General features: G+C 39.6%; 4 protein-coding genes across 5 annotated transcripts; 3 read left to right on the forward strand and 1 right to left on the reverse strand.

Annotated features, from left to right (window-relative positions):
- The first annotated feature begins 4,504 nt into the window (after window positions 1-4,504).
- Window positions 4,505-35,994, forward strand: LOC109407553 (uncharacterized). 2 transcript variants are annotated; one of them, XM_029864562.2, is made up of 8 exons: window positions 4,505-4,890; window positions 5,873-6,139; window positions 20,474-20,839; window positions 20,903-21,211; window positions 33,180-33,596; window positions 33,663-33,760; window positions 33,849-33,887; window positions 33,949-35,994. In XM_029864562.2, the coding sequence occupies exons 2-8, from the start codon at window positions 6,043-6,045 to the stop codon at window positions 35,782-35,784; spliced, it is 3,162 nt and encodes a 1,053-aa protein (XP_029720422.1). In that variant the 5' UTR covers window positions 4,505-4,890; window positions 5,873-6,042; the 3' UTR covers window positions 35,785-35,994. The 2 variants fall into 2 exon arrangements, with proteins under 2 accessions (XP_029720422.1, XP_029720423.1); XM_029864563.2 differs by having other exon boundaries at window positions 4,505-4,699.
- A 7,022-nt stretch (window positions 35,995-43,016) lies between these two features.
- On the forward strand, window positions 43,017-45,400 carry LOC109407551 (uncharacterized). Its single transcript, XM_019680619.3, has 4 exons — window positions 43,017-44,428; window positions 44,489-44,825; window positions 44,897-45,193; window positions 45,263-45,400. The coding sequence occupies exons 1-4, from the start codon at window positions 44,092-44,094 to the stop codon at window positions 45,378-45,380; spliced, it is 1,089 nt and encodes a 362-aa protein (XP_019536164.3). The 5' UTR covers window positions 43,017-44,091; the 3' UTR covers window positions 45,381-45,400.
- LOC109407552 (alpha-amylase A-like) lies at window positions 45,187-47,113 on the reverse strand. The gene is made up of 3 exons (XM_029864564.2): window positions 46,820-47,113; window positions 45,451-46,755; window positions 45,187-45,388 (listed from the first exon to the last, which is right to left on the reverse strand). The coding sequence occupies exons 1-3, from the start codon at window positions 47,006-47,008 to the stop codon at window positions 45,377-45,379; spliced, it is 1,506 nt and encodes a 501-aa protein (XP_029720424.1). The 5' UTR covers window positions 47,009-47,113; the 3' UTR covers window positions 45,187-45,376.
- Window positions 47,114-56,400: 9,287 nt separating this feature from the next.
- On the forward strand, window positions 56,401-58,651 carry LOC115262216 (alpha-amylase A-like). The gene is made up of 3 exons (XM_029864566.2): window positions 56,401-56,641; window positions 57,197-58,486; window positions 58,548-58,651. The coding sequence occupies exons 1-3, from the start codon at window positions 56,450-56,452 to the stop codon at window positions 58,557-58,559; spliced, it is 1,494 nt and encodes a 497-aa protein (XP_029720426.1). The 5' UTR covers window positions 56,401-56,449; the 3' UTR covers window positions 58,560-58,651.
- The last annotated feature ends 13,438 nt before the right edge of the window (window positions 58,652-72,089 follow it).

Consider the following 72,089-nt stretch of genomic DNA (forward strand, 5'->3'; position numbering starts at 1 on the left):
CCCTTGAGGAATTTCCGAATAAATTCCTAAAGGAACTGTCGGAGGCATTCCCGAATGAATTCTATAAACAAAACCTGGATGAATGGATGAGAAGGCCTAGAGAAATTTCCTGCAAAACTGCATAAATAATTTCCGCAGAACATCTGGAAGGAATTTTGAACATTTCCGAAGAAGCTCGGAATTGTCAAAGGAACTAAGATTTCTAAAAATTCACTTTTTCTATCCAAAAAATGTATGAAAAATAAAAACAGCACTGATATGAACTTTTTTCGGCAAATATTAATCGTGCAAGGACACGACACATAAACAGTGAAAATTAAAAGCAAATTCGATTAAACTCCGTTGAGAACTGATTTCGCAATCGCAGTCATTGCATCGCCGTTTTTGAAAAACATGATTCCGAAAAATCGCGTTTTAAGTTTCAACTATACACGCAGAACGCTATATCTTTGCTTCTACTGCTTGGATCTCTATGAAAATTTAACATAGTTTCAGTCCTGAGCACTCACGGTGGAGCAGAAGGCCGAATGGAAAGATCTCCATCCTGGCGCGATTGCCAGCCATCGCCTTGACCTATGGTCAGGTTAAATTTCTGTCGACTTGCTTGATTTCGTTGTTGAGGCTGAGCCGTCATGAGCCTCTGGGTCTGCCTTTGCTGCGATGTCCTTCTGGGTTCCAATCTAACGCTTGATTGGAGCGAGAATATCTCCAGGAGCTTCTTAGAAATTTCTTGGGGGTGTTCCTTTGAGATTTCTTAACGGAGGAAATCACGTGTTTTTTAGGGAATTTCTCCTGGAATGCCATCGGAAATTCCTCCTGGTGCTCTCTCGGGAATTCCTTTAGGAATTTCTCCAGGGTGCCTTTAAGAATGTCTCCAGATATACCTTCGGAAATTCTTCCACGTACTCCTTCAAGAATTTATTTGGAAAATCTACCGGGTTTTTCTGAAGGAGTTCCTTAGAGAATTCTTCCAGGAATTCCATTCAGAATTCCTCCAGGTATTCTTTCGGGAATCTCTCCTGAAGCACTGTCGAGAATTCCTTGAGGAGTTCCTTCGAAAATTCCATCAGGAGTTCCATCGAAATTCCTTCAGGTGCTCCCTCGGGAATTCCTTGAAGAATGTCTCCAGGCATACATTTGGGATTTCTTCCACGTATTTATTCGGGAATTTCTCTAGGAGATCCATCGGATTTTCCTGAAGGAGTTCTTCGAGAATGGATTGCCCGCCACGCATTGGTTGATGCGGTGAGTAGGAAATCAGCCAGTGCATTTAATTCATTGCTTCAGGTTGTTCTTCGGAAATTTCTCCAGAAGTCCCTTTTAGAGTTTCACCAGAGATTCTATCACAAATTCCTCAGGGAATTTCTTTAGGAATTCCATTGAGAACTTCTTTGGAATTTCCATCGGGTTTTCCTGAAGTAGCTTCTCCGAGAATTCCTTCAGGAACGTTGACTGCACTGTGACTTGTCAGCTGAGGCTCTCATATTGTACACGGAGAAACAAAAGTACCCAAAAGTGAGTTCAATCCACCCAACTTCGAGGTTGCGTGCGGGAAGCCAATTTTGAGTTACTGGAGTTGATGTTGAGGTAGGTAGTTTGTATTTAGGCGTATTCTGCCAAAGTACCTAAAGTCAAAGTTTTTTTTTACTCAACCGTCAGTTAAATTTACTCAATTTTCGGTTCTACGTCACTTACTCAATTTTGGCTTCCCGCATCGAACTCTCAAAGTTGGGTTGTTTTGCTATTCACTCTTTGACAACAACAAAGAGAGCGAATGAAAGAGGATGCTAAAAAGAACTCAAAAGTGAGTTTAAAAATACTCAAATTTGGGTTTTCTTGTTTTTCAGTGTAGTTTCGAGAACTCAATGATCACAAGCTAGAAAATTTCGCCAGAAAACCATGTTCTTACATTTTCAGCCGAAATTGATTTCTGTTCCCTGCATGTAGACATCAATATCAGAGATTTTTACATCAAACGTGACTTCAATTTACATCAGTCTAACGCCGCATACGTATAAATTGCATTTGAGATTATGAGAGCACTGAGTACACGAGAGGGCTTCTTCAGAGCCGTCAGGCGCTCGCGAGCGGGAGCGAAAGTGTTGCCGGCTGTTCAGGTTCGTTTGGAAGTTGACCATCAATGTTAACTTCTTTTCCCGATCAGCCTAGATAGCTGTGTAGTGTCGGTAGCGGTTGTCTCAATTGGCTAAGAATAACACTACGGACCGCCTGATCCAGTGGTAAGAGTCCACTAAACAGGTGACCCCTAATTCATGGTGTTATGCGGCTTTATGCTTACCGTGCCAAAGAATGAATGGTTAGGGGGGTCTAATAAAAACCTAACCACAAACGGAGCCTGTGGAGAATTAGGGCGTCCTCTACAGTATTACGCCCTTACTGCGCTAACCGGAGCAATGGTGCAGTGGACCTTGCGTTTCTCTGAGATAATCAGTTGCCCTTCTTAAGTCTCAAATTTGAGGCTAAATAAGGGCGGGGTTATTCAAATGTTGTTAATTAGCTTACATTACTGCCTATATGGGTTCGCTTAATGCGTTCTCGCCATTGGCGTTTTTCAATTGACCACGATTTGGTTCGTCGTTGATGTTTCCTTTTTGTGCTGTGATTGTGAAGAGTGTAATCCTGTCTAGTTTGGGTAGTGGCTACGGCAAGGAAACCTCAGATCAATTTTCAGCGTAAAAAGCGTATGTAGCCCAAGTGGATCTACTTCAAAAAGATCATTTTCGTAGGGTAACTTCTGTTTAGGTTACCTTGTGAACCCAGATTTGCTTTTTTCATTATAGATGAACTGTCGTGCCTCGAGCATGCTCTATTTTAGAATAACGTTAACAGTATGTTTCAACCTTTCCTTATGGATGCCTTCAAGCAAGCTCTTGTTTTCAGCATCTTTTCGCTGATATTTGGCATCTGAAGTAGCTCAAACATTGATTTGAGATGCTTCAGTTTGATGGAATACTTAGGTAGTACAGTTCATGGTTAACTTAACATAGAATTGCACCTAACCCAACTCTGCATGAGCAGAATTTGTCATGAGTTGACTGATTGGCATGCGCCAGATGAGGACTCTCCATTTGACCTTTTCGTACTTTGGAGTGTTCCTTCGCAAACTTTGCGTATTCAGGCGTCCCTGCTCAACAAGCTAGGGAACCTGTAATAATTGGTTGCAATCACATTTTATGGATAACTCGCTTCCATTGCTACTCCAAGAGAGTTTCATTATGGTTTTGTTATTACAACGCCCTTCATTGTGGTATACCATAGCTACTGCTTTGAAAGAAGCTTGTCCTCTGCGGTCTGTGCGGACCGCAAGAGGTATTCCTGAATGGAACTCGGACCTGTTCAAGTTCTAAATATCTTCGGATAAACCAGTCTTTTGTATAGCTACGAATCTTTAGCTTCTACCCCGAGGATTGTAGCTATAGAATCGATTTAGTGAGCACTAAAAAGCTCTGCTTACTTCAAATCTCCTGGAGCAAATGGGGCTTTATCCTATTTTTCTCCAGAGGTATTTGAGTTTTTCAAACATGTTAGAACTCTTGTAGTTTTCTATTGGGTATTTTCATGGCATGAAATTACTCTGTAGTTTTATCCCGAAAGGGTGCGTGCGTTGTATAAAGAAGGTATAAGTTCCAGATTTATCTGGTTACGTCGTTCTTTCTGAAATGCTCGAAACGCATTGTCGATTATCACATCTGTGATGTTCGTCTGGCTAACATGCCTGTTCTTGTGAACTCACATGTCTCCCAATTTGGGATGTCCACAGTGACTCTTTTACATAAAGTTGTATACGTTTTCAAGAAAGCACTCGCTCAAACGTAGTTTTTGCTTGGGTGATTTCTTGAATATTGAGGATGCTTTTGATGACGTGCCTTTCTATGTCATATTGAAAGTCGCATGACGTCGCAAGCTACCTCCAATGAGCTATAGGCTCTTTTTACGCTTATGCGTTTTACAGTGCCCTTTTCAGGGCACTGATTAACCCCGTTGTGGTATGAGCTATTAGCTCTCGTTACGCTTATGCGTTCATTCCCTCTTCTAGGGCACCCTTCCTATTTCATCACCTTTCCCTTTCCCAATTCCCATCCCTTGTCCCATTATCCCTCAGGTAAATGATAAAATAGGCTCATATGTATGGCGATGGCACAAATGTCCCAAATGGAGGATAACGTGCCTCTGGAGCCGGCCTTCTGATACCTGATACCTGATACCATCGGGTTTTCCTGAAGCAGCTTCTCCGAGAATTCCTCCAGGAACGTTGACTGCACTGTCAACTGAGGCTCTCAGATTGTAGTTTCGAGAACTCAATGCTCACAAGCCAGGGAATTTCGCCAGAAAACCATGTTCTTACATTTTCAGCCGAAGTTGATTTCTGTTCCCTGCATGTAGACATCAATATCAAAGATATTTACATCAAACGTGACTTTAATTTACATCAGTCTAACGCCGTATACGTATAAATTGCATTTGAGATTCTGAGAGCACTGAGTACACGAGAGGGCTTTTTCAGAGCCATCAGGCGCTCGCGAGCGGGAGCGAAATTGGAAAAACGGAAAAACAGACTGCCAGTCAGAGGTAGCGAGCGGTTGGATACCGAAATAGCACTTCAGTATCGAACATGCAAAGCAAGAGGATATTGTCGGTGCTATCGCCAAGACCAATTTGTCGTAGCCAGGCAGAGGAAGTGGGTGTTGTATAATCGGTTTTTTTTTTTCGAACGGTGTGCTCCCAAGGGATACAGCCCGCAAGGAATGGTGGTGCCCTGAAAGTGTCCCTGATGCGTGTATCGATTTTCCACACTGGAAGAATAGTATATCAAACGACCGATCGTGTCTCCTATTCGACCGGAACTCCTCCGAAAATATACACATAATAGTGAGTTTTTTTTGTATGTGCAAGGTTTTCTATAGATGCTGAAATTTGTTTTGAATTAATCATCCCCTATCGGACCCAACCCCCCTCTCGCACCAGCTGAGCTCGCGATTTTAATCACTGTATTCAATCAATATTATAAAGAGTACAGAGTGCTTTATGCAGGCATAAATAAAACAAAAATATAGTGTATACCGTCGACTACTAGATTATTTCATAGTGAAACGAGACTTTGAAAGTGGAGCATCCTGCCTATTGATTATCACATAACCGTCGAAACGATCAGAGATTGTTCTGGTAAAGATTCCCCACCACCCACCTCATCACCCCTCCCTCCTTCGTCACGAAGCCAGTTGTAGTGAGAACGAGAAAGTAGGAAAAGTTCAATTGCATTTTCTGAGAGTTATGTAACAGCTGATTGGGGCAAAGAAGAAAACATAAATACCTTCCCTGTGACCGTGTCGTCGTCGTCATCGTCGCGGAGAAGAATCCACGGACGGAAGGCTCAACGCGAGAACCGAAATACCAACGCAACGTTTGGGCCGAGGAAAATCGCTCCCAGTATAGGGAGGATAGTGTGGAAAACGAGTGGAAAATTCCCCCATAGAAAATTAACACAAAAAGGTACATTTTTGGCAATGTGCTAAGCGCTAAACCATGTGAAGAGTGACGATTAGATGTAGGGAAGCGTGGTCGAAGAAAAAACATCACGAAGCACGTGAGTTTCTCATACAGACACACGCGCGACGGCGGCACAGCGGTGGCGACAACGATTATGCAACGAGCGGCGACGGAGACAGGAGTGATGCTTCTTTAAATAAGGAAACGGTTGAACATCATCGGGCTCCTCGAGCAATGCATGTGTGTGGTTCAGAAGGGAAAAAATAGTTGTTCAGACTTAGTGGCTCGTAAAAATTGTTTTATTTCGCGGACGCCAAAAATTTTCTCCTCATTCATTCAGATCGGACCATCTTTTCTTGAATAGGTCAAAGAAGAATTATCGCTTTCCCAGTGCATCCGCGAGTGAGAATACCTAATTACAAAATTATCGGTTCGGGAGAAGAGCATCAACCCGAGCAAAGAAAAAAAAAAAAGTGTTAAGTGATTCAGTTCTAACGGCAACGGCACCGGTAAAATCCCCAGCAATCACTCCCAATGGCGAAGGGAGCCAAGAAGAAAACGAAATGGGTGTCCCTTTCGCTAGCTAGTACTACCGCCGGCACAGTTCCCGCAGCCGAACACCACGAAGCCGGTAAGTACCTATCTACATACAGGGGAATTTTAAATTTAAACCGCGACTCTTCTGCACAATGTTCAAACTCCAAGTCTACAGGGTGGCCCACGTTGTTGTCTTAGCACAGCAAAGCATTCGATAATTTTGTTTGACAACATATGAGATCACAATTCTACAAAAATGGGCTTCGACTGCTTACAACTCTGTCATTTTTGTAACTTTCAGCTTATGGAAAAGTGTCTACGGGCCCTGTATCATCAACACTAATTTTTCAAAGTTGAGTTTTGGTGTATTTGACATTTTTATAACATTCTACAATTGATCTTGCCGTCCAAAAATGTATTCGACATGACATTAGCTGAACAATAAATATTCATTGAACTGAACGACGAACAAGATAAACAATAAAATTATGAATTTAACCCGTTAACGCCCAAGGTGTCTCACAATTTAAATCTTTAAATAAATTTGTTATTAAAGGTCAAGTTGCAGTAAAATAAGCATGATTTGACGAAAAAAATGGAAGTCTATGGTGTAGTTCCAAAAAAAATCTTCATTGTAGGTCCTCAGTATCTGATAATTTTCTCGAGTTCTATTTCAACACAACTTCTACGCTTTCGTTATATTCTGATCCGTATAGATCCAATGCAGCTCTAAACAAGTGAAAGAGATAATAACCACTCAAAAAGAATAGAAAAAGGACTTATAAATTTGGGGCAGAAACATAACCCGATAAACGCCTAAAAGTATGCAATGCATGGTCCTTGTAATTTTGGGGCTGTTCATAAGCCACGTAGATCGAAATTTGGCCATCTCAGACCCCCCCTCCCCCCTCGTAGACTTTTGTCCATACAAAAATTTTGAAATTTGTATGGAGCGTAGACTTTGGCCAGATCCCCAGTGTACGTGGTTTATGAACGGCCCCTTTATGTAGTATCGACTGCAGTGTTCAACATTTCTCATTTTTTGTTTTTAACAAATCAAATAAAGAGTGCTCACTCTGTGTAGCTTAACCAAACGTTAAATACTGTAGAAGCTAGATTTTACACAGATAATAATTTCTTATAAAGTAATTGAGTTTTCCCTTCAGTACCCCACAAGGGGTAGGCGGGGCAATATGGACACCCGGGGCAGAATGGACACCCTCAATATTTTGAAATATGCGAACTTTTTTGACCTTTTAATGAATAGAGAATATAGTCCATTTGTCTAAAACGTAGTTTCAGGAAAGAAACATTCGAAATTAAAATTATACTTGATTTTACACGAAAAAGTTGCGTCCTCCGTTTTTTGTGCATGGAAATTATAGTTTTCACACCATCTAAAATAAGATTTAGTGATTAATTTATAGCAGATCTATTAAAACCTGATATTTCTAGAACACATGCAAGTAGTTTTGCTGTATCTACATGTTTAACATGTTTATATTTTCTTCTTTATTATATCAAAAATCAAGTTTGAAAATATCTTGGGGCAAAATGGACACTCACCTTTTGAAAGAAGCGGCAAGGAAAAAATATAACCTAAATCACAAACCAACCAAATTCTTCGATTTCAGTATATTTTCGGTTAAATGTTCACTATAGTAGACATAGAGTGAAACAAATTGGTCAAAAAACGACAGCAGTGGAAAATAGTTGTTCTAGGCACCGCTGTACATGTCGACAAAAACGAAGCTTTATCCAAAACAGCCTGAATTTAAATTAACTGAACAAAAATGAACTACTTCGGCGTATTATTCATCCATAATATTTGTTTTGTAATGAAATGACACCTATAAAGTAAATAATGTACGAAATTCATAAAAGTCTCATGGTGTCCATATTGCCCCATGGGGGTGTCCATTTTGCCCCGTATGCTTGAAGACGGTCATGAAAAACTAACATTTTTCTTAACATTTTTTGAAGTGGATAAATCATTTTTCTTCGTGAGCATTCTTATGCAATAGATGCTAAATAGACTTTAAAAGGATACATGTATCAAAAAACTAAACTTTTTTGACATCTTGCCAGGTAAAGTTGGCAAAAACCTTAGGGTGTCCATATTGCCCCGCCTACCCCTACTCACCATACGTAAACTTTTCAGAAATTTTGCATGTTTTAAAAAAAAATCGTGGTAGGTACTGTTCCTTTTATTTTTGTATCCCTTGACAGATACGTATTTCGACCACAACTATAAGGTCGTCTTCAATGTCTCGTATTTATAGGTATTCCACTAACACGCCCAGGTTCATCATGATTCCATGTTTTGATATAAAATTCAACCAGATATAGTCTACACGGCTTCTCCACTTATGTTTGTTCTACTTCATGATTTTTTTTTTATTCATGAACAATATGTGGTTTTATGGTGTTATTCTGGGCACTTTCAAAGTTACATCGTAAACATAATGTGTTTTCGGCTACATGAAAAATGATAAACCACCCAAAAATTTAATTTTATTCGATCTACCAATTGTTATTAAGAATTACGAACAAAAGTCTTCAAAACATAACGCAGGGGGGATGAGCATTCCTGGTGGAAATACCTGAAAGAATCCCGGGAAGATTTACTGAAGGAATTCTGAGAGGCATATTTGGTGCAATTCTGAGGGAATCTCAGCTGAAACCTTGATAGGAATCCCTGAAATAATCACAGAAGAAATACTGGGAGGAATTGCTGTATAAATCCCGAACGGGAATCCCGGCTCGTAGAAAGGTTTCTCTGAATATGTTTCGACAGAACACAATGAAAGTATACTAAAATGAATCTGTCAAGTAATTCCAGTAGAAATCCATAAAAGAACTTTCTGAAATAATCCTTTCAGTATTTTCTAAAGCAATTCTGACAGAAATCACTGAACTTATTCCTGAACGAATCCCGCAAAGAATACCTGATGGAATCGTTAGAGAGATCATGACAGGAATGCTGGTCAGAAGCTGAGCAGGTATTCCTGTAAATACCATATTTTTTCATATTTTTTTGGAAGGAATCCCTTAAGGTATCACAGCAGGAATCCTGAAAGGAATCTTTGAAGGACTTTCAGCACAAATTCCTGAAGGAATGCAGAAAAGAATAACTTAAAGAATCCTTTCAGGATTTTCCAAAGCAATCCCTACAAAAATCCCTGAAGAGAACTCCCGAGCAATCTGTACAGCAATTTCGGAAGCAATAGCTGAAGGAATTTCAGAAATAAATCTGGGAAGATTCTCGAAAGGAATGCCTGAAGAAATCCTGGAAAGGATTCCTAAAGGTATATCGAAAAAAACCTCGGCTCATCTAATCTCATCTCAATTCTTCACCCTACTCTCTAGCCTCTACCTTACTGTCTTCTTTGCCCTCTATTCTAACCCTCTATCCTACGCTCTATCATAACCTTCAACCCTACCATCTGCCCTACCCTCTACCCTATATTCTACCATAACCACTTCCCTGTCCTTTACCGTACCCTCTAGTCCACGGGTTCCCAACCGGTGGTCCGCGACCGCCTGGGGAGCCGTGAGGCCAGTTCAGGGGGGCCGCGATGCTACCATAAAAATTATATATGTATTTTTATTCTATTTTGTGCAAATTATATCAATTTTTAATTTTGTATACCGCCACCCCCAAAAGCCACAATTTGAGGAAGAGATTAGTAGTATAAAACGCCTTCTAAAGAAAAAAATTTGGCTGCGCAGATAATTTTCTGCTACGACTCAAATTGAATGTACATGACATCATTGTTTACAAAATGTGAGTGTCGAATAAAAAAAACGTATCATTGATCGTCGAAAATCCCTCCCACAGTAAATTTCTGGCTACGTCACTGCACCCAAAAAAAAACTTGGTTTCGTAAATTTAATTCATATTTTTTTCTAAAAATTTTCTTTGGGCCGCAGATGTTTTGATTATTTTTAAAGGGGGTCGGCACCTAAAAAAGGTTGGGAACCCCTGCTCTTAGAGTATATTATGCTTAATCGTACCGTCTACCCTATTCTCTACCCTAACCTTTTTCCTACCCTCAACCCTACTGTCTATCCTACCCACTTCCCTACCGTCTACCGTATCCTCTACCCTAACCTTCTACTCCACTCTTTTATCCAAACCCTCTACCCGACCGTCTGCTCCACCATTTACCCTACCCACTACCCTACCATCCATCATGACCCTCTACAAGTTTTCTCATAAGCCCGATCGATAGATACCCATATTGCATGGTATCATAGCTGAAACTAACATTACATGGTCGCCATCTTGGATATGGTGGGCCATCTTGATTATGGTCCGCCATCATGGCCCTCTACAATTTTTCTCATAAGCCCGATCGATAGATACCCATATTGCATGGTATCATAGCTCGAACTATCATTCCGTGGCCACCATCTTGGATATGGTCTACCATCTTGGATTTCGAAATAGACTCAAATATCGATTTTTGACTTTTACTCATGAAGCCCGATCGATAGATACCCATATTGCATGGAATCATAGCTCAATCTACCATTTCGTGGCCGCCATCTTAGATATGATCCGTTATCTTGGATTTCAAAATGGCGTCGGATTTCATTTTTGAGTTCTATAGACTGTTTCAGAAATTATAAATACACTTTGTTTATTAGATTAAATGAACTGTTCTAATGATTTTTACCAACTTCCTTCAGAGTATAGCATATTGTACTCCATATTTTTATATTTCCTTTCAATTGTCTTGATATTTTAAAGAACAGTTGAGTTCTCCAACAAATAACTTAATTTTTCAAATTTGCATTTGCACAACGGTGTTTTTCAATGATTTCAACATTATTTTCACTAAACACCAAAAATTATCTAAATATTTATCACATTTGCTTTCTCAACAAGTTGTCTAAGGAATGCCCTGATTAAAATTTGGAAAAAATCGATAAAGGCATTTCCACAACATGTTTTCGGAGATCAAGTTTCTTATTTTTTTGGGTTTCCTACGGAACATAAGAACTACCGCACAGTTTCTCAGCTTTCCTGAACGCATTTAATCTAAAGAAACTTATTTTTTCAGCTCTTTCGATCCTTCAGATGGCAAAGCTTGTCATACCATGAAAACGAATGCAGTGAGCAGTAATTAAGACATTCGTTTGCTTAACGTTTGTTGCTAGTGGTGTTGTTGGGAAATTTAAAACAAAAAATTTTGTATTGAGGAGGCCCGTAATGGTGGCTCTTGATCAAATATTCCAGTAAAAATTACTCTTACCAATCGAGAAATATCTTTTATTATCGATACAGCAATTTTTATTGGGTTTGGAAATTAAATATTTTATCCGTGAGATTTTTTTCTTTTCTACTATGCTACATTTTTTTACCACTTTGTGCAACTTCAAATTTTAATCATCTAGTTTACAGAGCCCTATTTTGGACCTTTTACCAGAAACATCAACAAAATTGGTATTATTTGCTTCGTTAGCATGTTTACTATAAGAGCTAGAAGAAACTTTTTTGGATATTGAGCTCAAATTGAAATGGCAGTTAATCGTTAGTGTATTTATAATTTCTGAAACAATTTATAAACTGTATCGGCTATGCCCTACAATAGCAGAAACACCACGGAATTTCACAAGGAATTTCATTTAGCATAAAAAACAGGATACACTCAGAAAATTGCATGTACAGTAATGTTAAGGTACCATTGTACAATGGGTCCAGAACCGTATTTACGAAGACAAAAATGTTTGTGGCTGTTCTCAGTGCTCAGAACAAAGTAGGGGAGACTGCATAGTACATGGACTTGATCCCTTTGTCTTAATTAACTGTAACTTTAAGAAAAACACAAAACTAGATCCGTTTTCCGTACAGAATGGCAGGTAAACATCTTTTGCAAGTTTATACACCAAAGAAGGCCTTTAAATTATTGTTAAAGTTTTCAAAACTGTGTTTTTATGGAGGCATGTCTTATGATGTATTTTTCAAAAATGGGTGACGCTTGTTCCCCCTTTGAACATATGGTTCATTTGAAAGGAAAATATCTCTAGAGGCTTCCTATTCGTTTTCTTTTAAAGTTTTCTTGTATTTTCGATGAATGTGTATTCGAAATTGCAAGATTTCCTTAAAATTTTAAGGATATGCCGAAGTTTCAAAATGGGGAGACTTCATGCTTTGTTCTAAACTAATAATTATCCGACACATTTTATCGTTGAATATACTATAATTTCAAGTAAATGGAGGCTCCCGAAAATAATTTTATTTTTCACAAATAGGATAAATGTTCCAATTATGGCTATAGTACCAATTATTCGCCATAGTTGATTTTCACCCTTTAACGATGTAAATAAACAAGAAAAAAATGTGAACAACAGATCACATTCACAGAAGATAAGATCGTAGCAAGCTGTGCGCGTAGCTTGACGTATTTTTTTCGGTCGCGGATTTTCTCGTGTCCAAGAAAATGTCAATTTGGCCGATGATTGTTTGTTCTTGTTGTTAAGTTCAACCGAAATTATTAAAAATTGAAAAAATTGCTGGATTGTGCTGCGGTGCAACTGTGCGGAAATAACGGGCACGGAAACGGAATTACATACTTTGAGGAGACGATCAGGTTGAATATTCCATGCCGGGAGTGTTGAGCGCAGAATAGAATGAAACCGAGACGTAGATACAATTATCCGACAAAATGGAACATAGTGAGATCTTTCTGATTTATTCTATATATGTTTTGAATATTTTTTCACTATTTTACCTTCTTATCATCTATCGGAAGCCGTTTCAGTTCTGCACGCTTTCTAAGTTGATGATAGGACTTAGGGTCGATTTCTTCATCATCGCTTAACTTGCAACCCTGGTTTACCAATATTGTTAAACCAGGTTTAATAATGCTCAAGCGGGAGTGAAAAAATCGCTCCCTAAACTTAAAAAAGCTTGCAAGGACTTGGCCAGGTGTGTGGAGATGAGTGAGTCTATGGTATTGTGGATAATATCGAAATCTGTAATGACAATGGATATACTCAAACTCATCTTTGCAACTCCATCCACGATTTGTGCAAATGTTCATGCTATGCTATGCTATGCTAACAGATCACATTGCTCAAATTATGGTGGAAATAAATCATTTTCGGCTTCCTTGCTCTCTTTTTCGCCATAGTGTACCAGCTATGGCTAATCCCATAAGGAATGCATGCAAATAGTGCGAAAAGGAACCGAAGTTAAACATGTATCCATAACTGGTACAGGGTTCCGATCATTGCACACTGGGCCAGGAACAGAAATTAGCAAGACCTTAGCAAGACCCCAAGTACATTGGGGTTACGTCCTATCAAGTTGGTGTCTTCGGCAAAGTTCTTGGGTTTTATCTGCGCCGCAAATTGCGCTTGGAATTTAGTTCGTAAAACCGCCGCATAGGTGGTGCTGCGGTGCTACTTCTTTATTTCAAATTCTAGAGCCTTTGGCGTCTTCGGCAAAGTTGTAGAACAGGCAAAAATATGAAAAGTTGTCGAAGACACCAAAACTCTAGCTCTTAAAATAACAAAGTTACATTGAGTATTATAACCGAACGACTTAAATTTGCTCTTTTATGTCATTCTCTTGTTTATCACCCTACATGTTGCCAAGGCAACAGAAAACAATAATCGCAGTAGCCGAACAAGATCGAACATTTGAAATTGTGTTTCACTCTTGCAACAATCATGCGTTTTGAGGAATAATACATACATTTATCTAGGTATTACTAGTAAAAATTCCTGTTTTAGTGTATACTGCCTATGATCGCATAAATGTCCCATATGAATAGGAAACCCAGCAAATATGGGACTGATATGCGATCATAGGCAGTATATGAGTGATATAGCGTAATCTGCACCTGGTTTTGCCTTAATGAAACGTACGTTCCGTAGGTGAGTAATTTCACTTCTTAAATCTTTTTAAACAGTCGGGACTCCTACAAGACGTTGCCACTCACTTTACGCCCACCGTGAATTCCAGGTTGTCATGCATCCAAAAAAGTTTATATTCAGTATTTGACAAGTCGAAAGAGGAGCCTAATTTGAGCCTAATCGAATTAAAAAAATAAACAGATTCGGATATAAGTGAGATATTGTGGTTGGCGTAAAGTGGATGGCAGCGTCTTAAATGAGTCCCTACTTTACACCCTAATTGGGTTGTTTAGTGAGCAAAGTATTGCTATTGTCTATATCCTAATAGAAAGAGCTCATTTTTCTCAGTATAACGTGATTTTATTGCGTTCTTCTTCTTCTACTTCTGGTTGTGCGTGGTTGTCAACCACCCACTGCTAAATGGCACAGCACTTTTATTGCGTTCCAATACCTTTGTTTTGATGGTTAAATAAACAAAACAGTTTTTGTTTTTTAGCGAAAGAATGACAGTTCAATCGATAAAATGACAGTTCATCCCGAACAAAAAAAAATCCCCATTCAAACTTTAAATGCTTTTTAAAAATAGTTCCCGGGCACCAAAAATGATGACATTTTGGAGATAGGCTAATTTTGTGGACGGAGTTTCGATTATGGAATAATCTGGATACCCCTATAGAATCCAATTATTATATCAAGCGTAATGCGTTTGCTTAGAGATTTCATGAGCATCTTTTGAAACATTTCACTATCGGGACAATTCATTTTTAATTTCATATAAGATTCCACCTACCCCATCGACTTTTTTTCAAGAAAAATCCCGCAAGCTAATGCTGTTTACATTAGTTATACTTAGGGTAAGAAATCAAACTTTGAACTAGTCAAATTGTAATCTTAATTTGAACCATTTCAAAATTCATTGAAACGACGTACTTTTCAGGCAAATATTGTCCCGAAAAAGATGTTAAACAGCTTCCGTAATATAACCTGATAACATGGACTTTAAAAGCATTGAAAACAGCGTTTTTGTCATGGAAAACAGGCAATTGAAAAATCACTGTGATTCCACCCATTTCCCCCAAGAGAAAGCACATTTTCGGTGCACTCGTACAGCTCATGCATTGTATCACACGCAATATGTGAATACGTCAAATGAAAGCTTTTTTATCGTAGAATCGACCAACCGAATAATATTCCGCATTATTTGTCATAAAATTATCAAATTTAAGTGATTCTTACTTGGAGAATGTTATCTTAAGTTGAACCATTTGTAATCTAAATTTGAACTAGTAAACGGGGGCGAGCTTCCAGTATTGGCCTGCAGATTGCGCTAGTTGTTGTTTTGTTTACTCTTGGGGGATGAAAAATTCCAAATTTAATTTCCAAGTTCCTGAAGAGTTTAGAACATTCTTAGTTGAAATTCCACTGCCTAATGATAAATAGTTATGGGAAATAGCAGATCCATGTGTTTTTCTATTGTTCAGCACGGAATTGGCTGTTGTGGAAGATGCTCGAGCTGCTGCCGCCAGTAGTTCAAATTAAGATTAAAATTGGTTCAAATTTTGATTACGATGGTTCAAATTAAGATTAAAATCATTGTTGATGAAAAAACAAATATTTCAATGAAATTCGGTGCAAATACAAACTTTTTACCATTTAACAGAAAGCTTATACCCGTGGCTTTCATGTACATACGATTTTGCCGTAGTAAATTATTTCCATGTGGGAAAAAACATCACTTAAAATTTGCACTGCTTCAGAGAGCCGCAATTTGGTTCAAATTTTGATTACCTACCCTAATATATTAGTGAATTAAAATAATTTATCTTTAATTTGCTTGTCAAGACCACGAAAACCGTGAATAAATATTTTGTCAACATTTATCTGATAAATCTTTCAGTACAGTTCAGCTGTTGACATTGTTTCTGATTTGATGTTAAAACGAATAAAACAAAAGTATAAAAGATACTAGAAGTGAATTCACCTACGAAAAATGTTTAATTCGCGAAAAATCAGGAAAGTGCACATTGACAGCTAGTGATATATCATTCATACACATTTAAACAGGAATTTCTACTAGTAATACCTAGACAAATGTATATATTATTCCTTAAAACGCATGATTGTTGCAAGAATTTCAAATTTCAAATATATGATCTTGTTCGACTACTGCTATTATTCCACTGTTGAAAATGCTTTGACATCCATGTGCACAACAGAACATGTGCTCGATGAACAAATTGAGATTTGAAATTATGAAAAGAAATCCACGTACTCCGGTGAGACTCGAACTCACGACTCCCAATTCGCTAGACGGGCGCTTCTATTCCTTCAAGCTACGGAGTCACTCGACTATCTCCGTCGCCAGCAGGCCTAGAACTGAATTCGATTCCACAATCGCACATGGTTATCTTCTTTTCACAATCCAAACCCCCTTCGGATGGGATTAGATGAACATCTAACACATTGTCTGTTGTGCACATGTATGTCAAAGCGGGAGAGGAAGTTATTTTTAATTGTCGAGAGCTTCGGGCACTGCCTTCCAATCACTTATTGGTATGGCAATTAGTGTGCAGTCGGACTCTCGACGGGTCGGTCCTCGGCCGACCGAATACGGTAAGGGTGACCGTAGCACCTTACAAATGTCAATTTCTTGATTTTGCTTTGGCTGACCAAGCCATGTGGGAAATTACACTGTTGAAAATGCTTTGACATCCATGTGCACAACAGAACATGTGCTCGATGAACAAATTGAGATTTGAAATTATGAAAAGAAATCCACGTACTCCGGTGAGACTCGAACTCACGACTCCCAATTCGCTAGACGGGCGCTTCTATTCCTTCAAGCTACGGAGTCACTCGACTATCTCCGTCGCCAGCAGGCCTAGAACTGAATTCGATTCCACAATCGCACATGGTTATCTTCTTTTCACAATCCAAACCCCCTTCGGATGGGATTAGATGAACATCTAACACATTGTCTGTTGTGCACATGGATGTCAAAGCATTTTCAACAGTGTAATTTCCCACATGGCTTGGTCAGCCAAAGCAAAATCAAGAAATTGACATTTGTAAGGTGCTACGGTCACCCTTACCGTATTCGGTCGGCCGAGGACCGACCCGTCGAGAGTCCGACTGCACACTAATTGCCATACCAATAAGTGATTGGAAGGCAGTGCCCGAAGCTCTCGACAATTAAAAATAACTTCCTCTCCCGCTTTGACATACATGTGCACAACAGACAATGTGTTAGATGTTCATCTAATCCCATCCGAAGGGGGTTTGGATTGTGAAAAGAAGATAACCATGTGCGATTGTGGAATCGAATTCAGTTCTAGGCCTGCTGGCGACGGAGATAGTCGAGTGACTCCGTAGCTTGAAGGAATAGAAGCGCCCGTCTAGCGAATTGGGAGTCGTGAGTTCGAGTCTCACCGGAGTACGTGGATTTCTTTTCATAATTTCAAATCTCAATTTGTTCATCGAGCACATGTTCTGTTGTGCACATGGATGTCAAAGCATTTTCAACAGTGTAATTTCCCACATGGCTTGGTCAGCCAAAGCAAAATCAAGAAATTGACATACTGCTATTATTGTTTACTATTACCATGGCAACATGTAGGGTGATAGCCAAGAGGATGACATAAAAGAGTAAATTTAAGTAGTTTACAATATTCAATGTAACTTTGTTATTTTGAGAGCTAGAGCTTTGGTGTCTTCGACAACTTTTCATATTTTTCCCTGTTCTACAACTTTGCCGAAGACGCCAAAACTTTAGGATGTGAAATAAAGAAGTTAGCACCGCAGCGCCACCTATGCAATACGAATGGTTCAATTTTCACAAAGTTATTGAGATTTCTCGGAATTGCCTAACAAAATTCTGAAGGACTGAAAAAAATAATGCAATGTGCAATCGAAATCACTTGTAGCCAAAACATAGTCGTTTGTCCAGGAGTAGTTTTGGAAAAAATATGCTAGAAGAAAATTGTTTTTAATTCCGATAAAATGTGAGGGGATCAAGTCTCCTCAGTCTCCCCTACATATTGCGAAAAAAAAAATGAACACATAAAATTATATTGATCTAAACCCATTTTTTATTTGGAAACGAAACAATTTAACTCGTTCTTCTAATGCCCATGAATTGTATCAATAATCTTTGGCATGTGTGTATCGTTTGGGTAACTGTGTTGTTGTATTGTTTATTTCTTGCAACTTCAACAACACAGTTATCCAAATTTTTGCTCAAATAGCATCAAATTAGACAAGAAATGGTGTTTGCACCATTTCATTGCAGAAATGGAGAATTGATCATCTCACCATACAAAAATTCAGCTCACTATTATCAATCTAGTACTTCACTGATCGCGTCGTATTGTCCGTACAGCAATCTTCTCGCCAAAATAATGTTTCATAACTTTTTATAGTTTTGAGAAATTAAAAACACTTGACACTTTTGTTGATCAAAATATGATAAATTTCCTAATAATACTTTGAACACATACCGATTTACCATATTTTTGTGATTAATATTAAACCCCAAACAAAGTTGCATTTGAGAGCCTTAAGGCGAAACTGGATTCATTTCCTCATTTTTTTTTTGGTTTTGATTTTATTTTTATAAAATAACGAAGCAATATTTTCAAAATCGGTTTTCGTACACATTAAGAGTATGGATAAAGGTATCTTCTGATTTCTTTCCAGGTGGAAAATGTTTGTCGTTTTTTTTTTCACTGAAACGAACCAGCCAAGGGCTGAAAGTCTCTTTTTTAAAGATGCGTGGGTATTCTGATTCCTTGCCTAATTTGATGCTGTTTGAGCAAAATTTTGGGCAATAGTGTTGTTGTTTTCTCCATTTCTTGCAACATAAACAACACAGTTATCCACCACTTCATTGCAAAAACGGAGAACTTACCTTCTCACCATACTAAAATTTTGCTCATTACTACAAATCTAGTACTACACCGAACGTGCCCCATTGATTAATTGATTTTGTTTTTGTAGACCATGTTTTAACAAAATTTCACAAAAAAAATGTTTTTTGCAAAAATGGAAAACATTTTCTACCACGACAAAAAAGGTATGTTCCATATTCTACATGTGTACGAAAACCAAGGTTGAAAATATTGATTGGTTATTAAAAAAATCAAAACACTTAGATTTCGCAAGGATTTCGTTCAACCGACTGGCTTCATCCACACTGGAATCAAAGGTTTTTGCCAGCCGGATCGTTCAGCAAACCGGAGAGCTTTCTTATCGGTTTTGCGAGCCGATCTGAAAATCTTCAATTCAGTTCAACGACGTTGCGTATAACTCTTTTTACATTAAATAAAAGAACATCGGATTGCGTACTGTTGTTTGTTATTCCAACTAAGTATTTGCATCCTATGACAGATATACGTATTTAGATCACAACTGTAAGGTCGTCTTCGGTGTGTCGTACTTGACTCGACTGTCGAATCTTCCTCTGACACATTCCTGTTGGCCAACTCTTAACTAATTCTGCCAGTGCAAAGCGTTATGCCTGATACATCTAGCATTGAAAAATGCTACTTGAAATGATACTTTTCTATACTGAAAGGAAACAGTCAACATTAACCTGGGCCACCCTTTGGTTTTCTTCCATTGAACGAATGTCAATCAGAGCACAGTTAGAGACCTCAAGACGTGCTAACCAGAAGAAAGCACATGTAGCCGATACAGAAATAACAAATCACATGTACCGTCTTGCAGTATTTTCTCTATCTCTTTCCGTACGTTATCCACCTTTAGTCCAAGTGGTGTGCTCCAGACCAGATACGCATGCTATGTTAGGAACCAGATTACACTTTTCTGTTGGTTTTTCTTATTTCCATGTGACCGTGGAAGTCACGACTTAGTTATGCTGATAACACTGGTGGACAGGTGAAAAGTATTCATAAAATGCTTCTAAAAGCATAGCTGAAATCAAGGAATCGATTTTATTTTTCATGTGTTATGTTCATGTCTTCTTGATCCAACGTCTTCACTGGGACACTGGGACAAAGTCTGCTATTCAAATTCGTGTTCTATGATCACTTCCACAGTTGCTAACTGAGATGTTCCTCAGTCAATGACCTGAGATCAGTGATCATTCTTGGACCGACCGGGAATCGAACCCGTAGCCTCCAGCATGTTTACAGCATGGTGTCACAGTTTACATCTTCTTCTTCTTATTCTTTGTGGCTCTACGTCCCCACTGGGGCTTGGCCTGCCTTTCTTCAGCTTAGTGTTCTTTGAGCACTTCCACAGTTATTAATTGAAGGACTTTCTTTGCCTGCCATTGCATGAATTTGTATATTGTGAAGCGAGTAAAGTGATAAACTACTATGCCCAGAAAGTCGAGAAAATTTTCCCGACCGGAACGGGAATCGAACCCGGATTGGCGATCCATAGCCATAACCCCACAGTTTACATCAGATATTTAGAATCCAAAGAAAGAAATGATTTAATGAGATCAGTTTGGAATTCTCCGTTTAGTCAGAGACCCCTGGTATTTTTTTCTAATTTAATTGTAATTCGTTTGTTCTTTTCTCTTCCTAATCCACAGCATCCGAATCATCTCGAGGGACCAAAAAATCCGCATACAGTGCACCAAACCTAGATAGATCATCGTGTTCAGAGAACGCGCCCTCTAATGTTGCGTTCGTTGAGCGGAAATCACCATGGAACACCAACAACGGTTATTTCCGAAGTCAAAGCACCGACGAAAGCAATGGCCAAACATACCCCAATGGGTATCGAACTCATCCTTCGAGGAACTATTCAGCTCATTTTAAAAGTCATTACAATAAGAGTAGTTATTATCACAACGGTAGTAGGAGACCCCATTACAGTAGCTATAATGATAGAAGTAGATCCAATAACGTTAACGAACCCAAAAGCGAACAAAATGGTGCTGTGATCATTAACGAAGGTACGTAGATTGTTTGAGTTTTATCAAGGACGTAATTAACCTTCAACTTTTCTCACATCGCAGAAGAATATACGAAAATAACTACTCCACGACAGGATGTACTGTTTAAGAAGGGCTACCTATCCAGGCCGAAAAAACACACAACGACATCAACGACATCAGCGAATGAGAGTGGAACCGCAACGGGAAGCAGTTCCGTGAATGGAACGACGACTGATGGGAGTGATGCGGCCCTCGGTAGTGGAACGGTGTCCACCGCCGAATCGGTTACGTCCGATTCAACGTACCTTACCGATGGGCACCTGCTGGACTATCCCGCCCCGTTGCCGTACTTTGGATACATCGATCCGAGTGGAGTTCTAGTCATGAATGGTAAGTGTTGCGGCTGCTGCTACTGCTATGTACTACTGAGTGATGGACAAACACGTGTTTCGTTTTGAAGAGTGGGTAAACAGAAGATAAGAAATCGTATCACGGAAGATTTCGTTTGTAAATTGGGGTATCATATCTTTGTTGGTAGAATTGTTCTGTCATACAGATATAGACTACATAATCAAAAGTTACGCTAAAGACGTATGCAGTATTTTTTACGATTATATGTTTCTTCAAAGGTGGTTGACATAATTTGAATGTGGCTATATGAAAGCATGCATGGAGATATTAAGGTGTTTTGGTATCTAACATCTTCAACTTTCCCATAACCATAATCTCAAATCTGATACCTCTACTGACATCTCATGTCGGTACGAGTAATATAGAATCGACGTCGAGATAATCAGTAACTAATTAATTGGAAAGATGAGACACTTGTACAGCATGCTTCGTCAGCTGCGCAAAAGGCAACAATGGTGTGCCTGATACAAGATAGGTCAAAGCAGCCTAGTGTGAAAAAAGTCAACGCAATCCAGAGGTTACTATGTTCTGTTGCATACATCGGTCAATCAGAGATGCGGTGAGAGTATTAAAAACATTTAACAATACTGTTATAGATATGTTTCGTGTTTGTCAACATGTTTCGCGATTTTTAGTTCTTTGTTTGACAAAATATCTCGCAACATTTCAATATAAAGAAAAATGTTTGCCCTAAAAGTAGAATTCTTTGACGTATTTTAGCATATTTCGATTGCTCAGTTAACTGTGGTGTATTTTAGTCGAACGCAAGAGTGCCGTATATTACAGATCTACACTAAGAGAAAATTTCACTTACATTCCATTGGAAAACTGAAGTAGGTTTTTTTTCATCTAACTACACATTAAAAACTTAGATGATTGGTTAGTATAGCTATTGACAGATTCTACCGTGACGTTACAACGTTTTGACACCATTTTGATCAGATTTTCCATTATTACTCGAAAATACGACTGTAAACCTCAAATATTTTTGCGTGTTAGGATTCCTTGTGAAATTTACAACAAATATGATTTGTTGAATAGTTAATTTTTGTTTGAAAAGTATGTTCAAAATGGATATTAATAGCGTGACGTTACAACGTTGTAACGTCACGCTACTCATCCATTTTCAATCAGCTTTTCCAATGACAATGACAATTCCTTAGGTTCAACTGATCAAATTTACTGCAAATTTTATATCCGAATCCGAATATACAAAATATTTGATGTTTGCGGTCTTATTTATGAGTTATAGTGGAAAATCTTACCGAAAAGGCGTAAAAACGTTATAACGTCACGTCACGGTAGAATGTGTCTATTCTCACTAGGTACACAATTATATGGAAAGCAAGTGGTTTTTCGGTAAAAATGTAGCAGTTTTTGCAATTCTTTATTCCCGATTAGCCTCAACTCGAAACATTTAAAACTTGGTTCGTCTCCATATTTCAGGACAACCCGAATAGTCCTTATAAGAAAGGTGCATTAGTGATGGGTGGCAACTACTCGCTCCTTTTTTCATACATTCGACTGCAGTGAAGTCCACTTGAAAATCACATACAATTTACTGCACGATATTTTCAATAGTTTTTCTTCGGAGTTCCACTAAGTTTTCCAGTGGGTTTCACTTCATTCATGTAAACTCACTGGAAAATTCATTTTCGAACAGTTACTTAACTTTTTCCAGTGAAATTAAAATATAATTTCCTCTCAGTGTAGTAACCGGACCGACGCTTTGAAGAATGACACAATGCTTGGAATGATCTATCTCCCGGAACGTGATTTAGATATCTTAACAAAGAAGGATATGTTGCTTTCCTTCCGGAAGGGATTTCTCCACGAGTATCTTCTAAGATTCCATCAGGGATTCCTCCACTGATTCCCATTAGAAGTTTCTAATGGGATACTTTTAGAAAATCTTAAGGATCACTTGGAACTGCGCCAAAAAATCCTACAGGAGTTCTTTAAATTCTTTGGAATTTCCTACGGGAATTCTTCCAAGATTTCTTTTTCGAAAATCCTTTCTGAAATTGTTTTTGATACTCCTGTAGTAGGATTTGATTGACTTGATTTATCTTTATTATTGAGACTTTCAGCTCTCGGCTGATTCGTCTTTTCTGTAGTAGGAGTTCCATCTGAAGTCCCTGCTGAATATTCTTTACCTTATTCTAAGGTATCTATTCTAAGGATTTTCTTGTATTTTTCGATGAGTTTTTTTCCTGGTATTTCTCCACCAAATCCTTCTGAGACTCATCCAGAACCTTCTGGACGAGCTCTTTGTAGGATTCTGTGTTTTATGTGCGCAGCAATAGTTTCTTCTGAAACTTTGATTTTGAATAGGTACTTCCATGATATTTTTCTGGATTTGTCTTTGGGGCCGTTCATAAACCACGTAGATTTATGGGGGAGGAGGGGTGGGCGGTTCTGGCAAAAATCTACGCTCCATACAAATTTCGAAATTTTTGCGTGGACAATAGCCTACGAGGGGGAAAGGGTGGGGGTCTGAGATGGGCAAAATTTGGTCTACGTGGTTTATGAACAGCCCCTTTGTAACTTCTCCAGAGTTGCTTACTACGTTTCCTTCAAGCGTTCTCTGTTACAAAAATAAAATAAAATTAATTATTATGAAGGATTATCACATCACAACACATAGAACCTTACAAATGCACAAATAAAAGACATCACAATTTGAACAAACACAACACAGAACATATACTTTGCCCTGTTACCCTAGTGGATAACAATTTCCGATGTCAGGATGACGAGGTTTCATTAATGTTGTTGGTCCATCAGTCAATCCTGTAATCGTATTTTTTCTGGCATGTTGCCTTTTGTTCGCAGCATTAGTTGCTTTCATAGCTTGAGTTTTGTCTAGGAATTTCTAATCCTCAGGGGGCATCCCGTTTCGGGTTTTGATACTAGAGCTCTATAACTTGAAGTCTGTGGCAGGGAAAGGTTTTCATCTCTAGTATTTATTACGGCACCGAAATGGCCTGAATGTTGGCAATCGAAATAAAATTGCGCACTTCATAGGCCTGTATTCTACCAGAACCCTATAATTGTTGTAACTACAAGAGGAATATTTACAAGTTAAAATTCAACATGTAACACAAAGAACGCACGAATATTGAACTTTGAACATATTATACAATTATTCTGTCTTATTAATGTAACAAATATTTATACCCGTAACATCGCTTCAGGGCATCCTCCAGGATTTCATTCAAGGTGTCCTCCAGGAGTTGCTTCTTGGAAATATCCAGGAAATACATCTGCAAATCACCGAGAACTTCCGTTTTGGAAGCCCTCCTGATGTTCCTTACGGAAGTGTTCCGGGAATTATTTTTAGGAATTATCAATAATGTTCTTGTGAAAACTATTCAAAAGTTTCTTGTAGGAATCATGCAAAAGTTTCACCTAAAATTCATGCAGGAATTCTTGTGGAAAACCTTTAGGATTGATGGATTTATTTTACTAAGTTACTTCTTGGCATCGTTCAGGAGTTCTTGGAGAAATCCTTAGATTGAATTCCTGAATCTCATACAAAACAAACTTCTGAAATATTTCTTGGAGAAACTCCCAGAAGAAATCCATTGAGGAATGTAAAGAAATACAGAGATGATAAATAAGGTGGAATCCCTAGCAGGAGTTACTGAAGGCATCCATCCATGATTGCATTTTTGGAGATATCGAAAGATGAAATCCCGCATAAAAACTCTATAAGAATCTCCAGATGGAAGTTTGTGAAGCAAAACCCAGATGGACATCCTGGAGGAATCATTGGAAGGAACACCAATGAAAATGTAGGTGCCCTACAATAAGCTAATGAAAAGAAAAAAATATGGCTCGATTATCAGGGGTGATTTTTTCCAAGCTCCGGATAATCACGTCCGATCTTTGGTGTACGCATATCTCAACTATTATTAAACTATCATAGTTAGCTATAACTTGTTTTATACTTGATCAATAAATTGATTAAAATTTTCTAAGTTTTACAAAACAAAAGTAAAATTATACGTGAGGGAAAGCTTGAATTAGACTCTATTCACAACTGAACGAAAATGTGTTGTCAAATACTGTGACGCATACACCTTTTATGCCATCATTGGTGGTTACTTCTAATTTATTAAAGGGCGATTTCTTCACCCTGGCTTAAGTGTTAAACCAGGTTTAACTATATGGATAAGCCTGCCCGGATAGAGGTGAAGAACTGGCGATCAAAACGTGATAATGGTTTGATTGACATAAGAGATAAAAGTAATTTCCGTTATATCTAAAGTAATATCTAAAAAAAGTTGCTGGAACATCTCAACAATATCAAAATTTGATATTTCAAGATGGAATTAATAACTCGCTCTTATTAGTTAAATCTTACAAGAGTTAAATATGCTATTGTGATGATATTCCAGGAGTAAAATTTAGATATGATTTTTAGATCTTTTACCTCATATATCAATCAAAATAATATCATAGTTTGATCTCCATATCAAAATATGCTATTATTGAGATCTTTTGCTCTTCCCGGGATGGCTGGCCGGTTAAGGCGAGGTGAAAAAATCGGCCCTTAGAGATGCATATCCTCAAGATTGTACATGAATGAATAATAAGTACTTGAAGGAAACATTTTGATAGAACTTTGAGTGTTGACAAAAACGAAATATGTTGACAAAATCGGATAGATAGCAATCGGATAAAAACGGATAGTGACAAAAACGGAATATAACATGTATTCCGTAAAGAGCTGACCTTGGATTAGTCAAAGTATTACACCAGGATGCTTCTGGAGGTCTTCTTTTTGGCGTGACATCCCAACTAGAACAAAGCCTGCTTCTCAGATTGATGTTACATGAGCGAGCACTTCACAGTTGTGAACTGACAGCTTTCTCTGCCAGTAGTAGATGTAGTATTTGTTACACGAATATTTTCTATGCTCAAGAAAATTCCTATTACGAAAAGTTCCTGGGTCGACTGGCAACCGAATTCCTTCTCAGATATCAAATCATTATTTTTTCCAGAGATTTGTCCTGCATTCGTTTTAGTGCGTAAAATTATTTCCTCTTCAATTTCTTAAGAGGTTTACAATTCTACACAGAAACCCTGCAGTGATCCATTAAAAAGACTCGCAATGACGTTTGAACAGTTCAGACGGGAAGCCCTATTTCCCAGCAGTTTTACTGTTTTTCAGCTTTGTTATCTCGTCTAGCGTCGAGGGCACCACAGCTGGTACATCGTGCTTACCATGTTCGTCGATACGCTAACGTTCTCTCTATTCAACAAAGTATTGAAGTGCTCCCTCCACTCGGCAGCTGCCCTAGTTTTGTCAGCAAGTTTCCTTCACGGTCATTGCACGTGACTCACGCTGTTTTTCTCCGCGCGCCATTGACAGTTTCGGTAAATTTCCTCATATCATTCTGTTCCATGCTGTTTTGCGCCTCCGTAAGTACTCTTTCTTCATACTGTTTCTTTTTTTGGCGGTGAACTCTTTTCTCGGTTGCTTACACTTCCATGTACCGCTCTCTATTCTTCCGGGTAGAAGACTATAACATCCGGCTTCAGATATGTTCTTCTCTTCTGTCACCCTCCGGTACTCCTCAGCGAACCAACCGTTTCTGGGTCGTCTTTGAGCAGTACCTACAGGGGATGGCCAAAATGTTTGGGATAGGCAACTTTTTTCCTCCCACAAAAAAAAATCAACATGCTTTAACTTTTCATAGAGTGCATAAAAAAATCTCAAATTTTGACTGTTTGTCAACCTATTATATGTGCATCATTGGTACAAATTTGGGCTCGATTGATTAATCTTTCGCAAAGTTAGAACCGTTCGGGTAAAACACTATTTTTCAGACAACTCATTTTTGAGCTGTCATATCTCGGAAACCAGTGAACCGAATTGAATGAATTATTAAACGTTTATCAACAATATATTGATGCTTGATACGACGTTATAAAATGAAATATTTTCTCACGGCGAATTAAGTTATACCGGGTTGAAATTTTTACCCATATAGAGGAAAATAAGTCGAATTTACAATACCACACAAAAATTATTAAATGTGTTCTTCCTTCAATCTAAATAGGCTCTAATATATCTGATTAGAGATAATTTGAGAACAGAAGTTGAAAATCTTTTTATATCAACACTAAAATTTATTGAGATTGATGAGAAAAATTACATTTTTTCGAGAAAAATCCAAAAAGTGTCAATCTATGATAACTTTTTCCAACGTTTAGAAAGTACCTATGTTTTAATAGTTTGTGAAGCATTTATATATTGTTAGTGTACGTTCAAAATTTCATTCAATTCGGTTCACTGGTTTCCAAGATATGACAGCTCAAAAATGAGTTGTCTGAAAAATTGTGTTTTACCCGAATTGTTCTAACTTTGCGAAAGATTAATTAATCGAGCCCAAATTTGTACCAATGATGCACATATACTAGGTTGACAAACAGTCAAAATTTGAAATTTTTTGATGCGCTCTATGAAAAGTTATAGCATGATGAACTTTTTTGTGAGAGAAAAAAAAGTTGCCTATCCCAAACATTTTGGCCATCCCCTGTATTTTCTAAGATTCCACCAGGGATTCCTTCACTGATTCCACTTTTAGAAAATCTCAAGGAATTTGTCTATGCTATCACTTGGAACTTCGCCAGAACTTGGGATTCTCCAAGAAGTTTCTTCTGAAATTCCTCTAGTTTCTCAAAATTCCTACAAGAGTTCTTTGAATTCTTGAGAATTTCTTACGAGTATTCTTCCAAGATTTTTTTCTAAAATCCCTCCTGAAATTCTTTTTAAATACGGGCTTGGTGGTCTAGTGGCTACCGCTTCTGATTTATATGCAGAAGGTTCTGAGTTCAAACCCTGGCCCATCCCTTTCCTCCTACTTTGTATCTTTCTATGTCTTTATCTCTTTCTCTTTTTTATATATACAATTCATGTATATTCATAAGTTTACTAGAACAAAAATGGGTTGAAAAAGACGTTTCCCTTTCTTCCAACTTCCCTAGCACAGTGTCAATCTACCATATAACGCCTACGAGTTATGCAATCAAGCGAACTGTGTCCCAATATCGTCAAAGTAATAAATACACTAATCTATCACCTTACGCCTGGCATCCACGCACCAATGTGTGAACCCATTGCCAGCCATACCTTACCAACACTTCGACATCTGCATGAATTTGTGCAGACGCAGAGGTATATGCGGTCTGATGTGGATACAAATGATTGCAATCATTATTTCCTTCCCCTTCCCCACATTGACCTCTAACCTGACGTGGCAGGCGTCATTGTCGCCTAAAAATAGAAGATCACCAACACTCACACACTGAAGATGCCTGTTTAGTCCCCGGCAGATATCTCATGGGTTCCTTGTGTGAGCGTAGCTGTTCTGGCGATACAAGAGTAGCATCCAGCTCAAGCTCAATCCCTCCTGAAGTTCTTTTTGATACACCTGTAGGAGTTCCCTCTGGAGTCCCTGCAGAACATTCTTCTTCTTCAAAATTTATTCTAAAATTTCGTCAGGAGTTTCTTGTATTTTTCGATGAGTTTTTTTGTGGTATTTTTCCAGCAAATCGTTCTGAGACTTGTCCAAAAATTTCTCGAAGAGTTCTTTATAGGATTCCTGCAAGTTTTTTTTTGGTTTTTGTGCATAGCAGTACTGTAGGGAAATACGTCTAGCTTGATGCAAGTAGTTCTTTATTATGACAAATTCTGCTTTGACACATCAACGCCTACTACAGCTCGACCATCTTGACACAACACATCGTCCTCGATGTGAACACTCGCTTCGCCAACAAAATCTTCATCAAAACTTCAACTCGATTCTGCTCAGGTTCTCCTTCGGTTCATTCTTTAATCCCCATGACTCCTCTCGTATTCTTGGTACGAGAGTAATGCTGCAATCAGCTTGTACTGTAGTTTTTCTCTGAATACTTTTTTATTCTTGTATCCAGCGATTACAAACAGTCGGTTTTTCATGGCTCCAGCGTTCGAACGGCAACTTTAAATCGGTTCTTGCGGGATGCCGATATGCTCCAGATCTTCCACAGCCACCTCGAAAGGCTTCTTTAAATTTTGATTGTAAATATAATTTCGAGATAAACGTTCCGATCACACTTCTGAAATTGTAGGGAAATACGTCTAGCTTGATGCAAGTAGTTCTTCATTATGACAAATTCTGCTTTGATACATCAACGCCTACTACAGTACTGACTTTAAGATAATAATAATAATAATAATTCATTTATTCATCTTTTGATAACTAAAAAAAAGACTCGGGCACGTTTAATGCTTCCAGTGAGCTATTTGCTCTTTGAAAAAAGCACGATACTAGACAGTGGACTAGCATGAAACGCCCAGTGGCACAGCCGAAAACTTTTCAATTTACAAACATAATTACAAATTCAGCTTATTACCTATATCTTAATTTAATCCATTCTGCACATTTTCGTTTAAATTCTTGTACACTTCGTACATTTTTCGTTTCATTTAGTAATTCATTGAAAATTCTGATTCCTTTATAATATATCGACTTTTGTGTACTTGTCATTAACGGCACAACACGTAAATCATTATTTTGTCTAGTCCTATGTGAATGAATTTTTCGTCCTCTTACAATAATATTTGTCCAGTACTCTGGCAACATGTGTTTAGTCAATTTAAAAATAGTCGTCATTACATTAAAGGTTATTCGTTCTTTTATTGAGAGCCACTGCAAAGCTTCCAACATACCTAATATTGGAGTGATTACTTACTTACAGAAGTGTTCCGGGAGTTATTTTTGGCAATTATCAAGAAGGCTCTTGTGATAACTCTTCAAAAGTTCCTTGTTGGAATCTTGCAGAAGTTCCATCTAAAAATCACGCAGGAATTCTTGTGGAAAAGGATTGATTTATGGAAGTCCTTTTGGAGCCGCTTCTGGGCATCCTTTAAGAGTTCTTGGAGAAATCCCTACATTAAATTCCTGGCTCCCAGACAAAACAAACAAGTGGTATATGTTTTGAAAAAAACTGTCAGAAGACATCCATTGAGGAATTTGAAGACAAATAAGGTGGAATTCCTAGCAGGAATTACTGAAAGTATCCCATGCATATTGCATTTTTGGAGTAATCGAAAAATAAATCTTCCTTAAGCACTCTATAAGAATCTCCAGAAGGAAGTTTCTGAAGGAAGGCTCAGATAGACATCCTGGAGGTATGCTCGGAAGGAACACCAATGAAAATGAAGGTGCCCTAACACAATAAACTAAACAGAAAAATATGGCTCGATTATCAGGAGTGATTTATGTCAAGCCCCGGATAATCGCGTCTGTTGTACGCATCTCCCAACTATTATTAGCTAGCTATAACTTGTTTTATACCTCAACAATAAATTGGTTAAAATTGTCTAAGTTTTACAAAACAAAAGTAAAATTATGAGTGAGAGAAAGCTTGACTTAGGCTCTATTCACAACTGAACGAAAATGTCTTGTAAGATACTGTGACGCATACGCCTTTTATGCCATCTTCTTATACTTCTAAGGGCCGATTTCGTCACCCTGGCTTAGGCGTTAAGCCAGGTTTAACTATATGGGTAAGCATGGCTTACGAGTTAAGCCGATGTGAAGAAATCGGCCCTAATTCATTAAAGGGGGATTTCTTCACCCTGGCTTAAGTGTTAAACCAGGTTTAACTATATGGATAAGCCTGCCCGGATAGAGGTAAAGAACTGGCGATCAAAACGTGATAATGGTTTGATTGACATAAGAGATAAAAGTACGGAAATTAATATCTAAAAAAAGTTCCTGGAACATCTCAACAATATCAAAATTTGATATTTCAAGATGGAATTAATAACTCGCTCTTATTAGTTAAATCTTACAAGAGTTAAATATGCTATTGTGATGATATTCCAGGAGTAAATTTTAGATATGCTTTTTAGATCTTTTACCTCATATATCAATCAAAATAATATCATAGTTTGATCTCCATATCAAAATATGCTATTATTGAGATCTTTTGCTCTACCCGGGATGGCTGGCTGGTTAAGGCGAGGTGAAAAAATCGGCCCTTAGAGATGCATATCCTCAAGATTGTACATGAATGAATAATAAGTACTTGAAGGAAACATTTTGATAGAACTTTGAGTGTTGACAAAAACGAAATATGTTGACAAAATCGGATAGATAGAAATCGGATAAAAACGGATAGTGACAAAAATGGAATATAACATGTATTCCGTAAAGAGTTGACCTTGGATTAGTCAAAGTATTACACCAGGATGCTTCTGGAGGTCTTCTTTTTGGCGTGACATCCCAACTAGAACAAAGCCTGCTTCTCAGATTGGTGTTACATGAGTGAGCACTTCCACAGTTGTTAACTGACAGCTTTCTCTGCCAGTAGTAGATGTAGTATTTGTTACACGAATATTTTCTATGCTCAAGAAAATTCCTATTACGAAAAGTTCCTGGGTCGACTGGCAGCCGAATTCCTTCTCAGATATCAAATCATTATTTTTTCCAGAGATTGTCCTGCATTCGTTTTAGTGCGTATAATTATTTCCTCCTCAATTTCTCACGAGGTTTACAATTCTACATAGAAACCCTGCAGTGACCCATTAAAGTTTCTCAAATGACGTTTGAACCGTTCAGACGGAAAGACCTATTTTCCAGCAGTTCTACTGTTTTCAGCTTTTTTATCTCGTCTAGCGTCGAGGGCACCACAGCTGGTACATCGTGCTTACTCTGTTCGTCGATGTGCTAACGTTCTCTCTAATCAACAAAGTATTGAAGTGCTCCCTCTACTCGGCAGCTGAGCTACCCTATTTTTATTTGTCAGCAAGTTATCATCACGGTCATTGCACGTGACGCACGCTATTTTTCTCGGCTCGCCATTGACAGTTTCGTTAAATTTCCTCATTCTGTTCCATGCTGTTTGCGCCTCCGTAAGTACTCTTTCTTCATACTGTTTCTTTTTGGCTGTCTTGGTTGCTTTCACTTCCATGTACCTATTCTTCCGGGTAGAACACACTAACATCCGGATTCTGGAAACGTTCTTCTCTTCTGTCACCCTACGGTACTCCTCATCGATCCAACCGTTTCTGGGTCATCTTTGAGTAGTACCTATCACTTCCCGCGCTGCTATTGTTCCTGCTGCGTGGAGAGATCCTCACAACTTCAACAATGTTGTCGTTTACGATGATACCTGTTATCCGCTCATCCAACTTCTGGCGGTACTCATCTGGTGCACCTTTTGCTGAGAAACGTTGGATACTAAAACGTAACGGCCGCTGTATTCTTGAGTTCACCACGGTTGATCCAGCACTCAAATCTTAATGACGAAGAGATATCTTGGTCCGCTGAAGGTTCTCACATCAATGACATCCGAAAAGTGCCAACCGTCCACAAGTTCATGGTCTATTTGGTTGCAACTTTCCACCTACATATAGGTAATTCGCATAATCTGCTTCCCGATCACTACGAATCCGACTGCATGTTCTGCCCTATCGCCGCCGCTATTGTAGATGTTGTATTTGAATGAAGTGTAGGCAATGGGATTCATATTCTCCAGATCTAAGATACCGCACCTGCTGAATGGTAACTACGCTCACTTCAAGTCTTTAAGAATTTTACCAGGGATTTATGTGGCAATCTCACGTAGCGCAGTAGTTCATTTAGTGAATTCTTTCAATGTCTCCAACATCAACTTTCAAAGACTTCTTCGTTATTTACATTCAAGACTCAAAAGATTCTCTAAAGCAACGACCAGCTTTTTTCCGAGAATCCCGATATTCTCACCTGTACCTGTGTTATTTGTTATTTATTTTTAACTAAAAATTTTGAAAGAGGGAACACCTGTACCTGTGGTACAAGATACTTTCTCAAAAAGCTTTAGTTTAAGCACCTTTCTATTGCAGATAATTTCCTCAAGATGACTCCTATGACCCTTATCATACAACATGGTTCTTCTTTCGCAGGTTTTGCCGTAGATAACAGTGGTTATCCCTACATGAACGGTGGGCAGACGTACATTTACCCCCCTAACTACCACTGCCCTTCTACGTTCAACGAGGATGCACAAACCGGAGACGCTGAAGAAGAGGATCCTGCGGCATCGATTGGCGACCAAATTCAGTCCAGCGAATCATTCAACGGCATCTCGGAAAGTGCAGTTCAAGGCCTCCAGGACACCGTGGACTCCGATATTATGTTCAACAGTATATCGGAGGAAACTGTCGAAGCGTTGGTGAGCGAGAATGATGGTGCAGATTCGAATCAACAAGTGCCACAACAGTCGATGCTTTCGCCACTAGACAGCAGCTACGATTTGGCTCAATATTACAATAACTTCTACTATGGATGCATGTTGACTCCCTTCCCGGTGGTGAACGGTGGTAAGGGTTTTGGATAGTTTCAAGACGTTTGAATAGTGGGTGTATACAAATGTTTCGATATTTCAGATATGTACTACGATCAGTTTGGAGGAGTCAGCGAAGAAGAGCAAGTTAGAGAGCAGAGCTTCAGGAGACGGAAGAAACGTTACAGGAATTTGGATGAGGTAATCAAATGTGTTTTATGTTTTTAGGTTACGTACATGGATAGTATTACCTATAGAACCTGACAATTTGCTTTACTTTTCCTTTCAGTACCCACCAACTTTTTATCCAGACGGAACAGTAGATACGGTATGTATTCCGAAATATGTGATCTGCATTTATACCCGTAACAAATAAACATCCTTTTCAGATGTATCAGTACTCCAATGTATCCAACATCTCCGAGAATGGAATGCCCAACCCCACTGAAGTGCCTGTCGATTTTGTTGCTTTCGAATCCACCTCAAACGATAGAACGGTTCCAACTCTACCACCAATCACTGAAAATATCGATACCACCAATCAAACCACCAGCGAGCTTCCTTCTAGTCACCAAGCCGATCAATGTGCTTCGCCATCGCGATCTTCTAAACCTGCAAATCCCGCAAAAGTCGAAGATCGATCTCCCCCTAGTGCGGTTTCCCAATCGTCCGGTAAACCGAGATCTCACGTTCAGAAAACCCGCAAGAAGGATCTTATCGAAATGACTCGAGCTTTCGCCGAACAAAACATAGATCTGTCGAGGCCTGTTAGTTTATACAAATCACCGGAAGATAAAACAAGCGAGGCGAGCGAATGGAAAACCGTTCGCAACGGGAAAGAAGTAGCGATCAAAGACGACCGTGAAGTTAGCGTAAGGGACACTATCAAGAAGAGTAAGGAAGATTCAGAACCAGTTAAAACCGAAAAACTGTTCTTCGATGATTGTAAGCCGGACCAGTCGGTTGTGAGTGGCGTGTCCGACGAAACTAGGCGAAGTAAAAAAGAAGCAACGTCGAAAAAGGGTAAAAAGACTGCCAAAGGAAAAGGAAAGAAACAAAAGAGGCAAGCAGTGGCAAACCATCAAACAGGGTTTGAGGTTATTGAACCGGAATTTATTGTCGATAAAAAAGATTTGTCTCAAGCTAGGAATGAAGAACCAATTGCTGTTTATGACGAGGATTTAGATGAAGATGATACTGAAGTTCACGCTGAAATTAATGTTGAATTAGAAGAAGTACAAAATCTGAATTTAAACGAAGTCGAACCGATCAGTTCTACTTCAGTTATTGAGCATGATGTAGATGATGATGACGAAGAATGTCTCGAAAACGATCTCCACGGTATACAGTTGTCCGACTTGCAACTTGAAGAAGGTAATCAAGAAGATGAAAGTTCTCAAAAAGAAGTAGAGGAGCAGGAAATCATCGATCCTGTGAGTCAAGAATCTGAAATCGTTAATATATCAGAAGAAATAATTGAAGAACATACAATGCCTCAAATTGAGGAGAACGTTGAAGTGCATGAGAATATCGAAGTGCAAGAGGTGCTTTCAGACTCGAAGGAAGTGAATACAATTGAGGGAACGACACCTAATCAAGCAAGTGCAGAGGATATTAATCTGATTGAAACTGTACTTCCCTTAGAATCAACTTCCTTAGTCCAGTTGGAAGACCACGAGCTAGGTGTTGAAGAAGAAGAAGAGCAAAAATGCAAGCATTTCTCTATGGATGAATATTCGGAAGAATTTGACTCTGGTGTCCAAAGCCCTGCGGCATTCACATCCTCCAGCAGTGACAGCAAGGATCGCAAATCATCCTCAAGTTCTTTCGGCAGTCAGGATATTCATCTAACCGATGCAGTCACGAAGTGGCTTTCTGAAACGTTGAGCAACAAGCGGTTGGAGGAAATGTTTGTTCTTCCGGAAGATCCACTGTTGCTGCACAGAATTCATCAGTTCAATGTGCTGAATTTTGATGAATCCCTTGTGGTTTCCTCGGACACCTACAGCAGCAGCAGTGAGGATGATGCCGAAGACAGCGTCGACAGTGACTACATGAGCGATGTGCAGGTGAAGAAGCGAGAACTCAACGGAGGACCCGAGGGGCAGCAAAAGACAGAACTCAAGAAAGACCAGCTTGCTAAGCAGACTGCGAATGGTCACCATCGTCTGATGAATGGCGGTGACCATTCTAATCATAAGCAAAAACGCTGTATTATTATGTAATGCCTTACGCAACAAAATCATTTCACACGAATAAAAGAAAAACGCGCAAAAACTATTACTAAACACTGTTAATGCATACTACTTAACTTAAACATAAACAAATCTTAACATATTTCGTAAGCATGGTTAAGTTCCAACTTTCTGTTTGTATCAGTTCGTGCTATATTATTTGAATTTGAATATTATGGAATAAAATGAAATTTACAACTACGCTCAGATTGTTATTTATAGAGAAGCTTCTGTCAGAATTCTTTGCAGGGACTTTACAAACGTCTTGGATAAGTAGTTGAACTACGATGTGAGCCAAAACAGCTATTTCATCGCCACTGATACCTGCCATATCTTCCCATTGTATCAGACTCAATTCTAACCGAGTTCTTTAGGTATTCCACACTATGCGTCCGAACGTTTCTTTCAAGCAGCTTATAAATTCGAATTTTTCGTTATTTACTTTTTCGCTAACTAATTAACTCCCGGCAAGCAAACGAAGTGACGATGGCAGCGCTAATTAGGTAAGAAGTGGAAGACGGAGAAAGGCACCCATGAGCTTAAAAAAAAGGTAAATATCGTACTGGAATGTGGAAGATGGGTACGACGACGAAAGTGCAAGGTAAGCGCAAAGCAGAGGTACTAAGCGGTACAATGCTCCTACCCCGACGACCTACAAAAAGCCCAGGAATGCCTGCGAGATGACACTAATGTCGGCTAGAATAAATGATAACCTGTTGGCTGTGCGGGAGCGGATGGGCGTTGAGGAGGGTCAAAGCGCAGTGTAGTTGGAGTTCTGCTTGCCGTTCATTTTTTTGAATCATTCATCGGGACACTGAAAAGTTTGTGTGAGCTAGTTAAAGTAGGCAAATGGAATGAAGTGAGAACATGTGTGAGTAGGTGAGAAGTGAAACGCAAGGAATGTAGGTGTCTGTGTTCTATGTTTCTGAAATGGGTCGCAGAAGTCGCAGAATGGTTAGGGAACGTTCAAAAATTACGTCCAACATTTGGGGGAGGGGGGGGGGGTCTAGAAAAGTGTGACAGTACGTGTATTGGGTATAGGGAAATTGCGTGACAGAGAGGGGAGGGGGGGTCTAGAAATCCCGAAAAACGATGGACGTAATTTTTGAATCTTCCCTACATGGATTCTTCGCACCGAATGACAGCTGGATATATAACAAAGTGGCGTTTGCTGAGAGTGTAGATGCTTGCTGAGAGAGAGAAAGAGAGTTTTACCTAATATACATGCTATTGCTTATCCAGAGAAATCTTCCAACCTGGCGGAGTGAAGAAGACAAAGAAGACCTGTTCCGCAAACGTCAAACTGCTGCACACTTCAAAAAGTATGCACACAACCTTGAAACAAAAATAAATAGTTGAAAATCTAAATTATGTTTAATGGCGTACAGCTGCATACTAAAGTGCTAAAACTTCATCTAATATAGTTTAGAAATAAGTTACATGTTGTGGCAGCAATTGCGATTACATAAACCATAAATGAAACAATTTTCTTTATTTTTAAATTTTATGGCAACCAAGTGAGTGAGAGCTTTTTAGCGTGAACCGAGCACTTTTGACGTTTGCGGAACGACTGCGGCGGTCGAAACCACCGCAACCCCGTTGGATTTTTTCTATTTTACCGCAATACCTAATCTTGTTTAGTGCGACGGGGGAATAGAGATGAACCTACGACTCGCGCATTTGTTTTTTTTTTTTTGCGCTAGTGGGCTGCTGAGTACATAGCGCATGCACTTTCGGAGGGGGCAATGGTACGAGCGCTTCATTCTCTACAGTTTGATTATGTAAATATATGCTGGAGTGGCAGCCGGGGTAGTGGTAGTGCGTCTGGCGCGGCGATGGGACGACTCCGCTCATACATGGAGGTGAGTGAACGCTGTATCGTGTGGTAATAACAGGCGAAATCTGGTCTGCACAACTTTTGAGAATTATATAGCCTTCATGTGTATAGGTGGATGAGTGTGTGTGAGAAGTGCGCAAGGCTTTGGGGATAGACAACATACACGGAACTACAAATCAACCCAAATTTAAGTTGTTTTGACGCAATCCCGGTCTTCCGTGGAATAACTCAAATTTGCGTCAAACAGCTAAAGTGGTGAGTGAGTAGTTCTCGTTTGAGAGCGGCAAAAAAAATTAACCCACTGGTAAGTTATTTTCACCCAACGGAGGCCTCAAATGACGCAAATTTGGGTTAACTCAAGAAAACCCAAATTTGGCTTCTTCCACGGAGGAGCAGTGGATGCGTCGGTGCTTCTCTCTTTGTTTTCGACAACAATGCGGTGGAGCGAGGGAGAAAACAACCCAACTTTGAGTTAAAACTATAAGCAGTTTAGCCAAATTTGAGTTTTTAAAACTTATTCTTTGGGTTTTAATATTTTTCCGTGTATAAATAGATTCTGAGATATGGACTGACCCACCGAGTGTGGGTTCGCTCGACTCAAAAGTTTTGACATTTGAATGGAATCAATTCTAATCAGAATTAAGAATTTCTAATTGAAAGTGCTCGAGCTGGGAGAGTATCGGTGTATAAGTCCACTTTTCCATTTCTAGGATCTTTCGAGTGTAGCTATTGATGGTTGGGTCAATATACTCTTCTGACCTGCATTTTTAAAAATTAAAGATGATGAAGTAGTAAAGATTTTTTTATGCCCGTTTTGAGTTTTTGAAACGTTCGGTGGACTACTTCCATCAATGCTGAGTTATAATGTCCAAACAAACACCGACCTGTCCCTGAATAAAAATGTGGAATAAGGCTGTATTATGGGAATTGAATTTTGTTGTCGATACAATGGTTACAATGGTCATAGACATCTTTGAATTTTTGCTCTACTATTAAACAACGATAAAATAGGGTTCGGTACCGTAGCGCTATCGTCGTCGGTTTGTGTCATGTGCGTCGTCGTTCCTCGAGCCCGAGGTAGAGTCGGCATCGAGTTCGGGTCGCGCGTGGTCGTTGGGAGAATTGAGGGAAAAGTATTTTGTTTGTTTTGTATTTCGGTTTTGAGTTCGTGACGTTCGTGCACGGTAACATAGTAGCTAGAAAACGGAAGATCGAGCGAGTGGTTTGAACGAGTGAACAGAACATGCTTAATAGCCTGAGGGACTTTATGACGTGCTGCAGGGAATAATCCGGTGAGTTTGTTCCTTGTTGTTTCTGTCCACTATATTGCCTCTATTTTAGTTAACTTCTTGATTCATAATAGATGATAGCTTGTGTCTAATTTTAGTGTATGTGTGTATGTATCTGTTCAATATTCGTTCACCGAGTTTGTATAGTTCGTCACCATGAGTGTCGACTTGTGTTTTGTTTTTGTCAATATCCAATTGCATCTTGCAAATTATCTCTTCCTCTACCTAGTTCTGTTTGTATATATTACTTATACCAATCTTTCAAGAATTTACGCGGCAAGCACTGTAAAGTTCGTCACTTCAAGTGTCGGCCAAAATTCTCGCTATTCACATTTTTTCAATGAAATTTCCCTATATTATTGTACAGTCCGCCACTTCAAGGTGCTGGTCACAGTATTTTGTTTTACAATGTTTTTCAGTATTTCTTCCCTTCAATTGTGCGGTCCGTCACTGATGGTGTCGGCTCATAGTTTTGTCTCAATGTATCGAGTCCATGGTATCAGAGGCAAGTAACACTGCGTATTGGTTCACCAGTTCTCTAAATTGCGAGGTGACGCAAGATCTCTTTCGTTTCATAAGACATTCTCTAGATTCCTACTCAGAATTTTCAAGGACTCACCATTCTTCCTAACTGTGAGGTGACACAGCTCTGTGTATATGTGTTTTGTGTATGCTCACGGTTACATGCATTACATCGGTTACCAAAGCGAATCCTGATTTATGTAACTATTGATCCCGCCAACTAACAAAAACTCCTTCCCGTGACAACTGTGGAGGGTCCAGTAGTACATACAACCTCTAGTAGCAACGGTTGTCAAACTAACATTCCTTCCCTTCCCCGGTAGACCGTAAGGACGTGGCCGGCGCCGTTATTGACCCAGTAAAGTGTGAGCTCTCGGAACGTGTACATTGAGGAAGGTGCGCTAATCCCAAGCCCCATCTATTGGTTCTCTGTGCAATTCCGCTAGCTCTGGTCAATCACGGAGTAGCAACTACGAAGTGTACGGTCACCAATGCTCATGCTCATGCTCATGCTCAACTAATTAACTCCCGGCAAGCAAACTTCCGAAGCTGTGAATTTCCTACCGCAGCAATGAATATCATATACCGCATTTAGTTCACCACTGGACTGCGAACTGCGACTTCATAAGTGCGAAAACGTAAATAAAAGTGCGCGTTTGCATCAAATCAGGTTGATGTCTTCGGCGCACTATTTCTTCAATCTATGGTGAACAAGTGCTCTGAAGACACCAAGTTGATTTGATGCAATCGCGCACTTTTATTAGCGTTTTCGCACTCGTGAAAACTAGTGCGATAGTCCAGTGGTGAACTAAATGCGCTATACTATCAATGAAACAGATTACCAAATCAAAGTAGGTAAGCTTGCAAAGTAAATTGCTCTGAAAAATAACAACAAACACTGATCATCAACATAGTATCCAAGGCAGTGGCGTAGCCAGAAATTTGCTCTGGGAGGGGTTTTCGATGTTCAATAATACCTTTTTGTATTTGACACTCACATTTCGTAAATATATACAATGAATTTGAGCCGTAGGTTGAAAATAGCGGCGCAGCCGAAAATTTTTTTCATCACAAAGCGTTTTATACTGGAAATTTGTTCAAGAAAATCTGGCTCTGGGGGGGGTTTCAACCCTAAAACCCCCCCCGTGGCTACGCCAGTGATCCAAGGCATCCTTGGACCGATTGATGATACCTCGATGGAAATCTGTAGTCTGACAGCTGCGATAGCTCATTAATCTAACGGTAGATCGAGCGGATTTTTTTTTCTCTAAATTAGCAATATCTTGAGAATTACACAAAACTGCAGATTCAGAGACCCATTAAGAATGGCTGGAGAGACACGTCCATTCAGAAGTCACTTTCACTTACAATAAGCCCCGCATGTGTGCATTACCGTTATGAAATGGATAATGATACAGCAAACATCCTTCCTGATTCAAAGATAATCTTCAAAACTGACCCGTGACGTATTTAGTTCAATTTGTTGTAAATACAATCAATAATCTCACCGTAAACCATCCAAGGTAGCGTTGCCATCACCATGGGAACGTCACGTATATGACATCCCTATTCCCACCCAATAGGATTGTTTGCAGACAACATCAATAATTATTGAGTTCCCCCATTGACAATGCATTTGAGTTCCCTAAACATTGATACAAGATGCGGGAATCGAAAACGTGACGTCATCGCACCCTGGTGGGAACGTCTTTACGCCGCAGTAACTCCTCCTCTCGCCGCAGTCAGGTTCCTCCTCGAGTCACCTTCATCGCGCACGCAGTCAGTCATCATTAGAACACACGTCACTTTATCTCTTTCAAAATAATGGGCATGAGGCCACCGATATCCATGCATTATCCAAACTGCTAGCAGCGGCATGCAATCACACACAAGACAATAAAACGCCTCCGGATGGCGTAGCGCTACCAATCGTATCACGATTTGTCAGACAAAATCTTCAGCAACGTGATTCTTCGCAAAACCACAAATCACTGTTACAGTTCACACAGCACAAACACTCTTCCACACGCGGATCCGGATGGCGTAGCACCGGCCAAACAGTCAGCATAATCGCGGACACGAAAGAAGATGTGACAAGCAGCTCCAAAAACGTCTGCACGCGGCAACGCCTACTGCGCTTTTTTCAACTTCATACGGTTTGTAGCAAACTGGAAGGAATATCGTTATGTACTGGATTTCAGGATGCTGTGGATGATTTTCAAGGCGAATGGACTTACGTCCTTTATTGTAGGCTTTGTCGAATCGATTCGATTACTGCACTGTCTTCAGAGGAGTAGTACACAAGATCATTACGCCTTTCTTCGCAAACAGTAACTGTTTACTTCTTAATCGGCTCACTAGATGTCGTAAATTTTGCTACAAAGATTGCATAAGGATTTACCGAGTTCTCTAGAAATTCCTCCACCAAATTTCCATACATTTTTTACTGAAATTACCCTTGTGAAATTGGATTGGATAATCCAAGATAACTTTAGGAATTCTCCTGCGATTTTTTTGAGATTTTTTACCAGTAATCATCTAGAGATTCTACCCGAAACTTTTTTTATAGAATTATTTCAGGGCTTTATTTTTGGAATTTCTACAGGGATTCCTTTGAAAATTCAACGTTGAATTCTTCCAGGAACGACTCGCAGGATTCTTCCAGAGATTTATATCATTATCTCTCCAGGAATCTGTAACGATCGGCTACGAAAGCTTCCAATTTGGCGGAATGGCATTGGAGACGTCATTCTACATGCCCAGCCAAACCGTAGATCTATCATTCAGTGATCAACCATAAACCGTCATAATGAATTCTACATTGGTACCATGTAGAATTTACACAGTAGCGTTTAATAAATTCGTCATTTTTTATAGAAACAATCTGATGTTCACACATCTTGATCCGCTTACAACTCCGAATTACACAGTAGAAAGACATCTGTCGAATCCAATTCACAAACAGCTCAGCTCTAAAAACATTGTGATACCCTCTATCATAAAATATCATTGAATGATATCTTGGTCTTTTTATAGACCCAATGGATTGACGTTTGTAGATCCAAAGTCATCTTCACAGGGAGTTCTTAGATGATCTTGAACATCTTTCAAACTTATGAGAAAACTGTAAACCATAATGAGCTTCAGAACCTAGGGTAATTCATGTATTTTGGACAGGCTGAAGACAACGTTGGAAACATCATCCCCTAGCTTCCTTAGAAGGTAGTTGATTATTTCGCAAAGTTACTAATACGCTTATAATATGACTGTACTTTATGTTCCTGGTGACAAAAACCTTAACGAAAGCATTTTAAGCTGAGAAAATCACAATTTCCAATCGCCTGTTAGAATTGAATTTTGGACACCGAATATATGTTTTGGACACCCTCAGGTATATATAATTTGGACAGGCAATTATCTCAATGTTTAGCCATGAATACTGCTACATCATGGAAGTAGCATAAATTAACAAATATTTTCTTGCAAATAATCAAATTTCTTCGCTTAACTGGCATCTATTTTGATAACTATTACAATTTTTTTAAAATCGAGGAAATATCGCCAGACCCACAGAATACGCCTCCAAGTATGCAATCGCACAGCATCTCCATGTAGTTCGTCAGATGTCCAAAATATATTTACAGTAGAAAACTTGTAATGTAATTTGGACACCACCTATTTTAAGCGTTCTAGATGAATGTTAAGAGATTGGCTACCTAATGTTTCTTTATTGAACATTTTTCATTGCAATCAGGCATTTAAATATCTTACAATTATTAATCCAACGATTTTGAGGCGAATATTGTATGTGACTGCGAAGTGTATGTCGTCTTGCATACCTGTGCATTTGAGGGGTTTTAGTGAAATAATTTACATTTTCGATAATTTTGAAGTGAATTCTTAATTGCTAAGCGTATTTTCACCGTAAGTCATCAGAATAGGGTCTACTTGATCCAATAATCGATATTGAGAAGTATCTACTTTTATAGGCTCTCCGGAACAAGACATACAACGCCGTGCCTGTCCAAATTACATACATGTCCAAATTATATTTTTTACCCTATTCTCTCTCATTATGCCTTCGATCGTCACCATTACAAGTAGGTAAATCCTAAAATGACCTTGAAACGTTACGCGATTAATGGCGCCACGACCGTGATCAAGACTGTGATACTTTCACGATGCTCTGGCTGAATCAACTTGACACTCACGTGAATTCATCTACCTAACGAAACAACCCCCTCGCCCATGCGGTTTAAAAATACATCCGCACTGTTGATCGAGCGACTTAAATGTGAAATGCTGACTGAGGGAGGTTAATTTTTGCTAAAAATATGAAAATACAGACAACAAGGATCAGCTGTGTAGTACGATGCCACCCATCGACTCCCCTCCCTCTCCTAGCCTACTATTTTACTGTGTGTCTAGTGGTTTGCTTTGTTCTTGAACTAGATCGAAGACACCGCGGGTGACTGTGATGATGAACGCACGCGCGCACATTTTACGACCACATGTTGAAGAACCACCCTGCGCGCACAGATCGTGTGCCAACGAAAGTTTTACAGCGATCTGCTCGTAAACCAAGTAGGCATAGTTTTGGTTGTGGTTCACCTGGTTGTGACTGTTTGCGGGCCACAATTCGCGCCAGCCATGAACGGTAAAGTGCTGCACTGGAGCTACCGCGATTTCCGGCAAATGCCCGAAGAGCTACGCGCCTGCTGCGATCAGGTTGAAGAGGTGTACCTGAAGGAGAACTTCATCCCATCGGTTCCGGCGTGGTTCTGTGAGGAAATGAGCGGCTTGAAGTTCGTTTGCTTGGCGGGTAACCTGATAGTGGATGTACCGGAGCAGATATCGCTGTTGAAACATTTGGAGTCGCTGAACTTGTCGCAGAACTTGATTGAAGCTCTACCGAAAAGTATCGGAAAGTTACGTAATATGTGTAGCTTGAAATTGAGTGAAAACAAACTGACTCGATTGCCAAAAGGTACGATCAAAAGGGGGTTAGCGATGGTGTCCACACAAATTGAATGGCTTTTTCTTACAGAGATAGGCGCATTGGAGAACTTGGAGATTCTAGAGGTGTCCAAAAACAGATTTAGTGAGCTGCCTGTGGAGCTGTCCAATTGTCACAAATTGAAAGAACTGATACTAGACGACAACTATTTGCTGTGTCGAATTCCAACAAAGTTGTTTACGATTCCGCAGTTGACATATGTGTCTGCAGAAAGATGTAATCTGGTGTTGCTACCGTTCGTTGTAAACACGACTACTCTGGAACACGTGAGAGTGTTCAACAACTACACCCTGACGCACTATCCGATTGCCCTGGAGAAGTTCATGCAACCAAGTTACGAATCATTTACTGCCGTTGAACCGAAAAGGTAATTGTGTTACAATTTTAACAGAGTACGATAATCGAGGAATAACTTCTTGGTGTTCATTCATCCCTTAGAATTCCGAAGAATTGCTTTTATCAACGCGTAAGCTGTGATGCGATAGCTCAAAACCTAATTTTCCCCATCGAGTTAACAACGATTCTTGATCGTCGAAATGCTACGAATGCTCCCAGTTCTCTGGTGGAAATGTGCTTGCGAAGCTGTAACTGCTGTAATAATAATGCGGTATGGTCAGATAGCTGGCTACCAGATAACTTAAGTAGAAGACTTCGCAACGGTCCAGTGGCGCTTTGCGGTAGTATTCCTTGCTCTAAAGAAGTATTCAGTGAATGTTTTCTGGGACTGGTCAAAAGGTGAGATCACTTGTTCGTTGATTTTATTTATGTCTCGAATCAATCGTAATATGATATCTTTTCTTCCAGACGGAAACAAAGTCGTTTGGTCGTATTGAGTGTACTCTTCTGTTCCAAATTGTGTGCTGATTTGTGGTTTCGCTATAACTGCGACATCTACGAAGAACTTAACTGGGTGCTGGTTTAGATTCGAGACTGAAATAAATGTAAACTGTTGGAATACTTCGTTGAAAGTCAATTATTTGAGCAATTCTTACCTCAATATGGAAAGCAAGAACACCATCTTCGCCGTCGTGGGGAATGTGAATGGATGCACGACCATCAGCAAGCACAGTAACCGATTTTCCCGTGCAAGAGTGTCCTACTCTTTCACCAGAAATAACGTCACAATAAATTCCCGCGGGAAGACCGGTTTGGAGAACCTCGAGCATATCCTGCCCTTGCTGATTGTTGAAAGCCACAAAACCACAATTTCCACGAGCGAATGCGATTTTGTTTTCGCCGTTGGACCACCAATTTATCATAGGAGTTCCCCAGCAAACATTTCTAAAGTCGATCATGTGGGCGATTTGGCGCCAACGATGTTCACAGACCCAGCCGTTTCCACAGGTTTGATCCGGATTGATCGACGGAGAAACTATATTTCCATTGCCATCCTGTGGTGGTCCTTGATCTCTGTCATCGAAGTAGAAGGAACTCATAAGACGCAGTTGTCCGAAAGGATAAGCAGCAGCGAAGGCAGTGGCCATCTTGTACGCCTTCGGTGTTTTATGAGTCAATGCATGATCACGTTGGTTATCGTGATTATCCACGAAAACTAGAGCATCTATTGATGGCAACAATCCCCATTCTTCTCCAAAGTTTCTCAGCCATACGAGGAAGTCACCTCCAGTAAATGCACGTCCGACATAGAATGAGTACTGGAACTCGGTTACTGTTCCAAGATGGGTGTACTCATACTTCCTGATGGGTTCATGAGCACCACCATCGATGACTTCTTGCATCATGAACGCACGTGATCCTGCAGCAAACCCAAAGTTGGTGTTGAGATTTCTCAAACGATTGAAGATCACCTCCATATCATGCGGATACATATGCTTAGCAGCGTCAACTCGAAAACCAGCCACGCCCAGATCGATCAAATGATCCAAAAATTCGACGATCTTGTCGCGAACCCAGTCCCTACTCTGATCCAAGTCGGGCAATTCCAATAGCTCACAATTTCTTACTTGCCAAGCGTTACCCCAATCGGTGATCGGACAGGAAGGATTGAAATCAATGTTTGAGAACGGAACAGCGGGATAATCACGTGTAGCAGAATTGGCAGTAGAACCGGCGGTACCCGTTCCGATAGAACCATCGTTTGGATCCCTGGACATATGATTGATGATGATATCCACGTACAGACGAACTCCAACTGCATTACAACGACGAGACATATCCAGGAAATCCTGTTCATTCCCTGAACGCGTTATTAGCTTATACGATACGGGCTGGTATCGTTCCCACCAAGGACGATTGCTTCCTAGTTGAACAATGACATTCTCATTTACTGGCGACAACTGTAACGTAAAATTTCAATACATCAAAATTCCAAAAAGAGAGTATGAAAGACCCGAACTTTACCTGAATACCTCCGTAGCCTCGTGGTCCCAAAAACCGTTCACACTCGAGAGCAATATCCGAGAATTTCCACTCAAACAGATGCACAATTCCACTATGTCCACTCCAGAAGTGAGGATCATGTTGACCTTGCACGTTAGAGTTTGCCAACAAGATTACTGCGGCCAGCAACGAGGCCAGCACAGACTGCATCCTTACGAGTTGTTCAAACGGAACTGCCGTGCCGTTGCAAAACTCAGCAGGCAAATACGACCATATTTCTTAAAACGCTTATATAGCGGGATCGCTATCATCAAAATTTGCCAAGCTTCCGATAATGATAGAGGTAACAATTTCGCTAAGATAAGAAAAAATGGAAGCAACGAGTCGATTGTGGGTACTTGGCTGGCAGTACTAATCTTTTCTTCTATTTGGTAGTATAACATGCTATCTGAGAAAGAATTCGCCGCTGACAACTGCAGGTCAAGAAGGAGTCAGGGTATTGACTTTATATCTAATCATCAAAATAATCACCAATAAAACCTAGCAGTTACCTCTCACTCATTTCCCTCGTGAACTAGCAAAGTATGTGATGACCTAATAATGAACCGATTGAGAAGAATTTGTGGAATTTGAGATGCAAGGCTAACTTCTAGGAGCTACCAGCAGGAATGAACTCGAAGTGGTGAACGCGCTCAGCAGCAACACGATGCTGAATGTAACATTTTCGACTCTTTGTCGCTCCGTGAACTTTTTATAATGGAAATTGTAATATCTTCGTGACTACCTGCCACACGATTCATAAATGCAAAATGAATTACCAGAGAAAGCTCTCGGGTAATAACTGTAAAAGTGCTGGTAGAGTTCTAAGTTGAGAAGACATTGCCTTAGTTGGGATGTTACGTAAATAAGAGGAACTATAAGTTATGAGGAGTTGTAAAACTCGTAGTTTGATCGAGATTTACCCGTCAACTTTCAAGATGTTTCACAATTCAGATATTTCGATAAATATATTATCAGAAGTAAAGTTCCAATAAATAAAACTTGATTTCACGTAAACAATTAGAAGTCTATTGTAGTCAAAAAAATCTTCAATGTATTTGATGACTTACTGATATTTGTTTAGTATTGATACTAACTATTCTAAAAGAAGAGAAAAAGACCGGCAGATTACATTATGGCTTATTGCAGAAATGTCTATATCTATCTAAAAAATGTCTCTAATTTTTATCTTTCGTTTACACTTTTATATGATCTGTTTCAAACTTTTTTTATGCAGTAAGACCTAGAGTAAGGCCATACTGAGTGTCCAGAAAATCCATAAATTATAATGCATTTTTTAGCAATTTCTTCAAATGGTCAACATTGACCAATCGTATTCCAATTCCTCCTCTAAGCTGCGTTAGTTTGACGGCTCCCAAAGGTTTCGTTAATAGGTCTGCTTCCATTTTGTCCGTTGGGCAACAATGGATGGTAACAAGTTTATTCACCACAAGATCTGTTCCAGAAGGTTCGCTCGAACTCAAATCGTCAGAGGGCTCACCTGCGGGACGGTTGTGTAGTTTCCTGGTACCAGTTTTGGCTTCACCAAAGCCACTTTTCCTCAGAATTGATTAATAATTTACGAGTTACGCATTGAATTTTAGCAAATTCAATTTATTTTAAGTCTAAAATTTAACACAAACGCGTTTACAAATTAATTTATTATTCTAATACTCGACCATGCGCGTCCTACTCGAAAATGAATATTTTCACTTCTGCTCTTTTATTAAAATTTTAACCCGCTTGCTGCGATTGCGGCTCGCGTGGTTCGTTCGTTGCCACGGCATGGCAACCCGTTCACCACGTGGTCGCGACGGATGGGTTGACGTCGGGCGTCGGCAGTGCCCGAGTAAAAATGTAGGTGTTGCTTTTTATGGCAGTACTATACATATGTGTCTATATGTTTTGATTTTACACCGATAGCAAACACCCAATCAGGTTTTAGAAATGCTCCGGATTCTGCAGTACTTTCTCCTCCTTTTATTGTAGAAAGTTCGTCATCGTTGGGATTTTTTGATGTCTTGGCATCCGTCATCCGAAAGCGCGAGAGTTTTTTTCAATGTAGTTTGATTGATTACACTGCATACTATTCAGCTTCCATCCTGATATGTGTTCCAAGCAAGAAATCAAGATATTCTAACTCCATAATCTTGAACTCCTCCTTCAGTGCTGCCACCAAAGCACGGTACCGTGCACGGTACGCGAACTCCGTTTGGACAACCATGACAAGACAATATCATCGACGTAGATCAGGTTGGACTTCTTTATTTGCTCGACGTATTGGCAAGAATCAACTGTGGAGCTTCGAAATTCCATCTTCCTGAAAATTACATCAATCTTGTGGTTCCAAACTCTCTCGCTGCTTGTTTCAGTCCATAGAGGCTTTTTCGTAGTATGCACACGTCGTTGGGATTACTGTTCTTGAAGCCTGGAGGTTGCTTCATATAGATCTCCTGTAGCTCTTCGTATAGGTATGCTGTTTTAATGTCCACCGTTGCGAGTGTTAGAACAGTTGCTTCACGACCGGAGCAAATACTAGGTCATATTAATCCGTCCCGAACTTTTCAGAAAATCCTTGGGCCACTATAATCTGGCTTTGTATCTTGCCACTTGACCGGTCTCATCCTGCATTCGCTTGTTACCTCCTTCGATTGTGTGGGGTGGTTCCTCAGCACTCGACCGGTTGATGGTTGGTTGGGCAATTCTGCCTTCTTTTCTGGATAGAATTCCAGATCCAGCGGACTATGGGCACTATTCCTCTGTTTTAGAAAAACACTCACTCGCGGTACATTAAAAAACACTATATTTTAGTACAAATACGAACTACGTGAAGTACATTTATTACTCTTAAGCGCTAACATTTGTTTCTTAATAACTAGACACAAAAATACGATAAAATTGGCCGTGCGTAGGCCTTCACTTGCGATCGTTGGGAGTAGTCGATGTTAACTGGCAATGATGATATCGATAAGTCATTGCCAGACGGTTGATTGGGATCGTAGATAGAAGAGCCGAATCGGGGTATTGAGATAACTCTCATATCAGTGATCGGATTATCTCCTGCAACATATCCACCACTGCAGGATTGAACGCATCTCCTCTCCAGCTATCTCCCAAGCAGCGGGTTCATCATCCCGTATTTGTCTTGCGAACTGCTACCTACACGAATGGTTGTTTTTTTTTTCCTTCTAAACCATAGGGGGATAATCTGCTCAACAGACACCCTAACAGAAGGTTAGGGTAGTGTAGGTCTGACAGGCCGTCTTCTACAACAAAAGTAAAATCCAGGACTACTCTCTCCTCGTACCCACTAAACCATTCCTATGGTCGCCAAACCCTACGTCTCTCCGGAACCACCAAGAAGGTATTGCTTCAGAGAAGGGCTAGTGCACATCGCACCCACAAGTTTAGCTGCGTAGCCTGCAGCAACGAACATCGATGACTCGCTTTGGAGAGTCCATCACGGTAGCATGCTGGCGCTTAGCCAGTTTCCCGAGTGGTCCTCGCCACTCCCTTTATCCTCGGAAGGCGGGCAGAGTCAACCCCGCCCGCGCCCTACTGCTGAGCGGACATCAAGAACAGATGCCCACATGCAACCCGATCTGACCTGCCCGCAAAGGAAGGGTATCACTACCCTTCAGGCCCTATCAGATGCATCCGTAGGTTGCTGACGGCAGGGTCTCCACCTGCCCCGACCCTTGCCGGGGACCCCTTTCCAACCGCGGGCTTGGATCCAACCCAGTAGACCGACGCCACGACAGCACCACTACCGGGACTTCCTCTCCGTGGCCACTTAATCGCTGTAAGGGTTGATCTCGACCGTAGGGCATCGGTATGACCTACGAAGCCGACTCCGAACCCCTGGTCCACCTCTTGTACTGCATCTGGACTAGCCATTCTCCGAGTCCACGCGCCACCTCCTCTGTAGCTCCCAGACGATGATGTGGGTAATAGCCGTTGAAACGGCGTTCCAGCCAAACTCATCCCTACACATTCTCTGGACCAAGTTGTCCGGAGTTGTGTCCTCTCCGCATGTGGCAAGCATGCGGTCACGCATTGTGCGACAACGCTGGCACACGAACAAAACGTGTTCCGCCGTTTCCTCTAAACCATTGCACACTGGGCATTCGGGAGAATCCGCATGCCCGAAACGGTGTAGATACTGTCGGAAGCAACCATGACCTGTAAGGACCTGTGTCAGGTGGAATGTAACTTCCCCATGGCGCCTATTAATCCAACTATCTACCCTCGGTATCAACCTATGGGTCCACCTTCCTTTGGTGGAACTGTCCCACGCGCGCTGCCATTTGACCATAGAGGCCATCCTGGCAGTCCTGCGTATGCCTCTTGTGCCGCGCATTTCGAAGCACTCCATGTCCTCACTGATAAGAATGCTGATAGGCACCATACCAGTAATGACGCAGAGAGCGTCGTGTGACACGGTACGGTACGCGCTCGCAACCCTCAGGCACATAAGCCTGTAAGTACTTTCCAGCTTCCGTCGGTAGCATTTAGTACTTAGCGCGGTGCCCCACGCCGGGCCGCCATACCTAAGTATGGACGTAGCAACACTAGCCAGAAGCTTGCGCTTACTGGCGTACACCGCTCAGCTATTGGACATCATCCGGGACAGTGTCGCAATAGCTGTAGAGGCTCTTTTACAGGCATAATCGACGTGGCTACCGAAGGTAAGCTTATCGTCGATCATCACGCCCAAGTGCTTGACAGAGCGCTTTGACAGGATAGTGCACTCTCCTACACTGATCTCCGTCTGCTGCTCCGACTTCAGGTTGTTAACAACCGTCACCTCTGTCTTGTGGTGAGCCAGCTCCAGTTTCCTGGACCGCATACACGCCTCCACAACCTTGATCGAGTGGTTGGTAGTCAACTTTACCTCCTCGATCGTTTCACCGTAGACTTCGAGCGTAATGTCGTCGGCAAATCCGACAATCATCACTCCCACTGGAAACTCTAACCTCAACACCTCGTCGTACATGACATTCCATAACACCGGACCTAGGATGGAACCTTGCGGGACTCCTGAGGTTATGTGAAAGCACTTCCGACCACGAATGGTTGTTTACCACCGTTCTATCTGTCTGACCAGTGTGATGCCGGTCAGTTGTTGCATTGTTCAGCACAGGCTAAGGTTCGCAGTTAATTTGCAATCAACCAGGGACGTAGCTTTGGGGTGATGTTTCTACTTCACAACAACCCATTTGCATCCAATTGTCTTACGCCCTGGAGGTAGTTCGGTGATCTCCCAGGTCCTGTTTTCACCGTGAGACGCCATCTCTTCGTGCATCGCATTTCTCCATTTTGCGAGTTCTGCACCGGATACAGCTTATTTGAATGTTTCGGGCCGCTTACATCATATGAACGATGTCCAGGATCTCCTTCGAAGTCTTTACAGTTACCAATGGAAACGCCGGTCTTGCTATCTTTCCTTCAATACAACATTCACACGGCATCTGTATTCCGCAATTATTCACTTGCATCCCGGACACCAAGTGCTTCCGTTCGATCTCACCTAGGACATCTGGATCTCTGTGGCCGAGTTTGTGGTTCCACAAGTGTTGGCAATCCTTGTTATTGTGACGTTTATTCACCATCAAAGAACGAGAGTCCTTCACCGTGTACATGCCAGTACAGCCAGTACAGGCCACTAACTCGATCTGCCGTTTCGATTTCAGTTCCATTGAAGATCAAACTGCATATTTTGCCATCAAATACCGTACGAACACCTTTCTTTGCAAGCTTCGCCACTGATATCATGTTTCCTTCCAGCTCGGGGACGTAAACGTAGATTACTTCTGTTAACGTGATCTTGACTTCTTCGTCGTTGCTGTCGAGACATCGAATCACACAGTCACTAACACCGTCTGTACGAATTGCTTTTCCATCTACCGGACCATGAACACAAGCGTTTTGTTTTCTTCACCTTAACGTACTGCCTTTGTTTTTTTCCTTATTTGGCTTCTTCTTGAACCTTTCGTTGGTACTTTGCTCTGCCTAGTATACTCGACAATTCTTCTTCCACAGAAGTAGCCGGTTACTGATTTCTGCTGTTTACCTCTGCCTCCGATCTTCTTCAAAACCTCTTCGTTCAATTTTCCCTTCTGTTTGGGCTGCTTTTCTGCTTCGTCAACGAGCTTCTTCTTTATCATTTCAAGCGTGAGTTCTTCTTAATTGCGAGCTTCTAAGACCGTCGTCAATGGGTTGAACGATTCTGGCAGTCCGCGAATAATGATAAGGGCAATTTTCAAACATTCTTGCATCTCTTACAGAAATGGAGAAATCGATGGAAAAAGTAATGAAAGAATCCAGATGACATGCTCCAAGGAAAACCCAAATTATTCTCTTGAAGGAATCACGGGTGAAATCAAGTTTGGGTTTCCGGATGAAATCCATAGAAGTATCCCAGAGGGGAGTGATGAAAATATTCCTTGGAGTATCTCGTAAGAAATCTCTGAAGGAACTCGGGGAAGAATTAATGAAGGAATCCCAGAGCTCGAAACTTGGGAGCAATTCTTGAAGGAATTCAAGAAAGAATGCAGGATGGAATCCCAAGCGAAAACCCAGGAATAATTCAGAAAATTTACTAAAGCTTACTAAAAAAATGTTGGAATGCTCTCTGAATGAATCTCATAAGAAAAAACATGGAATTTACTTGAATAATTAAAAAAGAGATTTCTGAAACAATCCTAGAGGAATCCCTGAAAAAAAAAAACCAGGAGAAATCTATGTATATAATTATTATAATATGGAACGAACTCATTAATAAATATCCATCCCTGTGTCCCAGGAGTCTCAGAATCGACTCAGGACAAATGCGGCTCTTATAACTCTTAGGGCCGGTTTCTTCACCTCGGCTTAACTCGTAAGCCAGGCTTACCCATATAGTTAAACGACACAAAAAAGTTTTAATCTGTTGCATATTTTTTATTTCCGATTTATTAAGGTGGTCAAACTTAAAAATCGAAAGATAAAGAATAGTTTTTCCGAATGAGGAGCAACAATTGTTATTTTGTTGGGAAATTTAAAAGTCCTGGAGAGTCAAAGTTGAGCGATTTATATGAAAATTTCCCTTTTTTTGCGCTCCGTTCCGAAAGGGATATGTATCACCGGCGAAATATAAATAGTCCTTTGAAGTAATCGAAAGGAGAGGGTTAAAATACTCTCAAGAAGGGTTCCGAAGAAATACCGCGATGAATTTCTAGAGGAAACCCAGGAAGAAACAAAGACGGAATTACGAGAGAAATTTCTGAAGGAATCCCTGACAGGATCGAGGAGGAATCCCCAACGGAAGCATTAAAGAAACTCCGGGAAATCTCAATGCAGGAGTCTCAGAACTGAGCTCAAGAGAAACCCCTTAAGGACCAGGAAGAATACATAAAACAACTTCAGGAGGAATCTATAAAGAAAACCTGGGCAAAATCAATGAAGAAATCCCGGAAGGAATACCTAACAGCAGCTCAGGAGAAATATCAAAAGAAATCCCGGGAACCCAGAAAGAATCCTAGAGGAATCGCTGATGAAGAAAACTCGAAAGGAATCCTTGAATGAATCTTGAGGGCAGTTTTGATGGAATGCGCAAAATAAACATGAACGAAGAATTCCCTGCAGGAATCCATGAGGAATCAATGAAAGAATCCCGAAAAAAATTTGTAACGGAATTTCAGAAAGAATTCCTGCATGATTCCTTGACATAATCCTGCAGGAATCCATGAGGGAATTCCAGGAGAAATCCCTAACGAAAAACCGGGAAGGAACCATTAAGAAATTCTTGAAAGAATTCCGAAAGGATTCCCAAGAAAGACCCAAGCAAAATTTTCAAAGGAATCCCATGAGAAATCAACGAAGGGATTCGAAAAAAAAAACATCCAGATAGAATTCCCAAAAGTACCATTCAATGATTCTTAGCAAGATTACCTGAATGAATGCAGGAATTGTTCTCCGGGAGAATTTGCTTAAAGAACCCCAGAAAGAAATTCCTAAAGGCATCACCGCAGAAAAAATGAAGGACTCGGGAAGAATCCCTGATGGAATGCCGGAAAATATCTCTGAACAAATTCTGAGAATATCCCCCCTAAAGGAATCCCGGGAGGAATCAATGAAAGAATCCCAAGAGAAATTCCCAAAGCAAACCCGGGGCGGATCAATAGAGGAAGAATCTTAAAAATACTTCCAGAAATAATTCCTGAATGAAAAACCTAAGCAAAATCAATGAAAAAATCCCGAGAGGAAGATCTAAAGAAATCCTGCGAGGAATCCCCGGAAAATTCTTGACGGAAACCCAGATGACATTAACATAATCCAATGGGATTTCAAAATAAATCACTAAATCACAGCCAAGACATCAATGAAGGAATGCCGGGTGCAATCGCTGGCTAAATCCTTAGAAGAATATTTGAAGGGATCTCAGGAAGAATCCTGTGAGGATTACCGGGTAAAATTTCAGAGGGAATTCTATGAGAAATCTTGATACGAATCCCTATGGCAATCTAGGGAGGAATCACAAAATGAAACCCGATAGGAATTCTAGAAGAAATCCATAGAGAATTATCGAATTATCAGGAAGGTTGCTGAATATTTTTGAAGATAAATTAGTGTATTTAGGCAAAGATAACCGTAATATTACATCAGCTCCATCTAGTGGGATAATTTTGAACTGAAAATCTTTTTGACACATAATTCATATAGGTATACTTGAACTGGTTTGTTGAGGATCGTTAGAATTATCATTTGTCTAACAGGTAGATTTCAGGTTAGGGAATCGCCACTGCTTACTTCACATTTGAAATTAGATTCAGAAACCACGGCAATATGTAATCTTTGCGGCAATGTTTGCGCCACCTAGTGAGCCAATTCTGAAGTTAATTGTTCACCATGCAAGAAGTATAGATCTTCTGAACAACTTCTCCGAAGACAGTATGCTGAATTATTGTGTAGTTCTCAAGATATGGCGTTTAGGGGTATCTGTAGGACGCTGGGCCCAGTGGGCTGATGTGTGTTAAGAAAGAAAAATATTCTTTCACATTACGAAGGGGTTGGATCTGTCTTTTCGTTAACCAGATATAACGATAAAGGCGGCTTCGATAGAAAACGAGATGAACAATTTCGACGGTTTCTCTGGAGCCTTCCTCTGGAGCCACCATGGCGAACGAGTTCGCCTTCTTATTGCTCGGAATTGATCAATGCTAAGAGACCCAAACCAAGATGATTGTGTATAACCCGAATTCGGATAACTCTGGGTGGGTTGCATTCCATGGAGCGAACCAGTTGTTGAACGGTGTTTTTATTTTTAGACCCCCTGCAGTCAGTCCTTTCAGGTATGACATGTAATCTCAGTAATGGGTTTGGAGATACCTTTCACACGATTAGATACCACGTCTCGTAGATACGTATTATCAAATTTCACCAAAGATTGCCAATTTCGTCGTCCTATCTCGACAAATGTTCCGTTTATCAGCAATTGCAACCTGTTCGTTTCAATTGTTGTACAACAGCGTAATTTTCGGATAACGAAACGTCTATAAAAGCAGTAGGACTACTCAACGATGGCCGATTTGTCTGCCGTACATCACGTCGTCGATATCTTGAAATTCAGAAATGGGGCATTGTTTGCGGGCCACATTCCTGGCCTTGGCTATCCTGGTAGCGATTGCCAGCGTTCAAGGTCAACATGATCCTCATTTCTGGGGTGGCCACAGTGGTATCGTGCATCTGTTCGAGTGGAAATTCTCCGATATCGCTCTCGAGTGTGAGCGTTTCTTGGGGCCACGTGGCTTTGGAGGAATTCAGGTAAGAATTGACATTTGTTTACGGATGTACAGTTTCTTACCGATTTTGGCAACACCCGTTTTTGTCTACTCCCGATTTTGGCAACACCCGTTTTTGGCAACATTTCCTACCCGATTTTGGCAACACCCGTTTTTGGCAACAATTTCTTACCGATTTTGGCAACACCCGATTTTGGCAACAATTTTTTACCGATTTTGGCAACAAAAAATTTTGACCAAAAATTTTTACCGCAAAATCGTTTGTATTTGTAAATGTAGTGTTATTTTAGCCTTACTTTTCTTTAAAAAATCAAAATTCATTCAATTTTCCAAAATCGACAATTTTACCAATCATGCCGTAATTTATGAACGTCACCTACAGAGATCGTTTTATAGCTTGTGAATAGTCCATATTTATAATATAAGCCAAATTGACGCATAAAAGTTGAAAATAATCCACAAATTTTTTTACCGATTTTGGCAACACCCCAATTTGGCAACATAAAATTCACCTCGTGTTGCCAAAATCGGTAAGAAACTGTATTGTGTGTGATCTAATAAATCGAATTCTTTACAGTTATCGCCAGTGAATGAGAATGTGATCATTTGGTTGGGCAGCAATCGTCCATGGTGGGAACGATACCAACCGGTATCGAACAAGCTTGAGACCCGATCAGGCAATGAACAGGATTTCCTGGATATGTCTCGCCGTTGCAACGCTGTTGGAGTTCGATTGTACGTAGACATAATCATCAACCACATGGCTGCTCAACCGGGGGTTGGTATTGGAGGTTCCATCTCCAATCCGGGTGATCGTGATTTCCCAGCTGTTCCATTCACCGCACTGGACTTCAACCCTTCGTGTGAAATTACTGACTGGGGCAATGCTTGGCAAATAAGGAACTGCGAATTGGTTGGACTGCCAGATCTGGATCAAAGTCGAGAATGGGTTCGCGATAGATTTGTGGAGTTCTTGGACCATTTGATCGACCTTGGAGTCGCTGGTTTCCGAGTGGATGCAGCCAAGCACATGTATCCGCATGATATGGAGGCGATCTTCAACCGTTTGAAAAATCTCAACACTGCCTTCGGATTCGGAACAGGAACACGAGCGTTCATGATGCAAGAAGTCATCGATGGTGGTGCTCATGAACCCATTCGAAAGTATGAGTACACCCATCTCGGAACAGTAACCGAGTTCCAGTACTCGTACTATGTGGGACGTGCATTCTCTGGAGGTGACGCGCTGACATGGTTGAGAAACATTGGAGAAGAATGGGGACTTTTGCCATCGAGAGATGCTCTGGTTTTCGTGGATAATCACGATAACCAACGTGATCATGCATTGACGCATAAATCACCCAAGGCGTACAAGATGGCCACTGCCTTCGCTGCTGCCTATCCGTTCGGACAACTGCGTATTATGAGTTCCTTCTTCTTTGACGACAGAGACCAAGGACCACCACAGGACGGCAACGGTAATATCGTTTCTCCGTCGATCAATGCTGATCAATCCTGCGGAAACGGATGGGTTTGTGAACATCGTTGGCGCCAAATAACGAACATGATCAACTTCCGAAACGTTTGCTGGGGAACTCCTATGACAAATTGGTGGTCCAATGGAGACAACAAGATCGCCTTTGCTCGTGGTAATTGTGGTTTTGTGGCCTTCAACAATCAGCAAGGGCAAGACATGCTTGAAATTCTACAAACTGGTCTTCCGGCTGGAATTTACTGCGACGTCATTTCTGGCAACAAAGACGGACATTCTTGCACGGGGAAATCCGTTACTGTGCTTGCTGATGGTCGTGCCTCTATTCACATTCCTCACGACGGCGAAGATGGTGTTCTGGCTTTCCACATTGAGGTACATGCTTGTATTTGAAGTTGTATTTAAATTATTCTCATAAATTTGTTTTTCTTTTCAGTCTCGCATCTAGACTACCAACTCAACATAAGACCACATGATGTATTAAAATGTGGACACAAATGTCACGAAGAACAATAGTTTTAAAGCGGGTTTATTATAGAATCTGTTTATAGTCAATTCCATGGGAACATCAGTGATAAATAAACTTTGAGCTAACTTTCCCGACATTTGTACTCAGCGGTCAGCAGCCTTTTGCACATTTGCCTGATAAGGATTTCATACTGAATTGTATTGTATTTTTTTTTATATTGAGAACGATATCCACTTTGTTAACCCTCTGTATTAGAGCAAGTAACCAGAAACATTGGCATATCTACCCAAAGTGTCTTGCTATTTTTTCTAATTGTTCGAACAGACGACATTGTGTTCAAAAAAGTATAAAAAATACTCATTCACTGTAGGATCAATGTTTCGGACTTCGATAGAGAATCGCCCCAGAGTTTAATGTTTCGAATTCTAAAAGCTATGGAAAGATTTTATTATTTTGACAATCCCAATTCAACGTTAGATCTACATACCAACTGGTACTTTTAGTTCCAATCGAGCCCAAAATTACTAAACAAGAGGTTCACTCATTACAATTTTCATCTCTCAACTCTGTCATGACGATTTCGTCTGTCAATCATTGTTGATTGGTGACGTCCGTGACCGATGCCTATTCTATTCCCACGGAGTTCATTGGGCTTTGAGTACCGATTCGTTATCGATACCTAAACTGATCTCCCGGCCCGTAATGCACTTTCGGTTTCGCTGATGCTTCTGCTTTAACCTCGCCTTTTACCTGGAGCATGATCAGCTTTGATACAGGGTGACGGAAGACTCCTCCTGCAGTCTGTACTATCGCCTGACAAATACGGTTGGTTATGTCATCTCAAGTTCAAACTCCGTCAGCAGATTCCGAAACCATATAGCTTCGCAGGCAGCTTCACTGAGGGACACATATTCAGTTTCTGTGAAAGATAGGGCGATAGAGTTCTGCTTCTTCGTAGACCATGACACCGTCGAAACGTAAACTTGAAAGATATATCCAGAAATAAATCGCCGGCCATCTTCACTGCTTCCCCAATCATCATCAGCGTATCCTGTCAGGGTAAAGGGATCATTCTCCCTTCGGTAATGTTATCCAAATGAGTTCCTTTGACGTATCTAAGGATTCTCTTCAAATGGTCCCAGTGAATACCCAAAGGTTTCGCTTGAAAACGACTGAAGAAATTGACGGCGGCACAAATATCTGGTCTTGACGAAATTGCCAGGTATGTCAGGCAAACCAGAAGTTCCTTGAGATTCTGTTACTTCTTCTATTTCGTTTGTTTCCAATTTCAGGTTTGCTTCAAGTGGAGTTGAAACAGGATTACACAAAGCCATTCCAAATCTCTTCACCATATTCTTCACATATTTCGGTTGGCTGATTTATATTTGTCCATCACCCATATCTCGTTCAATCTTTAGTCCAAGGAAACGCTTCACTTCACCCATATCTGTCACTTCCAGTGAAGAGAATTGTCAGACAAAAGAGACACAAAACAAGCAACAAAGAAGAGGCGGCGATTACTCTTTATCTCAACTGGTAACAGATAATGAAATGACATGATCTCGAAATTTTTTGTTGCAGACAAAACGGAAGCTGAATTTGTTGCGTACTTTTCAACTCGTGAATAATCAATTATTATTAACCCAAAATCGAATCTTTTTGATGATACATCTTCAGCATCGTTGCAGTGTTTACCGAATCGAAGTTGACGTTCGAAAATCACGATGCAAGGCTTAAAAATCTCTAAACTCGTGGTGCACGATCTTTGTCCTATTTTGTTCAAGTTGGGACAAACATATGTCGCATTGGCTAGAATGTCGCAACAAATTCAGGTTGCGACATTGTCATTATTGTTGCGCGATGGTTGAATTTTGATTCACTGGTCACTTCAAAACGGTAGAACATATTTTCCTTGATTTGCTGAATGAGTTCGAGATTGCTTGATACTAGTAGAATATCATCCACATATAGTAACAGGTAGGCAGGGCTTGGCTGAATGAATCCGTGAACATGAACATACAATTATCGTTCCCAAAAACGTTCGTGAGTATACATGCCTCACGAGGAATAAATTTTACGGCACCCCGTGAATATTGATTCCTAACTGAACAGAGCAGCAGTGAACGAACCAAACGACGAACGAAAGAGACAACACAAAGAAGTTGAAGATTGCTTGTCCCATGCCACAATGCTGCTGAGCTGCACCTATTTATTGGAAACGACGGCGTCGAATATTCTGGTGTGTGTTTGTTTATCACCGAGAAGCAACACATGCGTTCTCGCTCTTACATGTGGCTTGGATATATCTGTCTCTGTTGCTGATAGTGTGTACGTTTGGTTCGTTCATTTCGCAACAAGCAAAGGAGAGAGGAACTGGCATTCCTCGCTTCGGCCAGCCCCGACGAGTGATAAACATTCATCGCCGCGGTTGGTCGTGAATATACTTCAGCATGAGGCATTCGCACCCACCGGTGGACTTGAGTGTTGTTTAGTTGCTTCTGCCGTTCTTCGTGAGGCAAGCGATGTGCGATGGTGTGCAGTCCAGGAGGACGAACGAAAAATGTGATTCAAAGCAGCGTGAAAACTAGCAATTCGTTCATTTTTGAATGAATCTTCCAAGCTCTGCAGGTAGGTTATATCATCTCACATCTTCTTTAAATACTAGCAGTTATCATAGTTTGAACGGTGCAATCCTAGCTTCATCACAATCGAATTGAAGGGTTCATTCCAGCTTCCCGGTGCTTGCTTTAACCGTTATAAAGATTCCTTCAAGCAGCATACATCTTGCCCCGTCCTACCCTACACTTAGTGATTGTGCTAGTGAATGGTTCCCCAGTTGCTTGCCGATGCTTTCAATTTCTACCCGAAGTTCTCTGCTGACGCCTTGAAAATTGGTGCCAGTTATCGGAATAAACTTCAATCGGCGATCTTCGGCGAGCGATGAAACGGCGAACGGTCATTTTACATGATTCTATCGATAAGGTGTGGGCAACTTCCAGGTGGACTGCTCTGGTCGTCAGGTACGTGCATAGAGCGATCCAACGCTGCAACCTGTACAATACTATTTTCCGCCCTTCGCAACTCTGCCTTAGTGTTTTTCCTGGCCTTTGATCCGACTACGGCAATTTGATATAAAACGGTGTGCGTAGGCAATCGCCCTCAGTTCCTATTTGGAAAAGCTTTCGCAACGAATGCATCCTCAGTGGAGCCACCAATCCCTTCTTGGAGAACCGAACCTGGTAGAAGCTCTTCGTCCGTAAGGAATGCTGCAAATGACGATTTCTTCTGCCACTCCGCTTCCGGAAGATATTGGAAACTCGGCCCTCAAAACCAGCGGGATTCGACGTCAGTGGATGGACCTTCCTCACACTTGGTGGCCTCATCGGCTACGTTATGTTGCGTAGAGGGATTCATCTCCATTATGTACCTCCCGTTTTGCTCAAGATCTCTCCAACTCGTAATGCCACTAAGGCTCAAACAGTATGGAACCATAGGAAACCAAATTCTTAAAGGAAGTTCAAAAATAGGGAACGTGAATCTCTACATGAATTCTACCAGTAAGCGGATACTTCTTGCTATCCAGGATTTCCGGGTAAACTGATACTATTGATCAAGGCGACGATGGATCGAGTGATGTGCGTAGTTCGAGTAGTACACTCTCGAGCAGAGTTTCCCATTGCTCATGTGCACATAAATGTGACAGCGAGCCTCCCGCCGAATTATCTCCTAGCTCTTTAACCCTAAAAGGGATACCTGGGGTACATTGGACCCCAGGCGCCTTTCAGAGCTCGTTTTTGATGGAACACACTCAGCGAGTTGACGAAACTGAGGCCATGAAGGTATCCCTTTTAGGGTTAAAATCGCAGTGTGCTGCGCTGCTAGGAGTCTCACGAAAATCTGGTGGGTGCGAGCTAGGCACATAGCTTCCGGGCTGTTGGTATCTAAGGTGAAAAACAACTTCTTGGTAACGAAGAACCTCAACAACTTTTTTCCGTACACAACACAAGTGTCTAGTTGGTCTATGCGATACGACTAGGGACTCTCAATACAAAGGTTTAGGTATCAATTCTCGTTTGTTTAGGAAGTTTTTGTCATGAAATTTTCCACTTTAATCAGCGCATGAGACGAAGCTCATGAGACACATCTTGACAAAAATGAGCAAGCTCATTTGAGTTGCAATATGAACATTCATTTCATTCATTTATTTAGTATTACATCAAATTCAAGATAAAACTGAATCAACAATATTTCACGGTTCGTGGCTGTCGCTCTCCATCCTCGGTCGCGCCCGATGCTCGCCAAGTCACGCTCCACCTGGTCCACCCATCGTGCTCCCTGCGCTCCACGCCTTCTTGTGCCAACCGGATCAGTTGCAAACACCAGCTTTGTAGGGTTGTTGTCCGGCATTCCTGCAACATGCTCTGTCCACCGTATCCTTCCGGCTTTGGCCACCTTCTGGATATGAACATTATGCAACTCAAATGAGTTGCATTATGAAAAAATCATCACATAAAATTTTGTATTGAACTCGTTGCAAAACTCGATTTTTTCAGCACTCTTCATATTTATCCAACTCAGCAAGCCTCGTTGGATAAATATACGACTGTGCTGAAAAAATAATCTTTTTTCAACTCGTCGCATAAATAACTATTTCGAAGTCCGGAAAAATTTAAAAAAATATATTTTTGGAAGGGAATTACATAAGCTATTTTCTGTAAAATTTTCAAGATGTTGTTTTTCTCCGTTTCTGAGTTCCCTTCCAAAAATATTTTTTTTAGAATTTTTCCGGGCTTCGAAAATAGTTTTTCCGGCTTTTCCAACCGATTTTCCTCAACAGTGGAAAATTTTGTGGAAAACAATTTTCGTTTTGTATTTTTTTTTTGGATTGCTTAGAAAATTTGCTAACGATTTCACAAAAAAACATTGTGTCTACGATGCTTCGTTCTTAAGTTATGATTTTCCAAAAAAGCGGCTCATGTAGCCCTTCTGGAAAATTTACACAAAATTGGTCAGGAACGGAGAAAAACGACATCCTGAAAATTTCACAGAATATAGCTTATGTAATTCCCTTCCACAAATATATTTTTTTAGAATTTTTCCGGAGTACGAAAATAGTTTTTCCGACATTTCCAACCGATTTTCCTCAACAGAAAATTTTGTGGAAAGCTATTATCATTTTGTATTTTTTTTCAATTGCTGAGAAAATTTGCTTATGATTTCATAAAAAAACATTGTGTCTACGATGCTTCGTTCTTGAGTTATGATTTTTCAAAGTAGGTGGTGTCTGTGGAAAATGTTGGTTTTCCATTGGAGTTTGCCGGAAAATTAGGCGACCCTGATTTTTTTCAATTTTGTTTTTCTCCATATATATATAAACCCTTTCTGTGAAAAAAAAAAACAGTGAATTCTGAGAACCTTGGTACCAATTTGTACGGTAATAAAAAATGCCCTTGTGTTTTGTGCATTTGCCCCAAACGTAGGGTTCAATACGGAAAATAAAATGAACATTTGTAGGGCTTCAAAGTATATTTTCTGTTACATGGGCGCCCATCGTGGAGCACGATGCATTTGTAGTGTTCTGCATAACTTTATTTGTAACATTGGCGCCCGACGTGGGGCGTTGTGCATTTATAAGCTTTCATGTAATTATTTGTTACAAAATAGTGTAATAAATAACTTGCCATCATTTATCAAGTAGTGTGTTTCTAATTAATTAGTGCACAATACTCTGAAACAGCTGCTGAAAGAATTCCTGAAGAAACCCCTGGGAAAATTTCTGATGGAAGTCCTGGAAGAATCCCTGAAGGAATTTCGATGGGAACTCCCGAAGAAACTTCTAGAAATATCTCTGCAGCTACTAACACATAGTTAATTGTATGGGCAATTAGAATGTCGGTACTATTTCTAGTAGGGATTCCGAAAAGAGCTCGGAAACAATTACGAGGAAAAGTCAGAAAAACTAAGGCACATCCCAAGTCCAACACTGGATGGAATCTTCTGAGAATAGTCCCGAAAGAAACTTCGACATAGATCTCTAGTGAACCTTTAGGAAATATCCCAGCCTAAACTTCTGTAGAAATTTAGGAAAAAAACTGTAGAAGAAAGCTTAAGAAAATTTCTTGAAAAAAAAACAGAAATCCTGGGATGAACTGCATAAGATTCTTAAAAACACCTTGAGAAATCCTTGGAAAAATAGAAATTTTAGGAAATTCTGTAGCATCTCTAGAAAAAAATCCGGAAAATCTCCTTAGCAAATCCCAAAAGAAACACCGGAAAGAATCGCGGAAAATATTCAGAAGGAATCTTAAGAGAAACTCCGCTAAAACATCTGAGATATATCCTTAGAGAAACTCCTGTGAAGATCTCGAAAATGTCTTTAGACATAATGCAGCAGGAGCTCCGGGATAATCCCACCAGGGATTAAAATCTCTGGAAGAACTTCTGAAAAGAAATTTTGTAGAATTTCCGTGAAAAGCTCCAGTAGCAATCGGTCGGAATTTTGGAATCCTGAAAGTTTCACAAGGAAGAATCCCGGAAAGATTTGTTCAAATCTTGGAAAAATGCTGGGATGCCTGGAATGAGAAGAGGTAGGCCCAGATATAGTTTGTGAGATTTCATGTAAACTTACGATAGTCTTCTCACAATCTTCAAATTCGCGGTCTATCCTGAGCAAACCCTTATGAGGATTTATCGTCCTTTTAGATAAATATAAAATTAGCAAATGGGTATTCCAATAAGTTGAGGTTACCTATCGAACTCTGGCAATTCAGACTGCTACAGTTCACTTGCAGGAATATGTATGGCGTAATTTACAAGTTCTGAGGAAAAATACACTAAATTGGTTTCACAATTGTGGTATTACATACGAAACTTAATTTCAAGAATTTCCCTTCACCCAATAACAAATTATATAATCATTTGCAGCCTCTCAAAACATTAGATCAATCGTCATTTCACCACGTTTCACGTATGCTACCTACACCTTCTGTCGTTATGCGTTGACAGCTAGTTTCTTTGTATCGGCGAGTTCACTACCTGTTCGAGAACCAGTGATGCAGGAACAATAGTGTTGGCAAGACACAAGAGAAGTTCCAGAAAATAACCCCGATGAAATATCTGGAAAAAAAAAATCTGTGTAGCAGGGTTTCGCAATGAATTTTAACATCCAGATTTATGATCATCAATATGGATTTTGTAGAATCTTATCGGAATTGCTGCTTTGCCAGAAATATTGGCTAGATCTTTAAAGCCCTGCTCTTGTTCATCTAGCACGGTTATACAGATTTCTACTTGGTTTGAGGACAGACTTGTTAGAATCCCAAAATGGCCGCCACAATGGCCGACTTTGGCACCTACTCACGATTTCGAGGGCACAAATCTCTTCGTAAACCAAACCAGTGCATATGAGCTTTTTATTTTTAACTAATTACAAGTGAGCAAGAACAGAATAATGAAATACATTGTTGTTTGAAGCTTGCTTCTTGAGATTTGTGCGTTTGAAGTTTCGATGCAATGTTGAAGCGGGATTTCAAGACGTTTGTCCTTAACTTGCCTTTCAAATAATCATCCGGAGGAATTTTATAGTAAAAGCCCATGTTGAAAAAACCTAAACACCACCTATTCAATGACTTTTTATTCATACCCACACCAAATCAATTCTTTTGAATCTCAGGTATAAGAAGGTTAACTCCAGAGGCACGTTTTTCCAGGTTTTCAAGGTAGTAGACACCCTGGTACTGTACTGTATTTGTACAGATTCTGTGGATCACTTTTCAATTTACTGACTGTTAGGACTGATCGCTACGGTGCTGCTTCTCTTCTGAAGTAGCTGCTACTGTTAGTCTTTTTATCAGTCCATAAGGAGTCCATTGTTGTCGCCAAGAAAGTACATAATTGAATTGTACATATGACAATTTGTATGGGCTTCAGAAAAAGTTGTTGGTGGCGTTTGAATTGAACCAATTACACAAGTTTACAAAATAAAACGAAAGTCGTGAACTTCTGTCAACGACCAAATTTTTTGAAGCACAACTTAGTGCTGATTTCGAAACCGTGTTTCGAAACACGGTTGAAACACGGTGTTTCAAAAAATTTTAAGTAGAACAGTTTTTGAGTTTTAGCTTGATATCGAGTTTTGCAACTTTTCAAAATATGTAATTTACTAAAATTCAAATATATTGCGTTTTGTTCAACCAATTTTAAATCTTTTTCCATAAATTAAAAGCTGAATACAATACCATTCGATCATCTGAATACAGGTTTTGCGTCAGATTGATGAAATTCAAGATACTGGCGAGTTTTAGGGTCCATCTTCTTAAATTTTAGCAAAATTCCCAAAATTTTTTGAAGAAATGTATTTTTTTCAATAAGAAAAAAACAACTTAAAAATTCTTTCCCGACGTTTATTTGACATATCATATGTAGGCGAGTTACAGTAAAAATTTCAGCTCATTCGGAGCATTGATTACGGAGAATGAGATGTTTGAAGTGAGCGACTTTGCTTAAAAATAGAACAAAATTTGATTTCAAATCATCAACCTTGTATGGAAAGTCGAAAAAAAATCCGCTCTACTCTTTCGCGTTTTCGAACTCAGGGCATGATTCTACACCCAAACTGGTCATCAGCTTACCGAGTTCATAAATGCTGTAAACTAGTGTAATAGATGTGTCCAGTTCAGTGTCCCAGAACAAAAATAGTTATTTCATACACAAGAAGCACAAAAAGCAAAATGTGGCATTATTCAATCAAACGAAAAACGACAGACAGTTTTACCCTTGAAAAAGACCAAATCAACAAGGCCGATACAAAGCAACCTGAATAAACCTACATGTGGAAGAATCTCTGAAGGAACTTCTGAACAAATAGGTTATTGAATTCGTAGAGCAATTTCAGCCACCCAGTACAAAACACGTAAGCCGTCCCCTAACACGGACATCAAACGGCTGACGGTCTTGTGAAATTTCCCGAATCTCCATTTATTTTTCGTATCTAAGTGCCCAAACGTGGAGCTCAAGTGCTCGTCTTCGTACAGGGCAGTTTAGTGTGTGTTTGGAGGCAACGTCGAAATGCCGCTTTTTCATTTGGTTCGGCCGCGAGCGCGTCGTCGTCGTCGTCTATTTCACAGTGCTCGTCTTCGTACAGGGCAGTTTAGTGTGTTTTTGGAGGCAACGTCGAAATGCCGCTTTTTCATTTGGCTTGGCCGCGAGCGCGTCGTCGTCGTCGTCTATTTCACAGTGCTCGTCTTCGTACAGGGCAGTTTAGTGTGTGTTTGGAGGCAACGTCGAAATGCCGCTTTTTCATTTGGTTCGGCCGCGAGCGCGTCGTCGTCGTCGTCTATTTCACAGTGCTCGTCTTCGTACAGGGCAGTTTAGTGTGTTTTTGGAGGCAACGTCGAAATGCCGCTTTTTCATTTGGTTCGGCCGCGAGCGCGTCGTCGTCGTCGTCTATTTCACAGTGCTCGTCTTCGTACAGGGCAGTTTAGTGTGTTTTTGGAGGCAACGTCGAAATGCCGCTTTTTCATTTGGTTCGGCCGCGAGCGCGTCGTCGTCGTCGTCTATTTCACAGTGCTCGTCTTCGTACAGGGCAGTTTAGTGTGTTTTTGGAGGCAACGTCGAAATGCCGCTTTTTCATTTGGTTCGGCCGCGAGCGCGTCGTCGTCGTCGTCTATTTCACAGTGCTCGTCTTCGTACAGGGCAGTTTAGTGTGTTTTTGGAGGCAACGTCGAAATGCCGCTTTTTCATTTGGCTTGGCCGCGAGCGCGTCGTCGTCGTCGTCTATTTCACAGTGCTCGTCTTCGTACAGGGCAGTTTAGTGTGTGTTTGGAGGCAACGTCGAAATGCCGCTTTTTCATTTGGTTCGGCCGCGAGCGCGTCGTCGTCGTCGTCTATTTCACAGTGCTCGTCTTCGTACAGGGCAGTTTAGTGTGTTTTTGGAGGCAACGTCGAAATGCCGCTTTTTCATTTGGCTTGGCCGCGAGCGCGTCGTCGTCGTCGTCTATTTCACAGTGCTCGTCTTCGTACAGGGCAGTTTAGTGTGTGTTTGGAGGCAACGTCGAAATGCCGCTTTTTCATTTGGTTCGGCCGCGAGCGCGTCGTCGTCGTCGTCTATTTCACAGTGCTCGTCTTCGTACAGGGCAGTTTAGTGTGTTTTTGGAGGCAACGTCGAAATGCCGCTTTTTCATTTGGTTCGGCCGCGAGCGCGTCGTCGTCGTCGTCTATTTCACAGTGCTCGTCTTCGTACAGGGCAGTTTAGTGTGTTTTTGGAGGCAACGTCGAAATGCCGCTTTTTCATTTGGTTCGGCCGCGAGCGCGTCGTCGTCGTCGTCTATTTCACAGTGCTCGTCTTCGTACAGGGCAGTTTAGTGTGTTTTTGGAGGCAACGTCGAAATGCCGCTTTTTCATTTGGTTCGGCCGCGAGCGCGTCGTCGTCGTCGTCTATTTCACAGTGCTCGTCTTCGTACAGGGCAGTTTAGTGTGTTTTTGGAGGCAACGTCGAAATGCCGCTTTTTCATTTGGCTTGGCCGCGAGCGCGTCGTCGTCGTCGTCTATTTCACAGTGCTCGTCTTCGTACAGGGCAGTTTAGTGTGTGTTTGGAGGCAACGTCGAAATGCCGCTTTTTCATTTGGTTCGGCCGCGAGCGCGTCGTCGTCGTCGTCTATTTCACAGTGCTCGTCTTCGTACAGGGCAGTTTAGTGTGTTTTTGGAGGCAACGTCGAAATGCCGCTTTTTCATTTGGTTCGGCCGCGAGCGCGTCGTCGTCGTCGTCTATTTCACAGTGCTCGTCTTCGTACAGGGCAGTTTAGTGTGTTTTTGGAGGCAACGTCGAAATGCCGCTTTTTCATTTGGTTCGGCCGCGAGCGCGTCGTCGTCGTCGTCTATTTCACAGTGCTCGTCTTCGTACAGGGCAGTTTAGTGTGTGTTTGGAGGCAACGTCGAAATGCCGCTTTTTCATTTGGTTCGGCCGCGAGCGCGTCGTCGTCGTCGTCTATTTCACAGTGCTCGTCTTCGTACAGGGCAGTTTAGTGTGTTTTTGGAGGCAACGTCGAAATGCCGCTTTTTCATTTGGTTCGGCCGCGAGCGCGTCGTCGTCGTCGTCTATTTCACAGTGCTCGTCTTCGTACAGGGCAGTTTAGTGTGTGTTTGGAGGCAACGTCGAAATGCCGCTTTTTCATTTGGTTCGGCCGCGAGCGCGTCGTCGTCGTCGTCCATTTCACAGTGCTCGTCTTCGTACAGGGCAGTTTAGTGTGTTTTTGGAGGCAACGTCGAAATGCCGCTTTTTCATTTGGTTCGGCCGCGAGCGCGTCGTCGTCGTCGCCCAGTACGGAGGGTTAGCCTAACATTAGCCTAATGTGAGACTAACTGGCCAGCATGTTAGGCTAACTTTTTGTCTCACTTTTGCCTAATGTTAGTCTAAAATTAGACAGATATGACATACTTTTGTTAGACATGTTGCAAATTCGAAACATGTTTGTTAGTCTAACATTAGACTAACGTTAGACATGTTTTAGTATGGGCTGTTAGACAAATGTTAGGCATAGATTTTATGCTGCTTGTTTTCATTCCAGCTGTCATCCGAGCAAGAAGTGTGATTGTAGTAGTGAACTTTTATCGGCGTTCACTACTACAACCGCACTTCTGCCTCGAATGAAAGTTGGACGAAACATATTTAATAAAAAAATCGGAACCTGTTTTAATTTTAATTTTAATTTTAATTTTAATTTTAATTTTAATTTTAATTTTATTTAATTTTAATTTTAATTTTAACTTTAATTTTAATTCTAATTTTAATTTTAATTTTAATTTTAATTCTAATTCTAATTTTAATTTTAATTTTAATTTTAATTTTAATTTCAATTTTAATTTCAATTTTAATTTTAATTAATTTTAATTTTAATTTTAATTTTAATTTTAATTTTAATTTTAATTTTAATTTTAATTTTAATTTTAATTTTAATTTTAATTTTAATTTTAATTTTAATTTGTTTTTAAACTTTAATTTCAAACAAATTAAATTAAAATTAAATTAAAACAAAATTAAATTAAAATTAAATTAAAATTAAATTAAATTAAAATTGAATTAAAATTAAATTAAAATTAAATTAAAATTAAATTAAAATTAAATTAAAATTAAATTAAAATTAAATTAAAATTAAATTAAAATTAAATTAAAATTAAATTAAAATTAAATTAAAATTAAATTAAAATTAAATTAAAATTAAATTAAAATTAAATTAAAATTAAATTAAAATTAAATTAAAATTAAATTAAAATTAAATTAAAATTAAATTAAAATTAAATTAAAATTAAATTAAAATTAAATTAAAATTAAATTAAAATTAAATTAAAATTAAATTAAAATTAAATTAAAATTAAATTAAAATTAAATTAAAATTAAATTAAAATTAAATTAAAATTAAATTAAAATTAAATTAAAATTAAATTAAAATTAAATTAAAATTAAATTAAAATTAAATTAAAATTAAATTAAAATTAAATTAAAATTAAATTAAAATTAAATTAAAATTAAATTAAAATTAAATTAAAATTAAATTAAAATTAAATTAAAATCAAATTAAAATTAAATTAAAATTAAATTAAAATTAAATTAAAATTAAATTAAAATTAAATTAAAATTAAATTAAAATTAAATTAAAATTAAATTAAAATTAAATTAAAATTAAATTAAAATTAAATTAAAATTAAATTAAAATTAAATTAAAATTAAATTAAAATTAAATTAAAATTAAATTAAAATTAAATTAAAATTAAATTAAAATTAAATTAAAATTAAATTAAAATTAAATTAAAATTAAATTAAAATTAAATTAAAATTAAATTAAAATTAAATTAAAATTAAATTAAAATTAAATTAAAATTAAATTAAAATTAAATTAAAATTAAATTAAAATTAAATTAAAATTAATTTAAAATTAAATTAAAATTAAATTAAAATTAAATTAAAATTAAATTAAAATTAAATTAAAATTAAATTAAAATTAAATTAAAATTAAATTAAAATTAAATTAAAATTAAATTAAAATTAAATTAAAATTAAATTAAAATTAAATTAAAATTAAATTAAAATTAAATTAAAATTAAATTAAAATTAAATTAAAATTAAATTAAAATTAAATTAAAATTAAATTAAAATTAAATTAAAATTAAATTAAAATTAAATTAAAATTAAATTAAAATTAAATTAAAATTAAATTAAAATTAAATTAAAATTAAATTAAAATTAAATTAAAATTAAATTAAAATTAAATTAAAATTAAATTAAAATTAAATTAAAATTAAATTAAAATTAAATTAAAATTAAATTAAAATTAAATTAAAATTAAATTAAAATTAAATTAAAATTAAATTAAAATTAAATTAAAATTAAATTAAAATTAAATTAAAATTAAATTAAAATTAAATTAAAATTAAATTAAAATTAAATTAAAATTAAATTAAAATTAAATTAAAATTAAATTAAAATTAAATTAAAATTAATTTAAAATTAAATTA

This window comes from Aedes albopictus, chromosome 3, assembly GCF_035046485.1.
Source record: "Aedes albopictus strain Foshan chromosome 3, AalbF5, whole genome shotgun sequence".
Lineage (NCBI taxonomy): Eukaryota > Metazoa > Arthropoda > Insecta > Diptera > Culicidae > Aedes > Aedes albopictus.

Coding starts and splice junctions, on each gene's coding strand:
- LOC109407553 (XM_029864562.2), top strand. CDS start 6,043: ATGGCGAAGGGAGCCAAGAAGAAAACGAAATGGGTGTCCCTTTCGCTA. Junction 6,140..20,473: donor AGCCGAACACCACGAAGCCG/GTAAGTACCTAT, acceptor CCTAATCCACAG/CATCCGAATCATCTCGAGGG. Junction 33,597..33,662: donor CTTCCCGGTGGTGAACGGTG/GTAAGGGTTTTG, acceptor TCGATATTTCAG/ATATGTACTACGATCAGTTT.
- LOC109407551 (XM_019680619.3), top strand. CDS start 44,092: ATGAACGGTAAAGTGCTGCACTGGAGCTACCGCGATTTCCGGCAAATG. Junction 44,429..44,488: donor ACTGACTCGATTGCCAAAAG/GTACGATCAAAA, acceptor TTTTTCTTACAG/AGATAGGCGCATTGGAGAAC. Junction 45,194..45,262: donor TTTCTGGGACTGGTCAAAAG/GTGAGATCACTT, acceptor CTTTTCTTCCAG/ACGGAAACAAAGTCGTTTGG.
- LOC109407552 (XM_029864564.2), bottom strand. CDS start 47,008: ATGCAGTCTGTGCTGGCCTCGTTGCTGGCCGCAGTAATCTTGTTGGCA. Junction 46,756..46,819: donor GAGGCTACGGAGGTATTCAG/GTAAAGTTCGGG, acceptor TTTACGTTACAG/TTGTCGCCAGTAAATGAGAA.
- LOC115262216 (XM_029864566.2), top strand. CDS start 56,450: ATGGGGCATTGTTTGCGGGCCACATTCCTGGCCTTGGCTATCCTGGTA. Junction 56,642..57,196: donor GTGGCTTTGGAGGAATTCAG/GTAAGAATTGAC, acceptor AATTCTTTACAG/TTATCGCCAGTGAATGAGAA.